This window comes from Haliotis asinina, chromosome 16 (assembly GCF_037392515.1).
Source record: "Haliotis asinina isolate JCU_RB_2024 chromosome 16, JCU_Hal_asi_v2, whole genome shotgun sequence".
In the NCBI taxonomy this organism is placed as follows: Eukaryota; Metazoa; Mollusca; class Gastropoda; order Lepetellida; family Haliotidae; genus Haliotis; species Haliotis asinina.
In genome coordinates, this window is record NC_090295.1 from 6,954,698 (window position 1) to 7,026,786 (window position 72,089).

The 72,089-nt window shown below is 40.6% G+C and overlaps 1 protein-coding gene across 1 annotated transcript; it reads left to right on the forward strand.

Moving 5' to 3' along the window:
- Nucleotides 1-15,423: 15,423 nt before the first annotated feature.
- Nucleotides 15,424-41,629, forward strand: LOC137268245 (transcription factor HES-1-B-like). The gene is made up of 4 exons (XM_067802782.1): nucleotides 15,424-15,777; nucleotides 21,387-21,482; nucleotides 28,879-28,963; nucleotides 39,967-41,629. Exons 1-4 carry the CDS (start codon nucleotides 15,724-15,726, stop codon nucleotides 40,776-40,778), a joined length of 1,047 nt encoding a protein of 348 aa, XP_067658883.1. The 5' UTR covers nucleotides 15,424-15,723; the 3' UTR covers nucleotides 40,779-41,629.
- The last annotated feature ends 30,460 nt before the right edge of the window (nucleotides 41,630-72,089 follow it).

Below are 72,089 nucleotides of genomic sequence, written 5' to 3' on the forward strand. Positions count from 1 at the left end.
TATAGACCCACTCCATTGTATTTTAGTGATTGTAAGACTTGAACTGTGCACGTGTATGGCAATGGCAACGTTGTGTCATCTGACTGCATCGTTTCGTTCTTTACATTACGATATATGGGACACGGATTTCTCATCATTTTAGAAAACAAATCGAAACAATAACGACATCATATATCTCAACAGTTAGAAGAATGCACACACAGGATACGACTAAATCACTTGAAACGACAGTAAAATATACCTACTGTCCTCTCTTCAGCTCTCCAAGCCTTCTGTCCCTTTTTCTATGACTGTCCAACCTCATCACAAGCACATATATGAGATCATCTGTTTAGATTGATATCTCTTACATACACTTCAAGCAACCAGCTGTTATGTAGAACTCTCACATTTATACATGAGGTAATTTGTGAGACTGCATGAGATGTCCTGCACACATCTCAGGTAAATATACGTGAACACTAGTCGAAATTGAATTATTTTCTTACATACATCTAAGGTAAATATAGGAGAACGCTCGTCGAGATTGATTTTCTTCCATAAGTCTCAAGTACATATAGGAGACCACTAGTCAAGATTCATTTTTTTCTTACAGACATCATAGGAAATATAGGAGAACACTAGTCGAGATTGAAGTTTCTTACATACATCTCACGTGAAAACAGGACACTAGCCGAGATTGAATTTTCTTACATACATCTCAAACATATGATGAAGTGATATCTCTTCAAAACCACAAACAAGCGTATGATATCATTTATTGTAGTGGAATCTCTGCAAACATCTCAGTTAACATTTTGAGGTAACTTGTGACGGAAATCTCATTTCTTTATTTTAAATGTGTATCGAATCATTTGTTTTGAATGAAAAGGACATGGGCTATCATAGGCGGGACATGTTTCAGTAGGATTTGGATGGTCAGCTAGTGGCAGTTGACACCTGTACGAGCCAGCCACCTTTGTGCTGTGTATTACATGTATGAAATATGACAATGAAGATATATTTCTCTGTGTCAATATAATGTGTTTAATGGATACACAATCAAACTAAAATTTACCAACATGAACGTCATTTATTCTTCAGTTAGCCCAGGAACTGGCAATGCCCGACAGCATGACAAACAATCTAGTCCGTTGCCTTGGCAACTGAGTGATGTTAATATTTATACTTTGTTCTGTAGTTTTACAAGTCACCGTCTAAACCTGACGTCGTGACGTGTCAGAAAGAGACGAGAAGTCAGTGACGTCACATGACGTAAGGCTAACTTCTTGTGTCATCGTCTCCGTGGCAACGTTAGACTTGTCAACAGGAGGCGTATTTCCTTTTCTCCCGATGGGGAAACGTGAGACTTTTAACACCTCAATGTCAACTTGCCCGTCAAAATTGACAGATGATATTACATGTTTTAAAATGTCCCGCATTACCGGAGAAATCATTTCCTCAAATATTCATTTCTCCGATGTTTGAGTTGGTGTAAATTAACGGTAAGTGTTTGTGGAAGCAAGTATTTATCCCTTACCCTTTATTCTACCCGGATGTAAAAGCCGCGGGGATATCTGAATCCTTACATTTCCAGGATTCGTGATTTTCATAACGGAAAATGTGCTCACAAGCGTGAACAACAAGAAATAGTTACATCATACGACCTATTGCTAGTCAGACAAGATCTAATACTAGTCTAAAAACGTTATTCCATCTACCCGATATCAACTCATCACATAATTTATTGCTTGTCTCCACTCGTCACGTGATCTGTTGCTAGTCAGACACGATCCATGACTAGTCTGCCAGAGAGACAGGAACTATTGCTAGTAAGACACGATCTATTACTAGTCCAACCATATCACATGATCAGTTACTAGTCTTTTTCCAGGCTACATGGCGCCATACGATATATTGCAAATCTGCACCTATTTGCCAATCTAAACGCGTCGCCCGATTTGTAGCTAGAACACACACCGCATGATTTCTTGTCTGTTTATATGCCACATATTACCAGACTCAACTCACACCAACCCTTTTTGAAAACTGACACGCGCCCTTCGATATATATAGATACATATATCCAGTCTACACGAATTGCGCAATCCAACGCGAGTCACATGATCGACCGACTTCTCCATTCACATGCATTCGACGATCGATTGACAGTCTACACCCAGACGCCCAGATATTTATTCCAACTTTTTAGATGTCATAATATGTCTAGTAAGTGTACACATGAAACAATGTGTACTCCAGAGATATTTATACTTCATAATGCGTGTTTCAGTCCTACGTGTGCCGTGGTGTATATTCACAGCTTAATCATCAGGTATATATTTACTGCCTGCCTGTCACAATGTGTAACAAAAATCTACACGTATGTAAATCTTTGTGTCCTGGCGGTTAGGTGCCTGACTAATATAATTTTAATCACTTTCACGAAAACATATTCCACTTTACCAGATGTCATATATGGGATTACACTTCCCTTCTAGAGGACATGTACTTAGTGGAAGTGGTTGAACAGGTTAGTGGCTGACTCTGTGTGCTGGCGATTAGGTCCCTGACTCTGATGGTGAAGGTTCGAATCCACGATCAGACTCATCCCAACAACAGTACAACAATTACTTGTATACTGTACTAAGGAAGTGTAATCCCAATATAACCTAATGTTGCATTCTACCTCTTTCTGAATGGCATTGTGTAATCATACACTCATTTCCATTATCTTTCTTCCCAGCATTTACGTGTCACAAATATAAAACGGTTGATATGTTCTGAGTGAGTGTAATTTTACTCCGCTCATGTCAATATTCCTGTAATATCACTGCGGGGGACACCAGAAATGTACTTCACACATTGTACCTATGTGAGGAATCGAACCCAGGTCTTCAGGGTGATGAGTGAACGTTTAATAATCCCACCGCCCGATACGTTCTTAGACTCCCTTTGTCGGTGGTAGTGGTGATGGTGGCGGTAGTAGTATTTGTGGGTGGTAGTTGTAGTATTTGTCAGGTGATGATGGCGGGAGTAATAGTAGTAGTAGTAGCAACAGCAGCGGCAGTAGTAGTAGTAATAGTAGTAGTAGTAGTAGTGGTTGGTGGTAGTGGTGATGATGGCGGTAGTAGTACTGAATGTCGGTGGTAGTGTTGATGATGGCTGTAGTAGTGATGAATGTCGGTGGTAGTGTTGATGATGGCGGTAGTAGTGATGAATGGCGGTAGTAGTGCTGATGATGGCTGTAGTGTTGATGAATGTCGGTGGTAGTGTTGATGGCTGTAGTAGTGATGAATGTCGGTGGTAGTGTTGATGATGGTGGTGGTAGTGCGTGTGAGTGGTAGTGACAATGATTACGGCAGCGGTAATATTTGTGAGTGGTAGTGTTGATGATAGTGATGGTAGTAGTAGTATTTTTCGGTGGTAGTGGTGATGGTGGTGGTAGTGAGTGTGCGTGGTAGTGGTGGTGAAGATGGCTGTAGTAGTAATGATTGACGGTGATGGTGGCAATGATGATGCCAGCGGTAAAAGTGCACACAGTTAGTAGTGTTGATGATGGTGGTGGTAGTGCGTATCTGTGGTAGGGGGTTTGGTGGTGGTGGTAGTGCTATTGATGATGACACAGGTGATGGTAGTGGCACTCTCAGCTGTTCACTGCCCATTGAGGTGGGAGCTTATTGTTTTCAATGCTTAACGGGCCGATTTATAAGCTAAGCTGACCGACCTGTGTTTACAAATCGTTACTCCAACAAATGTATGCGTTCACATATGATTGTATGATACAGACACAACTAGGGTGTCTTACAATCTTCAGTGACATCCCCTACATTGTTGCAATTTAAGTGCCGCGAGTTCTCGTCACTTTCTCAGCCTGTTATTCTGTTGGAGCGACACAGTCAGGTTTAAGCAGTCCCTGTTGGGAGCTCGCGTCCGGCAAAACTCGTGTGACGGACACGTAAATTAGTCTAGTCGAGCATTTGTAGAATTTCGAATGTGCGTGTGTAGGTCCCGTGAATGTCGAATTCCTTCAGACCGACCTCTTTGAAGTCCTGTGTCAGTTGTCACCTGTGGGTGCCCATTTCCCCATCGGGGTAGGTGTTAGAAACCCACGCGCTGATCCCGTCTCCCCCACACCGAACTAATGGCAGGAACACAAACATACATCAAAAGATCTTTTATGTTGTTATCATACGAGAATCGCCTTGAACTTACAAAGTCAGTAAGCTCTCATCAGGACTGGTGAAAACACTAATCCCACTTTCCCCAGTATCACTTTGTTGAATACATATTATGTTGTGTTAATATGATTCTTTAAACACAAACAAATTGCCTAAGCGCATTTTGACACCTATCACCTGCATGTGAGGCTGTATAGAGGCCTGGGTGTGTGGTGGCGTTGGCATATTTGTGTGTAACTCTTGTTCGCAATCGTATCTATGTATTTCTTGTGAATGTTGAGACGGGTCTGTCCAGGGTCGAAAATTTCTTGCTTTCTGTCTGTATCGTATGCCACAAATAGCATGAATGTGTCAATTGGTTTCATCACATGTACTTCGGTCACGAGTCGGACCTTGAGAGGCGGTTATGTAAGTCTTCCTTCGATCGCTGGAGTACGAAGTACTGGTGACCAGTCAAGGGTGCAGTTGATGGTCACTCCGTGACCAAACCCGCCTTCTTTGCCAGCCAATCTGTCTGTCGTCTGTCTACGCACGTGTTGTCTGCTCGCGGGCTTGTCGCCATCTTGTCATGTGCGACCAGGGGATATCTCCGTCTCTTGTCTCTTCTGTTACATCACATCAGGCTCAAATCGCAGATACGGGCATGGGAATGGAGAGAGGGGTTGAGAGGAAGTAAAGAGTGGCGGTGGGATCGGGGATAGGGATGGGACGTGGATGTAGTGAGGTGATTTCATACTGAGATAGCGCCGAAATAGGTGACAGCGTAAAACAGATGAGGCAGAGAATAAGGGTGAATCAAGAAGCAGGGTGAGACCTGAGGAGAGACTGATAGAGGGAAACATGGTGAGGTAGGAAGCAGGGACAAGAGATGGCAACAGAGGTCACGGGTGAGACATGGTGATTGACTAACTTAGGGGAAAACGGTGAGACACTAAGCGGGCCAAGACATGGTGACAGTGGTCACGGGTGAGATATAGTGATTCATTGATTGATGGGAAAACGGTGAGATGCAGGGGCGGTGACAGTGGTCACGGGTGACACATGGCAGTTGATACAAGGGAACATGGCGAGACAGATCTAGACAGCAAGATGAGACATGGTCATAGACGGATAGAGAAGAACATGATGAGATACGGAACAAGGATACGACATGGCCACATTAAGGTCACGGGTCAGACATGGGGACAGAATAATAAAATGGAACAAGTACACAGATTTAAACAACCATCAAGGTACTTGTGTACTTCAGACTGATCTTACGTTGTGTGCGTAACTATGAAATATTACACGAGTTCTGCTTTTTGGATCACTGGGAATCAAAATCCAACGAACTACTGAATCGAGCTGTCATCAGCATTTTCTCAACTACACGTATAATGGGAAATGTTTGGACTGACTTCTCATTCCATCGAGGTAATGCTCTGTGAGATCACGATTTGTACCGACTGTATCCTCTTATTTCACTATCAGCGAAGATCGAGAAATGTTAAGCCGAATATAACTCTGAATTATCTATGTTATCTTCATCTTCTTTCCAGGCTCCAGTTGGTGACATTTAACGACAACAGTAAAAACTCCACACGTTTCTGCCACAAAAAGCGAAATCATACCAAATTAGAATTCTTCATTTACCGAATTAACAGCAGGATTTAGACACATTTCTTTCTTTTGTGTACAGGCAACCTGAGAAATTGTTTATCAAACAGTTAATTTCTGTGAAATGAAACAATGTCTCTGGCGACAAACGACGCAGGTAACGCACAGGTCGGCGGCAACATCAAAGCAGGGACGTGTCTCATCTCCTTGACAAATATGTACATTGCCACGTGAGAGAAGTGCGCCACCTACCTTACGTATTCCCTATCCAAAGCGGTTATCTCCCTTCGAATTTCAGAAACGTGACTTGAACAACAACATATAATATGCTTCTAAACTTTCTCTGTTACTGCGATACCTCACTAATACTAATATAGTCGGCAAACCAGATCTGCTAAAGGCTGCATTCTGACAAATATAATAAACGTTTCAAAGTGAAATTGACAAAATGGTTTCATAGTTGAGCCAATATGGTTTAGACAAACTGGTTTGAAGGGTGGTTGAATGTGGACAAAATCTTGTTGTGTATTGACAACTTTCTATATAGCTATACTCCACAAACAACCATTTCGGCAATGATGCGATGACAGCAACGCAAAGTTGAGGGCAATACACTGGCCACTAGTACGGGTGTTATTTGGGTTCCTCCACAACCACGGCTTCAAAAGGCCAGTGACCACAGCACAGGCCTACTGAAGTTAATATAAAGATTGACATTTTATTTTCTCTTAATTGGGGGATGATAGAACGGCGCATTGGGGATTCCCTGTTTATACGGAGTTTGACTGGGTTATATGTGTTCTCTCGTAATGAATTTGAACTCCGTGCCCTTGGTGGATAAAAGGTAACAAAATAATGTCGGTAACCGTCCACGGGTCAAAAGGGCCACGGGTCCTACTGGACGGGGGTGTCTTGGTGCGGGAACTCTGGCTGCACTACAGGGGTAGTTACTGAAACAATCGTATGATATAAAGGTAAACGTGCTGTTTTTGTCTCTTAATCTACCCTTAGTTACATCCCCCTGTCAAGCACTAAGCTTCTAACCAGAATTTTAATTTTGAAACAGAGAAAATATGCACCCAAGGTAAAGACAACATTTCAGCCAGTTAATCCCATCGTCTCCAGGTTTAAAAAATACATGTTGATTCGATCATGGTTTTCACGAGCAGATAGCTGAGATAAATGTAGATCAGCGTACACCTTTTACACCAGCGGGGTTTTCTCAATCTCTCATGTCAACCACATGCAGCGTTATGATAACCAGTGTTCTCGTTAACTCAGAAACCTGTGTTTTTCACGTAAAGACAAAAATATAATCACGCACAAATTAATTTGCTTAGATTCTGACTTTCAAAAAGTCTTAAAACAGATACATATAGAAAACTATACATTTTAAAATGATTCAGGATTGTAATGAACGTTTCAGGCTCAAAAGAGCTGGACTATATTTTTGTAGTTATATTCTTGCACTCACACAAAACTCTACCGCCAACACCGATAACTGTAAATGTTTTACTGCGAAGTGTGTGGCACAGCTCTGTTGGGACAAATCATGCTATGACACTGCGGTTACACCATCCGTTCACTAACAAAATGAAAACTTATGGGATGCTCGCATTTATTCAGAAGCTGAAATCAGGTAGAATAATCTAATATACATGGTGAGATGAATACACAATGCCATGTAGAAAGTTGTCACGATGTAACACATTTTGCTCAATATAGAACAGATTCTAGAAGCTGTGTTGGGTTGAGTGCTACACAACATAATTTTAACGCATAATTTGAAACGCTAATAGACGGTGTACAATAAGTCCTTGTACTGCAGAACTTCTGTAATTTGTTGACTGGCAGTTGATGAGGAACAAAATAGGCAACATATTTTATGGACGAAAACCTCTACATTATATTATGATGTGTCACTTCGGCATTTGTTCTTGTACTGTCGTGAAAAAAGAGCAAGGTGCTATAACGCAGAACAGACATATATTCTTCTAAAAAAGTAGGGGATCTTCATTTATTTTATTTACGATTGCAAATATTTAGGAGATTTACCTGAGTCAATCAATGTTGATGTGATATTATTGAATGTTTTGAGAGTGCATCACCATTTGCATTTCCTTACAATAACAGTTATTTGGAATGTAGTCGCTCTTGAAAGATGATTGTGTTTGGCATGTAATTTGCATGTATACGATTTCCATTTTAAAACAAACGACTAGAAACAATAACAAATGTGTGATGCAAGATGAATGTCAAAATTAATGTTCTGTGTAATTTCTCGACCTTCTTGAAAAAACGTCAAAATCAAGAATGGGACCAAATGCATGTGTATGGGGCTACTGCGTTGTGCACGTTCATATCATGTGTTGTGTGTAGGGTTGGTAATAGAGGGAAATGGTGGTGCATTCGCAAGATGTATGTCCTTGAAATGTTTGTTAACGTTTACACTTCCTATCCAAATTGAAAGTTCATTATCCCCTACTTTTGTGAAGAGTATATATGAATTCTGACAGGAATAAACAAAAACAACATGCCTTGGATTTCATCTTCTTGTTTATGTATTCTCCATTATTAATTCCCAGAAAATTCTCAATGTTCATCAAATAGCATCTTGAAACTGCAAATCAACCATCTAACTATACACCTGGAAATTAATCAAGCAACACCCCAATTTTTTCTATTGGAGCAACTTTGAAGTGTTCTGACAATCAAAATATGCCGGGTTGATATAGTTTGACACTTTTTTATTCAACAGACGATCTCTGACAAACAACTTAAAGGGAAAAAGTATCAAGACTTTGCTTTATTGCAACGAAATCCAAATTCTTAAAACTGTCTTAAATTCGTGAAAAAATGGACACAATTTACTATTCATCCACAGACGTTGTTGTCAGGTGTATTAACACAAATGTCACATGGAAAGAAAGAACAGTCATCTGAGAGTCTGCACACCGACTTTCATCAATATCTAGTGTGTCCTCCCTGCGCACGCACCACCGATTCCAGACGCCTCTTCATTCCTTGGATGAGTCTCCGGATCTGATTCTGGGGGATCCTGTTCCACTCCTCATGCAGGGCAGCCGTCAATTCGTTGAGATTATGGACTGGTGGGTCTCTCTGCCTCACACGACGGCCAATAAAGTCCCACAAATGTTCAATGGGGTTGAGGTCAGGGCTCATGGCAGGCCATGGAATTCTGTCAACTGCATTTTGCCGCAAAAAATCATTTACAGCATGCGCCCTGTGAGGTCTAGCATTGTCGTCCATAAATATGGGTCTCGTTGCCAGAGGATGGTTCTCAAAATGAGGTACCACAGCCCTGTCAAGAACCTCCTGTTGGTAACGAACACCGTTAAGGTTGCCACGGATGGTAATGATATCCAACTTGCAGTTCATGGAAATGCACCCCCATACCATAACGGAACCTCCCCCAAAGGCCACAGTCTCCTGGATGTTCCGTGGAGCCATTGCTGTGTTCCTCTGCCTCCAGACCCGAGTACGACCGTCCACCATGTGCAGCAAGAACCGGCTCTCATCTGAGAAATGGACCTTCCTCCAAGAGGCAATGTTCCAGTGCAAACGGTCATTACACCAGGCCAGTCGGGCTGCCTTATGGGCTGGAGACAGTCTGGGTCGCTTGATTGGCCTCCTTGCCCGGTATCCTGCAGCTTTCAGACGATTCCGAACAGTCCTGTTCGAGATGGGTCTCCCTGGAAGCCACTCCTGTCTCAACCGAGAGCTCGAGTCGAAGGACCTGCGCCGTACAAGTCTCAGTAAAGCTCTGTCCTCCCGGACTGTGGTCTTCCTGGGTCTTCCTGGTCTAGGCAGGTCTTTAACTTCATTAGTGGCCCGGTATTTTTTCAAAAGTTTTGAAATTATGGAATGATGTCGTCCGATTTGAGTCCCGATTTGTCTTAGAGACATACCAGCATTCCTCATGCCGATTATTTGCCAACGAGTGGCCTCTGATAATTTCCTACGTGCCATGACATTGAAATGAATGAAAAACCGAATGCAATCGACAACCTGCGCTTGTAAACACCCCAGGGAAAAAGTGCATTTTTCGAAAGTTGAGGTTAAAGCAATGCACGTGCGCTGTGCAAGCTTCACGCGCGTCATATCAACCCATGAAAAGCTCATGCTGTATGTCAATACATCAAAATTGAATAATCAATCATCAAAATTACTTCGTTAAACTTTGTTAAGTTTTTATGTGTCTTTGAATTTGGTGTTGCTTAATTAATTTCCATATGTATATATACATCGAGCATATGATTTATGTCAAGTGCACCTTTAATTGTTTTCTTTCCTGTCAAGTGCAAGCATAAACTGAATGTACCAGTGCGATGAGTTTCTTTTAATGAATTCGTCTTTGTTAGGGGGAAGTCATACATGGTATTCTTTGATTTATTTTTTCCCTGCTAGTTACAAGTAAATCACGAATCCACCATTGCGAGGATTCTCTCAACTTGTTCCGATCCCCTGTGTCAAGCATATTATGAATCAAGAAAGATGAAACGTTTCGTTAAAGGTATACGTGGCTTCGATGCTTCAATTCTGAGATTAGTTATATACTAGTAACTAGGAAAGTACCTTTAAACATCTACCATCTTCACTAGGTGGCTGCAGCCATGTTGAGAGAGGCAAACTCTACAAATCATTGAGACGAGAGACTGTTTAAATATCCACGTCTTAACGAGTTTGACATTTGCCGTGTTTATTCTGATCACGTGACGCCTCCTGATTAGTTTCTGTTTAGACTGTCGGTGAGGGTTAAAGGTCATCCCATGATACCTGCTCGGTGATGGGAAGAACGAGAGCCGTGACAGGTAATCATGCAGACAACCCGTGTTTCCGCCAACGGTTTCCTCTCAATAAGCATGTACATAAAGTAATACAACTTACAATGTGTAATTCATTTCTAACTTGTGTGCAAGAAGCAACATTATGTCATTTTTATCTAATCTAATTGATTGCTCTGTTCATCCTAATCAGTTATATTCCCAAACACAAGACCTGTAATGTTATCTTCTCTGTTTTTCATATAAATGTATTTGTTGTAAATATTGGGAGACGGTGTCATTAAGCTGGATAATTTGTGTCCATTTTTTCCTCAGTGAATAAAATATATTTTAATCAAACTCTAATCGATAATTCCATGTATGGTAACACAGGCAGTGATTTGCGTCGAATGTTGACAACAAAGGAACAGGATATGTTTATGCATCGATATTTGTCAGGTGTAAACGGATGTTTCATGACGCCAATACAGTTATCTCGAAATGTTGATGTTATTCTTTTCAAACAATTACGTAGTTCTTTAGATATACAGCTTTTATATTACATGCGACGTTTCGGGTAGTTGCTAACATCGCTGTGAAGCAACATCTTTGGATTATCAACCGTGGATTTTCTTTCTCTACCAAATCCTTTTTTATAGGATCTTTGACAGCGAAATTGCCTGATGAGAATTAAACAGTCCCAAATGCAGATTTGCCGACCTTTGGGAAATAAGACAGCATTAACACGACAGTTACAGCTTTAGGGAGGTACGATGGCCTGGGAAAACCTTCGTTTCTTCAGCTATAAAGGACAGGATTACCACACTGTATATTTTGCATCGGCGTATGTTACAAGTCTCATATACAGTCGAGACGGTTCAGGCATAATGTTTCTGATTTAGTGTTGTTTTCGGAGTCAAAGATCGTCTATTTCAGTCTTGCCATTGGATATAATCCGCTCGTAAAACAGTCCGACCGAAATTGAGCCATCACACGCCAAGGCAAATCTCTCCACATCAAGGGTCTATTGTTGGGATGGCTAACCCGGCTTGAGCAACCTGCTCCACTAAGTGTGTGGTCACTCTTTTGTTCCACTTGATATTTGTATCAACATTTTTCCAACATTGGTTATCAGCTTTCCCTGATGGTACATGAATACTCAGGCGTAACGAATTGGTCATTCAGTTTACCCCGTCGGCGTTCACTTATGGAAAATAAGCTGAGGTGCTGTTCAGTAATCCCATGACACTCCCATCTCCCGCCCATCATCTCTTCAGTAACCATCCTCTTGAAATTGCCCATCGCCAGCAGTCAAATATATTGTAGTATTTCCATACACAACTTGCTGCATACAAACCTTACTAACACATGCAAAGTAAATTTCCACTTTGAAAACAGTATGTTTCTCTTTCTTTCAGAGAACTTGTACTGAATTATTTCAAATGTCAACATTAGATCAAATGCCAATGTAGCACCATATTTGTAGCCTGTGCATTTTTCATGTTGGGTGGTCAGGAATTCAATTCATAAACGGGTGTCAAATTTGCAGATATTACAGTTCGAAGTCGAAATCCCGACTTTCTTGAAACTTAAGGTGAATGAGGTTGGTTCAATGATGAGTGTGCCAACTCGTGCAGAAGTAGGTACGAAGGGTAATGCAAAGTATTTAGGTGGGGTAGAATGGGATCGGGTAATGTATGTATGTATGTATGTATGTATGTATGTATGTATGTATGTATGTATGTATGTATGTATGTATGTATGTATGTATGTATGTATGTATGTATGTATGTATGTATGTATGTATGTATGTATGTATGTCTCTGTCTGTGTGTGTTTTCGTATGCATGTTAGGTAGGTGGGTGAGTGTGTTGGATCAGGTAGAGTTTGGTTTAGGTAGGTAGGTAGGTAGGTAGGTAGGTACATCTGGGTGGAGATGTACCATGGCGGTGTTACACAGCAATACCAGACAACTGAGTGGCTGGCTGCTAATTACCCTGTATATTGTGTCCATCTTATCAGATATCAACTCATGACTAAGGCCCTGTCTACAAGTTACAGCGGAACAAAAGCCAACTAGTGTAAAGCCTAATCGTAAAGCTGAGCACCCCGACAGAGAGTAAACTAAACCTACAGCAACAGTATAGTGACGGGGCCTGGCGCCTTCCCTTGCCAACAGATCCCGGATTCATAGTTTATTACAATTGAAAGGACTGCCTTAAAGGTGCTGTCGTACGTCTAGTGGACGTCCCTTCTGTGTTTACAGTCTGAGAGATGTCCACTGTTTGTCAATATGTTCATGTATGCAAACACAGTCAGTTACAAACTACTGGGTTTTAGCCTCGGCCTATAATGCTGTCAGACCTGCCTCAAACTTTCAGCATTTTCCTCAGTTTTTCTCTGAAGTTTATCTGGTTTTCAAACAGAAACAAGTAACGCAAGCGTTTTAATATTCTGTATAAAGCTATTCGCTTGTTGTCTTGATATTGGATTTAGACGCTAGTTCACATTAATGCATGTGAACATTACACGTTCGTGTATTACACACTGAGTTATGTCAGATCGCTACTCACCGATTCCATTTACCATTGTAAATCTTGTCAAGTGTCATGTTCAACATAGCAGTATTATGCTGCGGTGCTTTACGTGAACGGAGGAAATAGTATTGTCAAAAGAAAGGTTACTTAATAACAAGTTCATAATTCAGACATTTTTTTCTTTTTAGATGAGACAAACACTTGAGTAAATAATGTAATTTGTCGGATCAAAAAGGGCCATTACTAGCGTTGTAACCATATGCGCCCAATGTGTAGTGTTGTGTTACGGTCGCCTTGTTAGTGACGATCTGAGAGTTAGGTGGTCCGTTCACGCGGCGCGCCCACCTGTGACTGAAGCCTAGAAGAGACAATCTTCTTCCAGTACTGATTCATACCTAATTTCATCTTCATGTATGAGTACAATGCGAGCTTAACCTTTGCGCCTTGTAACAGAGACAGTTTTTTTAACGCGAGCTGTGTGGAAACTGGGAATGGGCAGAGAGATAGCTTAGGTCCTTGCTTTTTCTGTTCAAGTTTCATCTAAAATAGATGCAAGATCACGCGTAGGAAAATAGTACTAACATGTCAAAGGTGCAAAGAAGTTGTCAGGTAATCACTATCTACGACCCCTAAGACGATCAAATATTTCACTTTGCGTTCTATCCACTTGCAGTGGATGTGTATTTTCATACAAATTGTGTTTTCCTAAGCGATTGTACAAAGAAGGGATTTGAAGAGGGCAGCTTCATTTACCCCTATCACATTCCCTATCCCTGCTAGCTGTTTGCCCTACAGATAGTGCGGATTCCTCAACCCGTGGACACTTCACAGAGAAGTGAAGTCGCTCCAAGAATTCCTATCCTTACCGCGACTTCGACAACTTCCTCTTACAGTCCGGAATACCGTTTACTTGTCAGACACAGTATATCTCAATGAACACAAATTTAACAGTTGTTTAAATGTGTTTTGAACACTTTTTAGCAGGGACAAATAGATATTCGTAATTACATTATTACTGGAATGGTCTTACTAATCAAACGTTATGTTCAAGGATATGTATTACTTTGTATTATAAACCTTCCAGTATGCTAACGCTTTTAAAACATTTTCATCACATTGGTTCAATGTGTGAAGTCCATTTCTGGTGTCCCCCGCTGTGATATTGCTGTGATATTGCTGAATTCCTGGAATATTGCTGGGATATTGCTGAAAACGGCGTAAAACCAAACACAGTCAGTCAGTTTTAAAAGGTTTGAACTGATTGCATTTTAGAATTATGTTGAATAATGAAATTGTTAAATTGTGATATGTTGGTATGAATAATTGTGACGACTATTAACTGTGATGACGTAATATCATATTCATATCTTGGAATTGAAGTGAATAATGGGCAAATAAGAGCACAAATGAGCTTGTAAGTATGTCATAAGACTGCAAGGTCTTTTTGGCGTGCGTCAGTCTAACAATAGAGATTGAGCTGGGTTTAATGGTGGTGTGTAGAGTGTTTTTATGTATGTCTGAGCAATTTACATTACATCGCTATGAAGACGAATATGGAAATTAAAAACGCGGAATTATCACATTTAAAACATACTGATATAGCTGTGCTATATATCAGCGGATTGACATGTTCGGAATCATTAACAAGTGTATTTGCAGTTAATAAATTTTTAATGTATAAACTATCTGTGAATACTGTCAATAAGAGTATTATGTAAATATGATAATTTTTGTGAATTTTCTGACTACAAGCAGGATTGAATTCGCAGTCATTCATCCTTTTTCTGATTTGAATTTTGCATTTATCCTTGTTTGAACAATGACTGTTAACAAATACATTCTTATCGAAGACCAGATGATAATGTTCCCCTTTCATGTATTTCAGATTTAATCTTTTGTTATCAATTATTTCTTATGGCGAACCTATACTTGTACTGTTAACAACAAACACAACATGTTACTGCCAGTACGGATATGTTCCATGCACAATTCAAAAGATACCCTACTTTAAACTGATTGTGTTTCTTTATACTATAAATCCCTGTGTGTGCCACGACGTTACCACGTCACGTCATCATACGTTCGACAATAGGGCGAGTGCCACTCACGTTGTGTTTTATAAACCTACTACTGGCCGGGTTCAAGACTTTTTACTACTTGAAAACTCGTATCCATCTACATGTGTTTACAAAGGAAATACTTGAAGATTTGCCCAGTTCACCGCTTTATACGAAACAAGTCTGAACGGAGCTTCCCGCCTTGCCATACACCACTGCTTGATACCAATCTCACTTATGAGGATTAAAGATAACGAATTAAATTTCAAGGCGACTAGATTAGCCAGCCAGATTTCTGCAAGCGTCATTTCAGGCAAGATATGTCTACGTTTCAGTGTTTGAATTATGAGTAAGATTTGGCCTGCGTTTTCGCGTGTCACCCTCAGGTTGGGGCAGAGAGTGTAGGGAGATTGTGCACACGCCCTCGCGAGCTCTGGTGGCTAAGCTGATTGGCTGAAAGTTTGGCATTGGGCCAGGCTCGTGCCCTCGTCCATGCAAGTTGAGTACAAACAGTAGAGTGTAGGATTCGCGTGCCGCTGGAAGTTTCACATTTTATAATCGTGCTGGATTCGCGTGGAATAGTTTAGACATGGCGACTGAAGATTCGCCGAGGAAGCGTCCTGCTAACGGCACCCAGAGAAGGGTATGTGAAAATTTATTCCGTATGTTATTATGTGTGTTAGCAAGTGCGTCTCCAGTCAACCCGCAACAGGTCTTGACAGATACTCCCAGACAAACTCTGCTTAACTATAACTCCTGTACAGCTCAACAGGATATGCAACGTGGTTGTTCGTTAAATATTCAGCAATGTACAGACAACTACCACTGCTGTATGTATGTATGTATGTATGTATGTATGTATGTATGTATGTATGTATGTATGTATGTATGTATGTGTGTATGTATGTCTCTCTGTGTGTTAAATTTTATAAACATGTTATATTTGTATATTTATACATTTATTAAGAAAATGCCATACGGGTAGAACAGAACATACCTGTTTCACAAATACCAGGCGCCGTCTTATCAGCGATTCATTTGAATATATCAATGCCATGTCATAAACATTTACTGATTAACGATCCAAATGTAAATATGACCTATGTAAACAAAAATATTATCATATCATTAAAGCCTATCAAACTGTCACGTGGTCCCGACGTCGCATTCTGCCACGTCAGATACTCCGGCAGCTTACACAACCTCACAATGGTGTAACGGTGCCGACTAATTAAAAGTCAATAACTATTTATGATGTCGCGCTTGACTTGTGCCTTTGTTGGACTATCACATGGGTCGAATACATCTATTCTTGTGAGCCACACGTTGACATACTGAGTGCACCTAGATGCAAGAGGTTAATATGTATACATGCACAGCCGCCAGCCCTGTGACAGCAGAGCTACTGACAAGGACAAACCTGAAAATGGCCTATGTCCAACAGACAATAGTGGGGTCGTCAAACGTGAACCTTGCAGAACTCTCGGGGACTTTAGTGTGGCTAGGTAAACGGAATTGTATTGTGAGTTACCAGGGGTGATTGCGATCTAAGAAAGGGCGCTCATGCGTACGTGTGTGCGTGTGTGTGCGTGCGTGTGCGCATGACTGTTGTATTCAGCTGTGTATATTGCGTCGCACACATCTTTGGAAGATATTTTATACATATTCGGTACAAACACTGTAACTGTATTCAAAGGTGGGGTCTGGCCCGAAACCTTTATTTGCGTTGTAATGCACTAAGGATGTGTTATAAAAAGATAGGTAGTAATGCGCATGTCTAAATAACAATTACACTACAAAACAGAGTGGATCGATATCTATTTATTCACTGTTTGCGTCCTATTAAACAGCAAACAGATAAAAACTTTTTATACAATGAGTAAAAATGTAACCTCGATTTTTTACTCAAACTCACTCACTCACTCACTCACACAACACATCCCTGTCGAGACTTTAGCCGTAGAATAGCCTTCCACCCAACCCCCACCACCATCCCCGCCCCGTCCCCGGGTTCCATACCCCCACCCGGGCCGTATTATCTCCTCCACCTTTCAACCTTCAACACGTCTCGGTTGACAAATTCTGTTCCCTGTCTAGTGATAAACAATCTTGAATGACACTAATTTTATCTTACGTTTTTCTTCACAAATGTTAAGCTATATCATACATAAACCCGCCGCTCTGACATAATGTGCCAGTCTTTTGATAAACTAACACCCAGTAATTGTTTGGGGAGTCCACGGTGCTCGGGTATCTGCCCAGCAAGGGCGTATCAGGTCGCGCTATCATGCCATATAAATTCATCCGGCAAGCGATCAAACGACAAAGATTAACAACTACCCGTAACACAGATTTAGTATGGCACCAAAACTTGTAATTATTTTTAGATGAGAGCTATTGATGTGTAAACAGAGATATGTCTTGATGCAATCTCCTGCGGAACAGCGGTAGTAAGGATACTTGAGACGAATTTCTTTTGATTTTAGTACAATTCGTTTCCGTGGCGTTTTACTTAATTTTATGTGCGCAAATAATTATGCGCATCGCTTACGTGATTAGATGGTCCAAGAAAGTATCCAGTTTCTGATGCTAGATAAGGTACTGTTACTTCCAATTAGCCAAAGTCCCCCCGACAAACGCACACCGCCTCCCATACCTGCGTCCATCGTAGTCAACGTCAGTGTAATTCTGAAGGATTCGTTGGTCTCCATATCTGGATCGGTATATAGTGAGAAGGCAATAAATTGTTGGAAATCAGGAACACAGCACGCGCCTGCCAGTGTTCCAGCAGGGTGCTCGTGACCAATACGGACTTTCTGGTATTGCATGCCCGTATATACCTGTGTCGGTATGGCGTTTATCTTGACACAACACGGTCACTGTGGACAGATTCGTTCACTACAGCGATAACTGTCTTTCTTCTCTCACATATAAAAAGAGAGGAGAGAGAGGTTACAGTGGTTGGGGAGACTATATGGTAGGGATAATGATCTGTTTTAGGCGAAAGGGTGTCTTCAAGGTCCTAGATACTGTTATTTTCTTGTACATTAAGAAGGATAATTATGTACTTTTGAAATATTCACAAACTACTCGCGCATTAGCCGTCCCATCCACAACGATGGGTCAGTGTGCCACTCAACAAAATCTCACATACTTCTCTCAAGCAAAAATTAATTCAATTTGTGTCTAATTACGAAAGCCCTGTTTTAAAACATAATGCACTCACACTTACAAACATCATATTTTGCTCGTTTGCTGCTATATGCAGTCTAGCTCCCGTGTTGTTTAAAGTGTCGAACACTGGGTGTGGAGTTGAGATGGCGCGATGCAATGAGAAACGCATTGCATTGTTGTTCTAAATACTTTTCTTTTAACTCCAAGAAGTACCTGTGAGGTATATCAGGCTTGAGAATTAACGAGCAACTCATGTCATACGATACACACAAAGGTAACATGCCAAGTTCACTTTCAGTGTAAATTTCCCATATCTATGCTAAGTCGTGCTATATAATCGGAAGTCTGGAACAGACACGTGAAGTGCACACCTAAGTACATGTAGACATGCCAAATGAAAGCAATTCTTCACGTCACAATAACCTACAATAGAAGCACTAATGTGATACTGTATCAAGTTAATACCTGTTTTGTTCAACCGACACACCACCGTAGTTATTGAGGGGGGTGTCACATTGCTCTGGCATGTCGGGATTAACAGAAATCGCTATAAGAGAACACTCCTGTAAAGCATGTATAAACTTGTATTCCTCGTGTAGCATCATACATGTATACTCTTGAAAGTTATTCGTGATATGCTCAACTGGTCACTGTTTAGTGTGTATGTCATTAGGGGTATCTATTTACTTAGACTAGGTAAAGGAACTTGGTTAGATAATGGTAATTAAATCTATGTTTGAAGACGTTAACCAAATTACATATTTAAAACCAATTAAAGACAAGCATTGTTTCAAATGAGAAGTTTTACGTAGCGTTTATTTCAGTTATCTCAAACACATACACATGAAATGATATCATTGAGACAAATGTCATCGTTGCGGATGAGCGCGTTTGAGTCCACTCAGTCTACAAATCATGTCATGTGATTGACAAATGTCTTTTTCCAGATATTCGTCTTTATATATGAATAGCCATGATCTACCTGTACCTGACATTTCGCACCTGGTTTGACAAATCAGTCAGGGTCAACATCGGTTGTCACCTCCGGTGTTGTGTACAAGCGCGATTCGGTGGCTGGATAAACTCATAGGCCATGTCAGATCCTGCTGCATTTGTAAACTACAATCTATTCTTAATTGTGCAGTAACCATTAAACACTGACAATATTAACAAGCCGACGTTAGAACGTCAGATAATGTGTTGATGACGCCAATTGTCAGAACATTTGTTAAAAGGTATAATATTTGTGTTATCGTTAGATAAATGTGCACATTAAGGCAGAGACAATTGTACAACAAGCATATTTTGAGTGTGGTGGGTATATGGGAAGGTGACGTGTATGTGTGGTTGTCTCGTATAATCGACATTACTTGCATGCACGATTTGTCTAGTTTCAAAGTAACCATCTGTACGCATGTTTTGTCTGGTATAAAAACTACCACTAGTACAGGTGGTAGGTTTACAGTGGTAGGTTTACAGTGATTAGATGTATGTATGACTGTTGTTTCACTGCTCACTTGATCGTATGCTGTCTAGTCTCGAGCTGACACTGTGTGCATATGTGTCGTTTCATAGTAATCAGTTGGTCATAATATTGATCACGTGGACATATGATTTCGTCAGTATGATGGTGAACGCCTTTGCGTATATTTGCCCAGTTTCAGAGTAATTCCTTGCATATGTTACAGTCAGATTGTGAAATTAGTCATTTCGTGAAATGATTACGAGGGTCGGCCATTTCGCGCCATGGTGTGACAACAATGAATATACTTCAATTATTTCATGGAATTTCACTTCACCTATATTTGGTGGACAGGGGTTTGTGAGGTGTGGTTGCTATGGAAGCACAAAGTGTCAAACAAACAGATATAAATGTTTGAAAGTCAAGAGGTGCAACAGTCGCTGCTACAATAGTTTTAACTGCTAGTGGCAATAAGTGATGTTGAAATTGTGATCCACTTTTGTAGAATAACTTATGAAATGACATTTCATAAAGATACTAAGTATATTGATTGTTGTTCCACAAAATGATGCGAAATATCTGACACATCAAGACTAAATCTTTTTGTCATTTCACAAAATGACCGATTTCACAATCTGACCGTAACATATGCTTGTGAATGTGTGATATGTTTAGTGTGATGTGGTCATTTGTACGTGTGGACTGGATATTGCCCATTCTGTCTGTACTAGTAACTGAAACCAGCTTTGATGTGCATTGGTGTATTCGCATTCTAATCGCCATATTTAGATTAACAATTTAGTTCCCATTCCGAAGCATACACATATATCTGTCTGTATGTTTCCTGTAATCTGAGATCGTAGTAACAAACTGCCACGCCTCAGTATTCGAGCTGAGTTGACAACCGAACACTTCCCCATGGTGACATTCAATGTGTCCCTGCTGGAAATGACGAATGTTTTGAACATAAGATATAAAGTTCCCAGCCACGGGCAAAGAGCTGACTGTAGTTATAGTGTCGTCACTTAGCAGGGATAGCTACTGTCTAGGGTAATCTACAGGCGTCTGATGAACATGTCAATTTGTCACCTGTCATAATGCCATGCCTATGATGCTGCATGTCACCCATGATAGGCGCGGTGATTCATGTGTCACCCCTTCAATGACTTCGCTATGATTACCTAGGGAAGTACGTCGTTGGCGTCAATCCCAACGAGATGAAGGATGGCTGAACTATGGATCTCATTTGTCAGCTATTTCTTCCAAATTAACCAACAGAGCAATATAGAGGGAGAGGGGGCGTAAATGTTGAGCGTGTAGATGTGTCGTTTTCTGACACACAGGGTTGAGATTGGGGTGACGAGACAGACCGACTCTCCATACACGACACCGGGTGTTCTATGACAAGTTGCATTTCCATGCATTTTACTTCTCTCTAACATACTACAGGTGGCTTTTACAAAGTTAATATTGGCTCTTCTGTCGTTTGTACTGTAGGGACCTGTGTCTGTCGTTTGTATTGATGGGATCTGTGTCTGTCGTTTGTACTGATGTGATCTGTGTCTTGACTACGTGTTCATGATGTGATTGTGTCAAATGCATGATCTTGTTTTCAGCACAACAAGCCTCTAATAGAGAAGAGACGAAGAGCTCGGATCAACGAATGCCTGTCCCAACTTCAGTCTCTGGTGTTAAAGGCTACCACAACCGAGGTACGTCAGGCCGACACAATGCTCATCAGACAGAGGTCATCAATTCAACACGGCTAGCTTTTTACACAAATGAAACTATATGTCACGAGAATGTTGAATGACAAATAGTCTTTACTGTTGTTTTATATACTGGTATAAATAATAGGTTTAATAATAATTTCAAACTCTATGTGGCATACTTTAACATCTCAGAATCAGGGCTCTCACACTAAGATTGCACCTGTCATTTAACGGTCATGTGTTAAATATCGGATTATATATTCCATTGTACATTTTACTAAAGATGCGGAGATTTAACACATGTAATGCCCTTGGTGGCAATTTGCCACACAGCTCCTCTTTTGACTTGCAGATTTGACACACAGATCATAAACTTTATCACGTTGTAATAAACACCAGACTTAAGTGCAATGTCATACACCAGTACATTTGTAATGAGAAGGGTACATATATTATTTACGTTCTTCTTCAAACGTTGTAGGGACCAGCCTTGTTGATAATCATAATTACAAAATTCTCTAGATCTCATAAATATTTCCTTTTCATACCAGCATCTAATTTCATCATTTTATGTTCGCGGCGGCGAATAAATGGTGACAATCTCAAAGATAACAGTACAAGGTACCCACACCTCTTTATCAGAGACCGCGGCTAGTTTTAAGGAAGAAATAATAAAATTTCACTGCATGTGTTAAGTCGGTAATCTCTGTATGTAATCCGTCCCTATGTGTATAGGCCTATCTCGCGGTCTATGGTACAGGCAGTTCACTCTATTACGCCCTTGCGTTTGTTGGCGTCTAGAGGATCGGTCACGTCTCTACGTAACGTAGTAACGTCGATCTGCCATTACTCTGATACGTATATACGAAGGAACGCAGCCTGTTTGTCTCCGTGATCAGTCATCACCAAGCTGGTCCTAATGTTCAGTCGGACGAACTGTCTCCCAGGGAGCAAAATCTACAAACAGACAAAAACCATCACCAATCTCACGTGTCTAGCAATTCTTATATTTTAAAACCTCGGGGTTCCTAATCTAACCTGTGTCTTTATGGAAGTATTGCTCACAGTTTCGGAGTCACATCTTGATAGCGATGGAAACAAATCAATGCGGCTTCATGTTTACACGAACGTCATGTTGTAGACACAGCACTGTCGCATGAGATATGTATATGTAAATGTATATGTAACATACATACGTGCGTGCGTGCGTGCGTGAGTGCACGCGTGCGCGCGTGTGTAACTTGTTCAAAATACACATTTCCACAGAGTAAGGGAATTTAAAGTTAACAATCAATTAATGTAACTGAAAGAATCAGGCAATATGTGGCCTCGCCAACATTTAAGATTTTAATCAGTGTGAGAGCAGCTTCAAAACAACTCGAGGCTATGTCACAGTCTGATTGGGGTCCTTGGCAAACTGTCTGAGAACCATTAGATAACATGTGATATAGGTAAAGCCCCGCAATGCTTTCTTAGAGCGGAGGTGTATTCATATCCCTATCGTCTGCATCTCCTGTCACTGTCAAGAGAGGACGGCAGATACACGGGTCCCCAAAACATTTGCAAATATTTGTTCAACAATACCAAGCACAATGAAGCCCCGCCTATCTAATCGTACTAAATTGTCATCGCCATAGGCGGATGGATTTCACTTGTCACATGTCGATATCAATCTTTTGTATCACTCCGCCAAAGTCGTCTGCTTCCTTGGGGGTAAATTGTGTAGCGATGGCGGAGTGATATACCGGTTTTGTAGGTTTCGACGTAGCATGTAACTGTCATGAAGAAAAAATCCCCTGGAGATGCGATTAATTGACGTATTGTTCCGCACTATTTGTTGTTAGTTCCGCTAGTCCTGTAAACAACTGTCGTCTGCTCCCCTGTCTGTGTTCATTGAGAAGAAGACATACAAAGAGCAGATTGATAGTTAATGGCTGAAGGTATTTCAAACCGTCACAAAAGATTACATCTACTGTCACTTGTCCCCAGCTGTATTTATATTGTGGAGAAAAATTAATTTCATTGGGAATAAAACGGTGGTTTCTTCAAAGAATCCTCGAAGAACAGGACCTCCAAAATCATGTTAAACTGATGGAATATGTGATAAAATCAGAACTGCAATGACACGAGAAGGATTCGTCACTATTGCCTATTCGTGTCAGCCAAACAACGAACCATGCAGACATGAGATATACAGTCTATCCTGTTGATTGCGTTGAACGGAATTGTCTTTGCAAATCATGATTTTCGATATTTTAACTCGAGGTAGACATGTCTGGTTGTCTCGAAAGAGTGTTAAAATATGGTAAGGTATGGTTGGTTGCGAAACGGCAATTAATATAATGGTTTCATGAGGTGATGCTCATCTCGCAACTCCACATCGCCCAGGTACACATGTTGATCACCGATTCTCGACGTTAATTAGAGGGTGCGTCGACAGCGTAAAGAGTGAAGGTCGTCGTGTGCCATAGGAAAACAAGCACGTGCAGGCTGCAGAAAAATGTCTGTTTTTAATTAACTCGAAGGGTCCGTCGAAGCAACCATCCCTAAAGGAAACCCCTGTCTGGTCACATATGCCCAGGTGGCCTTAAAGAAAAGTCCAATCCCTGAACAAATTTATCACCCGTCTCTTCTAAATCTTAGGTATTTTCCAGGCTTTCGTGCAACTTCTTGCACCTTTGAGACACGTTACGGGTCGTGAGCGACTAGTTAAAGGAGCTAGGAATTTTTTAAGCCCATCATAGCGTGCGGCCACATCTGTTACTCAATTTGAAAGCCTGGTTCCCATTTTGACATACCCAGTGGGCCAATATAAAACATATTAATTGCCCCGTATGTCAATTGGTGACTGTTTGAATCGAAGGTCACATGGGTCAACGATAAAGGGCACCTATTTCTATCGAGAGGTCTCGAGAATTATACGCAAGTTTGCCTATCGCGTGCAGTTTCCAGCCATCGTGATAAGAGCACGGGTTTTATTATACTTTTTGGACACTTTTTTCCAGCAATTTAAATGATAGAGATAACGGATAGGGCTAATATAAAATACAAGGGATCTAATACTAATCCGAAATGGTGTTTTATTGGAATTTCGGAGGCTAGAAAATTACCTAGATTATTGAGCTGATCTTTCCATTTTCAAGGGCCATGGTTATATATGTGCTTGTTCCAATCTACAGGAGAGTAGGGGATTAAACTAGTAATACAATCTGGAGGTACATAGTTTATTTGAAGTTCTAGACGTTGTGTGGATGCATAGTTTCAAGCGCTGTATGGATACAGGGCTAATATCTTGAGTACAGGTGAAACGCACAAGTTTGCCTAACATTTAAACACAGGATGTGAGTAGCTGTGAGGGCAGAACAAGGATTGGATGTCGCCATGTTTATATTCAGGCCATACTATGGATGGCTGCAATTAACGGGTGCAATTAATGGGCACATACACCTAGAACTGGATGTTAACAAATGTGTAAACGGGCCAATCTATGGATGTCAATCATGGGCACACACACCTAGAACTGGATGTTAACAAATGTGTAAACGGGCCAATCTATGGGTGTCAATCATGGGCACATACACCTAGAACTGGATGTTAACAAATGTGTAAACGGGCCAATCTATGGATGTCAATCATGGGCACATACACCTAGAACTGGATGTTAACAAATGTGTAAACGGGCCAATCTATGGATGTCAATCATGGGCACATACACCTAGAACTGGATGTTAACAAATGTGTAAACGGGCCAATCTATGGGTGTCAATCATGGGCACATACACCTAGAACTGGATGTTAACAAATGACTGTGTAAACGGGCCAATCTATGGATGTCAATCATGGGCACATACACCTAGAACTGGATGTTAACAAATGTGTAAACGGGCCAATCTATGGATGTCAATCATGGGCACATACACCTAGAACTGTGTTAATTTATTTGTATTCAGACCGATATGTGGATGTGAGTTAATGGGTACCTAGAACTGTATTAATTAATTTATATTCAGACCACTCTATGGATGTCCATTCATGGGTACATGCACCTAGAACTGAATGTTAACACATGTGTACACGGGCCAATCTATGGATGTCAGTTTACGGGCACACAGACCTAGAACTAGATAATAGCGGGTTTATATACAAGTCAATCTATAGATGTCAATTTGTTTGGGCACAGACCTAGAACTGTATGATAACAGATTTGCATACAGGTCAGTCTATGGATGCTAATTTATGGGTGCACAGACCAAGAACTGGAGTATATCAGGTTTATTGTACCAGCTATTAATGTTAACATAAGTATGTGTATTTCGGTCCTACACCAAGGGCTGCATGGTTATTAACATATGCCTACATGGTCTAACATTAGGTGCTATCATCCGGCTACATGGACAGAGGGACTAACATAGTTCAGTGGGAAGGAGCGCTGTGTATAAAGCACATGACTAAAAAAGCTATCGCAAGCAATTTTATATCAAGCAGATGTTCACTACATTTACCGTTAACGTAAGTGATAAGTAACGTGCTGTGTTGTCCGTGACAACTAGCGTAATTTAGAGGAATATTATATTAATCATCATTTGGTGCAAATATCGAAATGGCGACGTCTCAATCTGAACATCAGGCGACACTGGTCGATCGCTTCCTGAATATGCGGTTGCACGGTTCAATGTAAAACTTGTACCAACAGTTTGTGTTCGTTGCAGAAAATCTGCAGTATTTCTGACAATGAGGTGTTTGTTATCTCAGTAGCTGTGAGTTTGTCTTAACTGAGCTGATGTGTAATCCGCTGATCAAGTCCTTGTTTTAATCTTCAGAATTCAGCAACAACGTGGACTACATAAAGGATATCCGTAATTTCAAACAGCGTCAGTGTTTGTGACAAATTTGCTTTAGGCCAAACAGTAACCTCCTTGGTATTGTGTGTGGTAGGTGACAGCGATAGGGTTAGTCATGATGTCAGCCAACACTGGAGGCAACATGTCCAGTTCTTGACATCCATGACCCTCGACACACATGGACACTGCCGTCGATATTCATTATTTCTGGAGATCTCTGTATTACTTTGCATACCACCGTCATGATTATTGGACGTCTTCTTGTTTGTAACTGTATACTTGCCTCAGTGGATCGAACGTCATTTCTTTCCCAGGTTCCCTACAATCTTTAAAATAGTGATCACTACCCGCATATGGACATATTGAGGGTTGTACCAAATTGAAATGTTTATAATTGATGTAAAACCCATAAACATAAACTAACATGTTAATATTTATGCAATCTACCCATCCTATTTGCAATATTCCTTTCATAGTATTTCTGATATGAAAATGTCTTTATCACTCTTTATTGCTTTATGTGTCAGAGAGTGTCTCATAGGTCGGACGAGGTCGGACTTTCGTACGTTACAGATGTGTGGCACCAGAATATAAAATATTTCTTTTTCTTCTCTGTAAATGGATTTATATAATGTCTAACTTAGTCCATTCCCATAGGTCTGAATCCAAATTCTGAAGTCGTGAATCTACCGTCTTTCATAATGTTGCAGAAAGATGAAAGTAGCGAATCTGTAGCCTGGTGTGATAGGGTCTGGCTTTGTCATGAGCATGACAATAAATTTGACTTCTTGAGCACAACACCTTTTGATGTCAGTTGCCAATCAGTCCGTAATAGTTTAAATCTGTGTATATGTTTTCATTATATCAGGAAGTGTCCGGGGCCACTTTAAACTGTAACTCTTTCGCAGTGGCGTGGCTGTTCAAATTGTATGCCAGTAGTATGAAAGTTTTCGGGCAAACTCACCCCATGTGTGAACGTTTTTATCATTATTGAACTACATAGTGTAATAATCTTTCTGTTTCCACGCTTTGAAGACGAGGTCGCCTTGGGTAGAATTTATCTTAAGAGCCTGTTGTAATATCAATGTGTAGCCCTCCAATCATTTGATTATTTCCTGTTGGTGTACTGGTAGGTAAATGTCTTCTGTCATACGTCAAAACATACATCGCCAAACACAGAAGAGTCACAATAAAGCCAAGTCAGAAATCAACAATACATGTGGCTAAATTAATGGCTTATTTCACAACGAGACGCGCTAAGACGTGTCACTACAGACGTTTATAGGGGACAACAAAGAAAGATAACTCGTCGGATGAAAATTAATCCGCCATCTTTGATTTCACTACAGAATATTTCCAAAGTTACTGTTTCACTAAATCAATTCCGGGAGCTTACACACGTCTCCCGAGACCGTTTATTGCTGTAAGTGTAGCGATCGAGTTCCGGGGGTTCTAGATAAGTGTTGTGGATTTCTGCAGGAAACAATGCCATAAGCTGTTTAATACCGCATCCTGCAAACTATTCCCCTTAAAGTCTTCTCATAGAAAATGAAGTCACCAAGAGGATGCCAGCCATTCCGTTCAATGCTTCTTCCAAGATTCCACGTTTTCCAGTAAACCGTCACGTACAAACCTTAGAGAAAATGTAGGTTCTGCTTGCCACTTTGAGATTGAGTGAAGGTTAGCATTATACATACAGCGGCCCAAATGGTTGACACTGTGGATGAGCTTTACATAGACAAGACAAAACAAGATCTCTATTAGGTCAAAGACCAATACAGTTTAGATCAACTGGAATATTTTCCTGTGCACATGGAGAGGTAGGATTATAGCCAACAATCACAGTATTATTATCATTGCACAAGAGTGGGGATATGTGTAAACGATTGACAAAAATCAGATTTGTTTTTTATTATTTAAGATATAATAAATACACTCGCCAGCTTTAAATACTTCAAAAATATTTTCACAGTTTAACAATTTGATACATTTGAACATTTGAACGTTTTCAATAGAATATTGCTTAAAAATCGCTTACGTTTTTCTCGGTATTTTGGACAGTCAGGAGTACTTGGTACTCATCTTCAGTTTCGTTAGTACAAAAGAGTACTCAGAGTTGATTACTGATGTTTCAATGTTTGAGGATGCAACACACTACCACAGTGAAAGGACAGTACATTGATAACTGTACTGGTAATATTGTCTAAAATGCCGTGTTTGCTTGAATATCTACATGACAAGTACTTCTATATGAAATTTATTTATTTATTTATTTATTTATTTATTTGTTTGTTTGTTTGTTTGTTTGTTTGTTTATGTATTTATGTATTTATGTATTTATTTATTTATTTATTTACCCTCACCTGTTATGAGCTTTCATATTCATATCCATTCCACCACATAATCACATGTGTAATATGTATGACACGTCCAACACTGGTAGGAGTTGGGCACAAACTTATTATTTAGTTGAAGAAATATTTACCAAACGAATCACTCAGAAATCAGACTGATATGACACTATGATAATAGTCATGTTTATGTGCTATTTGCAGGGCCCTAGACCCAGCAAGCTTGAAAAGGCTGACATTTTGGAAATGACGGTGGACTACATCAAGAAGACTCGTGCCGTTCCCGACGGTGAGTAGCACGATGAAAGCGGCGACTACAAAAGCAGGAAAAAACAAATGTGCATGCCGTACCTTACTCCATTGTCTTCAAAAACATCCACGACCGTACCCAAAACCAACCGCCACCATTCCCCACCCTGCCACGCACCTACCCCGTCCGTTCCCGTCTCCCAGACCCTGCTAGCGCCCCCTTGTTCGGGACAATACGTACCAACCATACATAATTTACATTTAGATGTGATCTGTCTCGAAGCCTCATCCTTCATGGACCTCACAGATGCGGCATCGGGACGGCCATTAGTGAAGGACGTGACCTCCTACTAATACTTATAAATCTCAAGAACTATCATGCTATCTGTAAGGAGGAGGCCAAATACTTATAAACATTTGGACGTAATTGTCAGGGCGTCCATAAATGTACGCTCAGACAATATGTCTGCTGTTAATGGCGTGGGAATGCAATGGTAGTTATGCATTATTATAGCAAACATTTTCCCGGGCTGTGTCGTGGTAACGGTGTGTGTTTATCTTCCTCCATGATGTACATTTAGTGGGTGTTTATGCAGCGGAATATATCATTTCTTCGCATGACCACACGGATGAGCATAGAGGTGTTCTATGTGTTGGTGAATTCACCAATCACCAGAGCTGTATATTCAGGGCGAGGTCGCCATGTCGGATGTGTTGATGCTTCTAAAGAAGGGGCCGCTATATTGGGCGTATTTCGTCCATAGTTCTGTGCAGTAAGTTCTGTATTGTCCAGTGTGTTGTCCAGTAAATCACCGGTACGGGTGCATGAGACATTCCAGCCATTGTTTAAAACTGCCCACCCCTGGGCTAATCTGTGACCCCCGGGCGGGGGAACAGAGCCTGCCACACATAACCCACCCCGACACAACTCGAGATCCACTCCACAACGTAATGGGTTTATTTTGACACCTTTGTCTTGTTTTTAAATGACAGCAGTGGCTGTATTACCCACAGACTTAATGTAATATGTTGGATTTAAGACATTATTGACGGTCTGAGGGCCGTTTAATTGGGGTTAACAGGGTCATGAAGCTGGCGTGAGGACAACTGTGGTTCTGGTGATGCACTGTATTGTCCAGAGATCCGTGCCATGAAGATAGATATAGGTCATAACATCTGCCAACGGCTGTGTACGGGCGTTTCTACAAATGGTTACGTAGGTTTGTAGTTTTGAAACATGCCAAAATGTTCACGAAAGCGTATGTATCTGACAGTGGATAACCCATTACTTTGCTGACGGAACAGAACGTTTATGAAATGTTTTACCCAAAGAACACACGCACACACATACGTACGCACACACACATATACGTCTGAATGGATAGGTGATATTAAGATGATATGCTGGTAATATGTTGCTACAATTAATTGTAATTGCAGCTAAGGTTGGAGTAAACTCGCTACACAGAAAACGGACGCGATGTTTCCCTTTTTGTCTTAGAAACCCAAACAATTCTCCCAAAACTAGTGTATTTGATGGATTTCTAAACAGGACGCTTCAAGTGAAAACAAATGATGTTCTTTTCAGTAGATGCGTTGGTGTGTGGGTATGTAGGTATGTGGGTATGTGGGTATGTGGTATGAGTTACTAGTATATGAGTGAGTGAGTAAACTGTGCTAATTTTGCGTCATGTCTACAGACACACACTGGAACTGCCTATATGATCCAGTTGCTGAAGAACGCGTGTCCAGGCTTTTGACATGCTCTTCTGTTTCCATGTTCCTGGGGTGTCAGGGATCAGTTAGGAGGCGGTGTGTTTTAGATCAACTGTCGTTTGGTATCTGGTGGAAGAAAATAGTTCTTCAATCAAATGAAATATTCCTGCACTGCGTGAACAAGACGCACTTGCGCTGTGGTGCTAGTTTGATTTAAGAGAATGGATTACTCGCCCATTCTGGGCGATTTATCCAAGATGCCAGTCATTTAACCCCTGCCCTGGCTAGGGCCTGACTATTGTCCGTCTACAACTGACCAACCCTCAATGGTCACATGTACAGGTGCTCAGGTCGGGACTGACCACATTAATTCGAATATTCGCGTGTGCCCGGTGGCTTAACCCTTCACCTGATACCAATAAACAATGTCCATGGTCAAGAAGACACCATCTCAGAATTCCTCTTTGTACATATCCCAAGAGGGCGTTCCCTGTTTGCGGACTGGCTGTGTCACCGATGTCATGGGAAAATACCGGCGAGGGGTGAGAGTGTCCAGTAATGATGTCCACTCGATCACCAATGTTGAAACAGTAAATTATGTTTGATGAAAGCTGATACCAAGTATATATATAACACGAGACTGGACCATCGTTATACGATCTCCAGTTTGCTCGTGGTGTTGGTATAACGCGGAAACAGACACACCACAATACGACGTCGGTATATCAAATATTATGGCTCAGGTGAGCTTTGTTAAGTCTGGCATCGGAGATATTTCACTTTTATCCTCACCTGTTTTTCGGTTGCAATGTAAATATCGAAACATGCTTTCGTGATCAGACAGTTTTCAAGGTTGTTAGTCGTAAACCGTAATTCAGTGTTCATGCTATCAATCCCTGGCATGCCTGCCATTGGCTCGAATATTTACACACAGTCATGATGAAGGTGGACTGAAGTGTAAAACCAGTCTCTCCGGCTCTCACATTATTAAACGCAAAGATAAAATGAATCTGAGCAAATGATAAACAATCAGTGCTTCAGATAACCATATGAAACATGTACATCTGACAAACGTATATGCACATTATCGGAAGTTTATTTGGCGGTATTGACTCTGCTAAAAGCAGTTAATCACTGTGACAGCCGTGACCTTTAATGAACCTACATCGGGAGAATCTATAACGTATGGTGTGTTGCAGGCTGGTGAGTTTCTAGTCATACGTAGCGTATTGTTATCAACTACATTCTCCAGCTATGTTCCCCTCTGCACATCCAGCCAGCTGAGCTTGACTGCGGTTTGACGTAGTACGGTTTAGAGGCCCTGCATTTATCTCCCTAATTATGTACATCCTTGTCACAACCAACACACAGAAACATCGGAATAATAACATACTGGTTTGTTAATTTCATGGGTCGCCAATCAATCTTGCTTAGTATGTTGACCCGCGCGTCGCTGTAAACAACACTTTTGTAATATACGTACACATGAGTAGGTTCTCCATCCAGGCTGTTTACGGTATGTGCATCTTCGACTTGACGCGTACAGTCGTGACAGATGGTGGAAATAATGATGCTCCTATATTCACATCAATGATCCTCCTGTATGTCACCTCGCTGCATGCCTGTAACACTCGGCTGTAACGGTATATTTCAGATGGCGCTCAGCCACCATATGAAGATGTCGGGTGACAGAGTATGTGGAAACTAGAAACACCAATGCATCATTGAGTTGATATATGTGGACAGATAAATGATTGGGCGATGTTGAGATAAAACATTTCACCATGTAACATCTACGCGTAAGTTACATACCAATATGCGTTAGAAGGTTACATTACACGGACACTATATCAACATGTAATATGTATTTCTATGCTAGGTACCAACATGTAACATACATAAGTAGATTGCGCATCAAACTTTTACATATATGCAAGTTCAATATATAGCATATTCACGCAGGGTACATGTTATTTTGTGATTTATATATACTTGTATATCAGTATTTAATTAAATAACATACCTGTTATATATGACACAGTTTACATATCAGTAACGTATACGTAGGTTAGATATTGGTATGGAAAATATACTCATAGGTATTATGAGGTATTATGATAATTTGTTCGCTATCTGGTTAACAAGCAGACGCGTATACGCAGCACAGCATTTTTTCGTGTAAGCCCGATAGGTTTCAAAGCTTTATATCTAGATAGTATCAAGGACTTGTGCAACCTTTTAGCAACAATGACGTGTTAGCCGGCGCTTTTTTGTTTGGCTGGTTGTTTATTTTTATTTTATATATTTTATTTATTTTTTGTTTTGTTTTGTTTAAAATGAACCTGTAGATGTATGTAAATGTATGTTTAACGGGAATTCCTCTGATCCCTCCAGGAGGGGCGGTTTCGTTGACGAGGTGATGATGATAATGATGATGATGATGATGATGATGATGATGATGACTCACGTGCACAGATCTCATGTCTTCATAGAGGCAACTGTCAGTTCCCGTGACGTTCTCAAGTCTTGATTCATGATTTACCTTATCAATTTTCTCACACGCTTCTTTGCCAGAGTTAGCAGTAAAATTAAGATTTCGATAGCGAAGTTCATCAGTATCGGAGGGAATGATGGTTTTACGGATTGATTACTACCCCGTATCGACTACTCATACACACACTGTGATCGTCAATAAACTACTAGCGACCATCACTCCTACATCGTTGCTGTCACCGCTAATAGCTGTGCACTTGCTTAGGGGGTGCCAAGCAGTACTCACTCTCTCACCTATTGATATGTATATTTCTGTATTAATAAGTAACTGTTACCAACTTATATGCATTGGTCAGTGTAGCCAGGTACAGACCGCGGTCCAGTAGACTCTGACCGACACGCAAACACACCTCCAAGTCTCCCACTGGGATTACCGCTTTCTCTGTTTGACATCGATCGGTTTTGAGTTGCTAATCCAAGACTTAGTATAATCCTTCTTTTCATCGCTGTTTGTTGTTTCAGGACGTGTATGTACCCTTAGTAAACTAATAATTTAAGTTCGGTGCTTGTAGTGTTACGCCATTATCTACTGTTTTCATGTGGTTTGAGATCTGTTCACACAAGTTAACTACCTGTGTTCTGTGAAGGCAGTTGGATTGTACTGGTTGTTGCAGGGGTGATCTTTTATCGGGTTATCTGTGTATCTCATTTTTAAGAAGAAAATAATGCATTTCCTTACAAAGTATCAAACAGATTTTTAGAAAACGAATAAACACTGACTCACTGACTGACTCACTCACCCACTCACTCAAGCTCAGGCTGAAGACCTCACTCACTCCTATCTGGACTAGTGGCACGAGCTGGGATCATATGCCAACCGAAAAAATTACCAGTATCAGATCACGTGACACAAGAGACCTCTGGGTCGTTACTGTACGGTCTAAGCTTTGTTGTGAGGGAGAACCCCCCACGGAGATGAAGACGCTACCTACTTTAAGTACATCATCTTACGCATATATCGCAGCACCCCCAGATTAACTCATGTGACCCGTAACATAGGTCATTTGATGCTGAAATGGCGACATATAGAGATTCTAAAGTACCACCCGTTGGGGACCATATTTTCTTTAGTCGCCACGGTAACCGTCACTTTGTACGATATAAATATATTATCATGAATCCTGACTTTCATAAATTAACCCAGTGCTTAACGAAAATAACCGAGGGATAATATTTCAAGCTGATTTATCAATTGTCAGAGGAATCTGTGAATGTGGAATATCAACCCGGACAGGGCTGACTACCAGATGAAGTAATTGACGCCTCTCCTGACGTTTACCCCGCGCCCGACGTCGTGGAATGTCCGACTGAAACGTGTTTCCGACATGTTTGTTCAGGGTAAAGTTCCTAAGCGCACAGAGAGACTGAATCCAATGATCTACACCTCATATTGGAGTTACCTACTGTGATTGTCATATGTAAGACAAAATTCCCTTTCAAACTAAACCATTGTAATTGAAACCTTTACTCTCAGTGATACCGTTTACAGCAGCACTGTGGACGGGTAGTTTGATTTCACATGGGTTAATTCTTGAAGATATTACACAGGGTCATGTGTCAGTTTCGTGTCCATGTACCTAGGATCCGGATGTGTCTCACCGCTTCTCTGTCGTACCTAACAACGAGTCCATACAATCACAAATACAGTCGACACAAGACACAGTCTGTGCCGAGATCAGGTCATGCAGGACACCATTCACATATTGCGTACAGAGATATGCCGAAAGAGATACAGTCGTACATGACACCATACAAAGACATGGTCATACATGGCACCATACAGAGATACAGTCGTAGAGATACAGTCATACATGACACCATGTAGAGAGTGATATGGTCATACATGACACCATTCAGACAGAGACATGGTCATGCATGACACCATAACCCGTTGTGGGGTCACATTAGTGTTTATTTTTTTGCCGGAATGTTTAAGCAACAGAAATTCGAAAGAGTAGGAGGAATAGTTTTTGATCAAATAAAATTAACACATGACTATGTCATAGCCTTGCGAATTGAAGACATGAATAACATTCATACCAACTGACCCAACGGTGAGGCAGTAAGTACACTGACATCAAGTACATGTATTACGTTGACCACTGACTACTGTTATCGGAGAGAATGTAACACCATGGGTTTGAGTAAGTCTAACCTACCGTTGCACTTTAGGCCTGATTTGTCATGTCTAGGGCAGACCAGATGAGTCCTTTGATCTATGCCAACGTGCCGACATAGAGACGACAGTAACTGGTGGGACGAGACGAGACATCCCAAGGACATATAGATGACCCTCCCTCTCCCTAGCCCATACCTGCTTATACCAACTACACACCTTCACACTCTGACAGAGCCGTATCAGGACTTTTCTCCTATATTAGACAATACACGGCCTCTTAACGCAGAAATTAGGCGCAAAAGAACGCATTCCAACTTTGTTTTTGTATGTTATGGGAAGCACAAATAACTCTCCTAAAGTTTATTTTGTCTGTTTAACCAACACTCATTTCTAAAAATGCAAGCAGTAATTTTGTTTAAAATGCATTGGTTCAATGACGGTTTGGGGCCGGGAAATGACTTTGCATCCATTTAAACGAAGCTAGGTTTTAAATGGAGTAAACTTGTAGATACGATGTCCAAGGTGTCCTGGGCACACTTGAACAAAACGATCTTAGCCCTACAATGTTTCTCCAACATAGGTTTAAGATAGTCGAAGCGAGCACTAAGGCCGCTTTGTGCAAGTGGGTTCGTTATGCTATTTGTGAATAAAATGCACATCAAATGGCTTTAATGTTAATTTTTTTTGATAGATACGACACTGTAGACGTGTTGCTAGAATGATTATTTCCCCATGTAATTATTGTATTTTATAATTAAAATACAGTGTAATTGAAAATGATCAGAGGGACAGGGTATCATCAATGCTTAATGGCTGCCTCTGTTGATATATTTTGATATATTTATCCACCCAAGATATTTCAACGTGAGAACATCGAATATACCTGGATGATTATCTGCAGGATAGAAATGTCATTCTTTACAATCAGGATCAGAAAAACTCGTAACTGGATTTATATGTTCTTTCAACAAAATACAATGGAAGTTCCTTCAATGCGCATGGAAACAGATTCAGTTTTAGTCCTTACGAAAAACCAAAAGAATTCAATGATCTTTCGGAATTCTATTAATGGGATATATAGCCTCGGTGGGGAAGCTTCCTGCATGTGGAACTGTGTTTAATGAGATCCGGGAAGCGGATTACAACTAGGAGAGCGTAATTCCCCCATCAAATTACAACTATTCTATTAGAGAACCCAGTGTCCATGCTGGTTTGTCCTCGTGTAAATTAAACCAATCTAACTCTCCGACGGGGATGTCGAGAAACAGGATTAATTGTAGAGAGGGGGTGTTTAACATGTTGCTGCGGACGCAGGAATGTTCTATGATCTATATAGTGCGTGTGTAGGCACGGGGACAACACGGGACGCTCGCCCACACGTCGCCACACGCTCAAGCCAGCGACAACTATGCGTAATTTACAAGACCGTACATTGCTTTAATATGTAATAGGATATTTGTTATGAAACGAAAAAAACCCGCAATATTATATTTATTTTAGAGATACAGTAGATAAATTATTATTAGATCATTTGCATTGTTCAAAGTTGAACTGACTTGGGATTTACGTCACATCGGCATTTTTCCAGCCAAATAATGACGAGATCATTTCCAGAAACGTTTTCAGTGATTATGCTGCATTATACTAAATCCTTCAAGGTCAGGTATTAGAGAGGATCATCCCTTTCCCACGAGTCTGTTCATCTCAGTAATTCGGTTAATAAGAAATTTGAACATGCATAGGTCCGATGCATGCATCGTCGAGTAATACTTCCTTATCGGACGTCGTATCTCGACGGGAAACAAGACACCTATTGCTTAGTGAAATACAAATCGATCAAATTATGTGTAACGTTATCTGTCAAACATGCCTCAGAAAACAGGTCAACAGAAATTGATCACTGACAAAAGCATGTAAGTTTCCATTTTGGCCGCCCCCTGCTGCGACAATCCATGTTGGCCTCGGTGCTATTTCACGCCTGGTTTCATACATTGGCAACAAGTTTTTCACACGGTTTTGAAATACGCACTCGTCAGGGTATTTGTTGTTTGACAGATAACACTTTGTCAGTATCAATCAACTGACTGTCAACAAAATGGTCCTTCATCACTTTTCAAACCATCACCCTTATCCCTTACTTATGGATGTGATATTAGCACTTGCTGTGATAGAAAAGCTATTTTGCAGTGAACACACCAGTAGATAGCATCATGCGTCCTTCAGCTGGCGAGGGGCGGGTCGAGGGGCCATTTCAATATATTGTCATTAACAATGTTCAAACATACCACTGAATGCTTGGGGAATATGATTTATGATATTTCTAGCTCAACGTGAGATTGGACAATAAACATATTTGTTGGATCGTGTTTCATATGTTCATCATAATATAAGGGTCACATTCTTTGTGTGGCTGTTTGAGGTATAATATGAAAGTTTATGAAGACAAAATCTGAACTTGTGTCCGCGTGATTTATTGTGAAGTCTGTTTATAGAATACTGTTATATTTGTTAGGCTGAGTATCAGGTTAGTGTGACACTGCCTTATCACTGAATGTTAAATACATTCAACGTAACGTGTTCCCATATTCTGGTCGTTGTTTTAATCTCAGCAAGTGGCCATATCTACTTGCGTTTTCATTGTATTCGTTGATGATAAGAACACCGGATAGGAGTAGATCCTAAAGACCCTGCCTAAAGACCCTGCTTTTGTCCGTCTAACCTGGTCTCCTTCTTGTAAGGATATCGGTAGAGCCTTAGCCGGAGTGACATGATCCTTCTGACCAAAGAGAGAACACTTATGCCAGTGAAAAACGACGCCAAGCCTTCAACAAATTATCTCCGATAAAGTAAAATTAAATCATTAGCCTCCTCCTCCGAACGCCGGTTTAGGGGAAGGCGGATTAGCGGGTAATACTAGTAAATCCTCACTCGATAGCATCATAGCAACTCGCAATGGCAACCAGAAGAGGGCACAGGGGGTTTAGGGTATATTTGAAAACGTAGATACCACGCCAACTAGAAGCTAACCTGAGGTGAGATATTTACAACTAAGAATTAATCTTAGAGGATCTGGAAGCGATTGGCGCCCGTCAGTGTTGGCTTAGAGAAAAGGGATGAATAGCGAACAATTCTGACCCCAGAAGCCACAGCAAGAACATATGAGGCTTGTAAACCGAGCCGAAGGTTTAGAGGAGAGAGTAAAGGAATTTGAATTTTAAATGTTGGTTTTAAGTGATTAACAGACGGAAATGAACAATCGATTGGTAAGATATATTTGGTAAAATTGAAAGAAGGGAGATTTGAATTGCTCTAACATTACAAGACCTCATGGGGTAGGATGTTGATCTTGTGTCGTTGGGTAGTTGAAGGAATGTAGAGATCAAGACACGGGTAAGTTATCGCGTACACTAAATTCTCCATGTTCGACAATGTTCAGGACGAAGGTATAGTATGGTGCCCGTGTTGTAGGCACTGAAGAACAAGGCGTTATGGGTATTCAAAGGGACTGCAATGTTGTAACTGAACTCAACAATACCTCATCTCACCAACTAAACTAAAATGAAATATAAAAATAGAAAGTTAAATAAATAATTACATATATTTATTTAAAAAAATAATAAATGTATGAAGATATGAAGAAATAAGATATGAAACAATGAAACAAAACCAAGCGCAAGTGAAACAAACCCACAATATTCCTCCAGAAAAGAATATAATCACAATTACTTTATACCCATATTGCACTTTACGCAGTAGTACAAAGGCATTTTCAAACATCCAATAATAGGGACTCGCACTTGACAGACCCAGTGGTATTATTAATCTCTGGACATCGTGAACGCACCTGCCAACAGGTAATCCCTGGCTTAACTGGAGCATTGACCAAGATGGTGGACACGGGATAAACCACATAATGGTCACCTTAAAAATGTCTAATGGCCTTAGTCTGACACGGCCAAGATATGTTCAAGGGCTCGCGTGTTACCTTGCACACAACGTGTATTGTGCCTATCTTTCTGGCCACAAAGGATTTCATGTGGAGTTTGACAGGGATTAGTGCGACAAGATAAAAGCTTCACAACTTTGTTGAACTTGCTAACAAACAGTGATGTCATACAAGGTACTCGAAAACACTGCATTTGATAATGCCCTAGCCATCTTGGGTGTTTAGTTTGTTTGGGGTACCGGTAGTACTATGGCGGTTCATCAGTTTGTGAAATGAGATGGCAGGACATCACGGACAAAACTGTTATGCCTGTATATTATTTTAGTAGTTAGATGATAGAAACATGAGCTGCTGAAACTATTCCTATCACTGTTTATTGTGCTTGTGAGAAAGAGAATGTTTGGGAGGGTGTATATGTAAGTGAGTGGGAGAGTGAGTATAGTTTTGCAACTGTTTCAGCATTTTCGCGGAGAGGGACACCAGCAATAGGGTTCAAACATTACACACACGTGGGGAATCGAACCCGGTTCTACCACGTGATGAAGGCTATTACACACCCCGTTTACGTGGAAGAGAATGTGATTGTGTGTTGAAATGTATGATTGAGTCAGTGTGAATTTAAGTTGAAGAAGGACAAGTTGGGTGTACATGTTTCATGTCTTGATGTTTTGGTCTTGGCTGGAGCTTTACTCTACCATTCTTTGTGCAGATGGTCCTTCCCGTGTGCCGAGCCCAGGCATCCAGCAGCAGTATGTAGCCGGATACGAGAAGTGTGTGACGGAAGTCATGCAGTTCCTGGAAACACACAACAATATCGCCCATGACATCCGGGAAAAGATCACCTCTCACTGCCAGGACAAGCTGCAGGAGAAGGCCCAGTGTGTTGAGCCCATGGAGGGCATCAAGTGGGAGAAGTCAGACGACGAGAGTGATCCCCCATCAGCCAGTGAACCATCTTCGCCTGATATTGCCAAATCAACGACCCCAGTAGATGTAATAAAACAGGAGGAGCGACTTCCGGTCCAGAACACAGCCTATGTGACGCCTCTACTACAACAATCCAGCCCGGAGACGTCTCCGGTGAAGCAGGCAACACTGCAACAGGTGTCTGGCCCTATCAAACTTGTGTGTGGGGGAGACATTTTAATACTCCTGGACTCGGCGTCAGCACCAAATATTGTGAATCCGGCTGCCATTCCAAAAATACACTTCGGTCAGCCATCATCTATCCATCCACTTCCGGAAATATACCCATCATGCAATGCAAACATGACAGGCGGAAGTGTAGCTCAAGGAGCCGTTCCGTATCCCGTATATAGACTCTCCAATATTCCAGTTGCAGGAATCACTTCTACGAGTGCCGTTCCAACCAGCATGCAGTCGATCCATGTGCCCAGTCAAGCTCAAAACAAACTGCAACTTCCCCTTGCGAACGTCATCACGACCAACGGTCAGCCACTGCCCGAGAATTGTCACATCGCTGGTCAGCAATCGACATCATCAATGTGGAGGCCATGGTGACATACTAGGTTGTTTCTTCCGATAAGACGAACACGTCATAGCTTTAACGTGTATGTTATATTTATATATATATGAACGCGGTGTCTGTTACAGAGGGCTTTACAGAGGTGTCTGTTGATGCGTACTCACATGTGTTCAAGATGGCGATTGCTATAAGGAATGTGTGATACAACTGCCCTTAAAGCTGCAACCCGCTGTATAGGCCTGTCCTGCCTTATTCCATCTCACACTGACATATAGGACAGGGTATACTTACATTGGGGCATTGGGTTTGCAATACCATGACCTTCGGTGTCCTCCCATGTCAATGCATAGCAAGGAAACAAACAATAATAAGTCATGCCACATTCTTAAAGTTGTTGTATCCTTGTTCTATAACACGTATGTTTAAGCTGTCATGATGTATTCGTTACGACACAATGCCTATTATTTAAGACATATTCTAACCTGAAAGGTAACATGTTCTGTCTTTGAATGTATTGCCTCATAATCCTTAACATACCATGTTCTGTTCTCACAGTTCTCTCCATCCTGCAATATCAGCTTTTATTAATTATGATGTGATAGATCTTATATCGTCATGGTCTGTGGTTTGATATACTGTTCTATCCTTTAGAATCCCATCCTTTATCCACATAGATAGCATGGAGTATTAATGTGCCATTCTGTATCCTGGAGTGCTCTATGTTTTGTCGTAGTGGAACCATCGTCCGTACCCTACAATTGCCCCCTCCCCGTGGGACGTGATTGCATACACCTCTGATATCCATTATTCAGCTAAACATGTGCAGTTTGTTTCTGCAAAGATTATATTTTGTAAATATTGTAATAAATATTATTACATAAAGGAATCAGTTTTCTATTTTGCGTCAGTGTGAGTCGGCTCTAGATGACAGGGTATCGACTCCTGTCACATACGCCTAGCTACATGTGACTTCTGAGAAGAGCTACAGTAGTGTGCCGTCCTGTCTGAGAATGTAGGAAATTTCCCCATCAGGACAATTGCCCACTGGAACAATTCCCCAAGGGACATTTCCCAACCTTGACATTTCCCAACCTTGACATTTCCCAACCTTGACCTTTCCCAACCTTGACATTTCCCAACCTTGACCTTTCCCAACCTTGACATTTCCCAACACCTGTTATGAACCACTAGGACAATCCCCCACCCATCTTAATATTGTAGTATAAAGTGTGTGATGGGATCAACTAATCTCTGCATTAGGGGTATGCTAGGGACTTACCATGAAGAAAAACTGTTTATAGCAATTAATGATTTCGTGTGTCCATCAGTAAATCTAGCAAAGGACACATTACTGTGAAAACTTTCACAGAGTTATCTTTCTCCAAGACTACATGATTTACAATCATGTATAAAAATTACGGTAAATGCTGTCACATCCCAAATTTTGAATTTATTCCAAATAAACACTGAGGCCTGAAGCTCTGTTTTGATAGTAATATGTACACTAGGTCTTGTTTGCCACACAGTCTGTGAAATGAACTGAGTTATCTGTGATGGTTGTGGGGAATAGTCTCGCTGGTTACAAAACCGATGTGGGGAAATGGCTTGGGGGACGTGTCCGTATACCCATATTTGACACTTCAGAAAAATAAAGAACTGGCAATGAATGTAGTTGTCAAACCAAGTTACTCAGTAGTAAACTGTGTACGATGTAAAACACCCGACACTTCAGTACACTCGTGTATAATCACAGAAATATACCCATAATAATACACTACACTGCATGCTCTGCTGTCTTCTTATACTCTGTTGTACACTAGGATACACTGCAGTACCCTTCGATACGCTCGGATGCCCTGGATCTGGTTTACACCCGTAATCTCACATTATACGTCACCATGGTGTATTATCCTACACAGCCGTATGTTCCCGTACTCGCTTATTCAGTCTAGTACACATTTACACCCTGTGAGTGAGTGAGTGAGTGAGTGAGTGGGTTAGTTAAGTGTTACGCCGCTTTTAGCAATACTCCAGCGATATCACGGCGGGGAACACCTGAAAATGGGCTTCACACATTGTACCCATGTGGGGAATCGAACCCGGGTCTTCGGCGTGACGAACGAACGCCTTAACCACTACGCTACCCCACCGCCCCTTATACCCTATGATACACGCCAGGGCGCTGTTCTACTCTTTGATAAAAAACACCAAACGGGTGTTCAATGTAATACACCGTGGATCTGTATTGCGCTATCAAACACCCTATAGACTTGTGGAGGTAATAATTAAAACTTTACATGAAACATTCTATAAAATATAAATAACAGTCTGCTTATCTTGACTTGCCCCTTTGAAGGAGAGAGATGCTATACGTCCATAGGCTTAGCATTCAGCATAGTCTTGGAGCAAGGCGGACACCCTACTGCAATGATATACACTCTTATACACTCTTGTGTGCGTTGAATCAGGGACGATTATATGAAAGGATTTTTTTTCGTTTTGCCACAATATTGGTTGCGTGATTTGATTCAATATCGGTAGGAATTACTACCTCGAATATGATGGTTATCACGGGTACACAATACCCAGGACCATGTAGCTACAGGCAGTTAAGCAGGGACATTCCTCAATGATTGGCGTCAGGAAATTGACACCGACGTGTCAATATCTCGCGCGGAGCAGACGATGTAGTCAAATTGCTTATTTCACCATACGAGACTTGACTGGACATGAGACCAGGGTTTATTCCTCTCAGGCCACGAGTATATTCATCGCACATCGCCAAAGCTGTGTCATGTTAAAACATAAAATAACACATTTCCGCCACAAACCCGGATATTCAATTAGCATGTATATGGTAGCACGCGGAACATAATGTTATCCGTTTAGATTTACATTCTTCCTCTCAGGTGTACATTTCACGCGTTTCATTGTGTCGGGAGTTCTGGGTAGGGCATGACTGGTTATAAAGGAACTGACATGGCTAGTTTTCAATTTAACGTTAGTCAATGGTCGTTATTTGAATGGTCATGACTGAATATAAGCTCTTTAGGGAGCGACGGGGAATGCGAAAAGTAAATAATAGCATCAATGTGATCTTTAGAGAGGTTACGTGAATCGTTTCCCGTGAGGAGGTAATTTTGTTATCACCACATCAACTATGTGCTGGATGAGACGCTTTGAAACATTTCAGCACGTGGGTGGAGATGGACAGAGACTCAGCCAAGTTGTTCACTGTCCCCAGGGGGACCATAGGTGCCTCAACCCATGATCCCCGAGGGACCAGTGGACAACGGGCTTATCTTACCGAACTCCTCAATGATATTTTTGAACTGTTTGAAGCATGGGTATCGGATCGTACACTTCAGCAAACCATGGTGAATCAAACAATTCGAATGTTGCATCTTGCTGTTTTTGTATTTTTCCCCCGCAGGTATTGTCTTTGTAACGTTGCTGCGATGTAATTCCCCCTCTGAATATTCATAGGGACTACATTTGACCGTTTTGTCAAAATTATTTATTGGAAAGAGAGTCAAATGTTTTCGTAGCCATCGCTAGATTTTGCAGACGGCACAAAAAATCAAATTGAGAGTTATCTCCCTTCAAGCGATTTCCATTCGCAAAATATCGATAATTTCCGTGCACCATGCGTATTTTAATATTATTCGAGTTCAAAAAAATAACTACAACGAAGTACCGAGTGAGTTGCTATTGACAGCAGGGCATATTGCAGTGTACCTCACGTGTAAGCCGGGTACATTGGTAATACCAGAAAGGCGCTCAGCCAGTCAGAAGACGACATTTGTGTGTGAGGTAAGATAACTGTCATTGTGATGGCTATGTGTGTATTGTTGTGTGATGAACAGGGAATGACTTAACATTACCGGAGACGTAGCTTACATCAACTGTTGTTGAGTTTGGCAAGATGCTTCTCGTTCCGTTAAACCCAGCAACAATTAATACATGATTAAAATGCATGTCCAGCTTGGCAACGAAAGTAGAATCTATGTCGAAAAATCGCCTATATAGAATAAAAAGTTGTAGAATTATAAAAATTGTCCTTATTCTCCTGTTACGCCAGGGTTAATTCAAGTACTAGAAAGTGACAATCTAATTTTTGGATTTTTGTATAAGCAAGAGGACCTGATTATACAATTAAATAAAATAATATTATAATGTAAAAGCAATAATCGCTCCTAGGGCTCATCTGACCAGTTGCTCAATAGACTTTCTAATCAGAATCTGAGTATTCTGTGTATCCCGAAGAATTCCAAAGAATCCCGAAGAATCCCAAAGAATCGCGAAGAAACGCTACTGGGCTAAATGAGTGAGTGAGTGAGTTTTGGCTTTTAGCAATATTCCAGCGATATCACTGCGGCTGACACCAGAAAATGGGCCTCACACATTGCACCCGGGTCTTCGGTGTGACGAGCGAACGCTTTAACCACTAGGCTACCCCACCGCCCTACTGGGCTGAAAATAGACGCTTGCACACTGTACACTTGAGCAGGGAAAATGTATACAGGCTCCCTGACTTAAGATTAGGCTCGATAAATCCAGATAACATTGCAATGACCTTTTGACTATCAAATATATCATCTTTGACAAAATCTGTTTTGAATGTATTTTTTTAAATTATTATTCACAATACTTCATTTTGTCAGACAGAAATCAGCAGTGCGTATTTTCATTGTATAATTTGAAATCCTGCTCGACTTGACCTACAGATACGCAAACTATTTGGTGCATAAATGTAGTTTCACAAAACGAAATAAGCAAAGCTTATCGAATCAAGAAGAAAGTATCTAATGGCGAACCTTAAACCTCACGGCTAAATGAGTCACGGCAGCGTTAACCAGCGCCGAGTTGTCTCCTGGAATTGAACACTATATTTGTAACGATTTTAATGGTGATTTGATCGAGCGTTCACGTGACAAACAAAAGTTGCCTACAGCGTGGGTGGGAGATTGCTGGTGGGGGAGACCCAGAGCGGACAATCCCTGGCGTTCCGTATTTCCTAGCCAATGCCCGTTTATCGCCCTTTGTGACTTCATCTTACAAATATGTACATTATCTGTAAGATATGCAACCGAAACGTAGATAGGATTTCACATTTACCTTGAGGTAATGTTGATTAGCTCTGAGATAGGCTTCGGTATAGAGGAGTGGAATGCAATATGAAGACTAATCTCACCTACAATTTGCCATAACAAACTTCAAAACTCTCGTCATCTAGGTAATTACCGCTACATTACTACTGGCTGTCATTCAACACGAAGGAATCCGCCAACATTCTGCGGTGTGGTCAACGTGACAGTGAAAGACTATAATGAGGCTACGTCTAGCATATAAACCATTATTCAGGGTTCAATGCATATGGTCGATCACCCCCGTACAGTATTAGTCAATTTCTCACATATGCACAGCATTATTCATAATTGATCATTCATCCGGGTTGGCCTATCGCATCTGTATGGTATATATTCACCTTTCATCCATTTTGGCCTATTGCATCTGTACTCATATATATTCACCGTTTATCCAGGTTGGTCTATCGCATCTGTACTGTGCCCATTCATCACCCTTCCATGTTGGCCTGTTGCATCTGTTCTGCATAAGTCATCTTGCTTCTATGTTGGGCTATAACATCATAAACGTAGAGGCCTATAAGAACACCGTGACTCTATGGCAATGGCGGTATGAACCCTCCTCATACGAGGCGAATAAGAACATGTTTCGTTTTATAGTTATCACTTGATCGTTGGGCAAATATATTAATGTAATTTATAGTATGATTGTTTACTACAGGTCTCAGGGCACCAGGAAAGGGCTGCACTCATATAATCCATTTGTGTGTTAACGTTAGTTTCTGAAAGATGATAAACACACAGTGCACCATTAATTCATGTACACAGTTGGTTATGCCACGAGCTGATATGCTGTGCAAATATGGTCTATTTACCAGTGATGACTGGCAGGTTTACAACGTAAACTCGTACATATTTCACTAATATGTCCAGTCACATTGCACCATATCACGGAACATTTCACATTAGCCATCCATATGGAACAAGAAGAGATTCTTAACAATATGTTTCACATATCATTAAACCAGCTGACTGAATATATGTTCGTCTCTCCGTCAGTTTGTGTGCACGCTTCCTGCGTTGTCTCGCCATCCTTGTGTATCCTATAATTTACATAACCTAATTTGTCAACACCAATGACCTAATCTACTCTAATAAGCCCTCTTGTGCGCTGGCCTGGGGGAACGAATGTGACACTCTCGTATTTACCTTACCGCTAATGAGTTTGACATGGCGTGCATAAAACCCTCATGATCACCAAATTCCCTGGAGTATTTACGAAGAAGTCTAAAGGTGCTACTGGAATCTGTTTCAGTAAATAAGACTTTGTTCAAGAGAATATCGCCCTTACCCGTGCCCCCGATTTCATCATTGTCTTCACGAGCACAGCATCTTAGCTTAAGCATGCGTTAGAACCGATTAGGTAAGCGAATAAAAGGCGGTGCACTTGTAGTAGAAATCAATACAGATTTGTATACGATAGAGAAACGCGGCGTTTAATCAACAACCAATTAAATAAGGCTTAGTGGGTATTCTAAAAGTAGCTTTTAATCTTGCATAAGTTTACTTTGAACGGGAGGTCTTCATACAATAGATAGATTCCATTGTACACTTCACGTCCAGGCAACTTAAGAAGACGCGCGGGTAAGTCAGTGGATCTCAGGTTACCTTTAGTGTTTCGTAATCTCGTGTTCAATCTCGCGAGACATAATGGTGGCCACGGACAGCGGTCACCCTTGACGTAACCCTCAATCCGAACTGTAGTCTACTTTGTAAAACAGTACACGCTGTTAATCATTGAATCTGAGAACTGCCGACCTGAACTCCAACAAGGATCTTTCATCGAGGAAGGCGCACCTAAGCTCAAGTAATCACGGCCGAAATGGGTGGTCCGTTCAAAAGAAACCATTTCGGCGCACGCGCCGGGCTACGATATCACGTGATGTCGTAAGAGCCCTGGAACGTGGACTTGAACACGCAAGTTCTGGTGCTGGAGGCGATGTGAATTGTGATATCGTCGGTCGCGGGTCAGAAGTGTATAGGTCTGGGGTTAAGAATAATGGAGTAGACATGAACCACGACTTTGACAACCACTCTTCGCGATGTACCCGATACTCCTTGACAATAATGTACACAGACAGAATCTTGAAGACATACCTTGGTAGCATGCCCCCTCCCACACTCACACACACATACTCCCACCCTTGTTTCCGGTTATAACGTAATTAGGATTATAAGACCAAATATAAAGACGTATATTGACAAGTGTCTACATACTGGTGAGTGAAAGTTACAAACGAAGTAAATTGAGCAAGTGAAGAAATTTATCGCGAAATTTATCATTTCGACCCCCACCTTGCTTATGTTATGTTACATGTTGTGTCATGCAAATTCCTTTTAATGATTCAAATACATATCTATGTAGTTTTGATTTTCTAACTTGATGAAAACAAACCCTAATCTCATTAATCCCAACGGTCTTTAGTCCGTGACTTCGCCATTTTCAAAAATGGCGGCGCCCTGTCTGAGGATGAATTCTATGTAAGATTGTTTTCACCGACTTACAAAATCAAAATTACTTTTTTCTGGCTCTAAAATATGCGTTTTATTGATGGACAATAGGACTTTGCATGACATTGCTCACAACATAAAAATTTCACTCTTGAAAGCGAGGTGGAGGTCAATATTATATTACTTGCAATATTAATGTCACTTCGACCCCCACCTTGCTTTCGTCGTTATGTTACAAGTTGTGTCATGCAAACTCCTTTTGGCCATAATTCAAATACATATTTAACTACTAGTAAAAAGTAGTTTTGATTTTCTAACTTGATGAAAACAAACCATAATCTCAATAATTCTAACGGACCTTAACCCGTGACTTCACGATTTTCAAAAATTGCGGCGCCCTGCCTGGGGATAAATGCTATTTAAGTTTTTTTTCACCGACTTACAAAATCAACATTACTTTCTACTGGTAGTAAAATATGTATTTTATTGATGGAGAATAGGATTTGACATGACATTGCTTATAACATAACAATTTCACTCTTGGAAGCGAGTACGCTTACTTACGATAATATTGTCACTTCGATCACCGCCTTGCTTCCGAGGAAGAAAACGTTATATTCGTGCAAATTCCTTTTGATCAGCAACGTATAGTAAGCAGTCTTGATTGTATAAACTCGGTGAAACTTGAATTCCCTTTTCTATCCTGGAAGTGTGGTAGGGGGCGAACCATCCGATTTAGTATACACCACAGGCTTCCACAACTCTCGCTTCGCACACACAAATAACCAATTTAAGTACAAACTACGGGTTCCGGTGGAAATCTGTGCATAGTGATCAACCGACCCCAAAAAGCCATTGACAGCAACACAACAATTCGGCATGTCTTTGGTGACGTCGAGAAATCAGCAAAATGATGAACTTTCTACACATTTTCTATACAACCAGGGATACTCTATAACACTCTCTATATAGGCTCCCTGATACAACTAAGTGAAAATCGTTCCGTCTATGACGTCACCGCAGGGCTCTGGCGGCAGAGTTACGTAACCTGTTTGTGGTTTCATTTGCGGGCGAGAGAGAAGCAGACGGCTTTTTAGCAATTTTTAAGCTCTTGGTATTAATTAACCACAAGTTTGTTTGTTTTGTTTTTGTTTTTTTTTAAATGAATGGTGTTCCGTTTATGACTAACGGGAGGTCTTTCATATGCAGTGATAGAAGAGCACCAAAATTGAGTTCAGTCGTTCTTTAAAGGATGTTGATAAGAAACATAAATCTTAATTAAATACATTACATGTGCTATGCTTATCGATGGGTCGATGTATATGTATTTTTGGACAGAGGTCTTTTACTGAAACAAACTTCTACCTGTCCGTCTATCCGTCTATCTGTCTGTCTGAATACTGTTAGAGTATTAGTCACATGGGCACACCTGTTTCTACACACATTGTGGCACTGGAACGATTCATGGCTCTGTCTTCAACTATTCCATGGAGTGAGTGAGGGAGTGAGTGAGTGAGTTTAGTTTTACGCCGCACTTAGCAATATTCCAGCTATATGGCAGCAGTCTGTAAATAATGGAGTCTGGACTATACAGTCCAGTGATCAACAGCATGAACACCGATGTGCGCAACTGGGAACCGACGACATGTGTCAACCAAGTCAGCGAGCCTGACCACCCGATCTTGTTAGTCGCCTCTTACGACAAGCATAGTGGCCTTTGATAGCAAGCATGGGGTACTGAAGGCCCATTCTACCCCTGACCTTCAAGGGTCTGTTCCACGGAGAAGGTATCTGTTATGACCTCTCTGATTCCATGAAAGGTCCTTGATAATATGGGGCGGTGGGGTAGCGTAGTGGTTAAGGCGTTCGCTCGTAATGCTCAGGATCCGGGTTCGGTACAAAGTGTGATGCCCATTTCTGGTGTCCCCCGCCGTGATACTGCTGGAATATTGCTAAAATCATACTCATCCATTACATGATAACATAGACAAGCACACACACATACATTGTTGTTTTTATATTTTATTTATTTATTTATTTTGTTTCTTGTTTGTTTGGTTGTTTGGGGGAGCGGGTGTTTGTGTCTGTGTTTACAAATGATACGCCAGAAATGCTGTACTGCAAATTAACTGTCTTCTATTTTCATCGTTAACGTATATTTTGCTTATGTTTTGTGAAAACTCACTAATCTTTTTCGCGCATACTCCTTCAGCTCGCACTAAATGACAGAGGATATTACTTATATAAATAACATGAATTACAAATTACACCAGAGATGTAAACCTGTAGACATCAGAAATGTCGTATTAAATCCACTTCTCTTTTCGTAAACAGTATATAACCTAAAAGTCTGAAAAAAAATGCAATATCTGATGCCAATTAAGATCTAATGTCATATAACTGGATCTTTATCCAGGTAAGATGTCTTCGTAATACCCTCTGAATTATATAGACTGTTTTAATAACAAAATTTCACAGACATATTGCGACAAATGTCATAACCATGATATCAATATCGTGGTGATACTTGTACATACACGTGTATATATACTTGTAGATTAACCCGAACCAAAAACAATGCAACGTATATCACCAACATGGCAAACTATAATACATTTCACGTAAGGTTTTAATATGTTTTCCTAAATGCATATTGTGTCACATTTCTTCCAAATCTGTTTTGTTCAGTTGCACCAAACAGTCCGTCTTGACTTGACTTGTCTGTTCTGACTATTCAGAAGGTATGACAATTAGAGCCTGATACTGAATGATTCAGGCTGAAGATATTTAGCATAGTTTTGCTAAATTACTTATTCATTACTCGGAGTGTAAATGTATACATGTCCTCGCCAGGTGATGTTTTAGATCTATTGAATATAAATGCATAACAAATGTCGTCTTGAATTACGTTAAACTAAACGTGCGTGTGTTTGCGTTAAGTCAATGATGTTTTGGGAGGCAATTTATGTGTAATTTGGAAATTCAGAAAGTCTAGATGATGGCTGTATCATGTAGAATGTTTCTGCTGTGACAAGAGAATTACTTTAAAGCCGAAAGGTGTGTCTTCATGGGGTTGTTATCATGCAGTGTATGTGTGAGATGTGAAGAAGGAGCGTCTCCATGACAGTGTTATCCAGCCATATCTGTCAAAGGGGAAGAATGTGGGTCTTCATGATGACGTTAACATGACGGTGTTATCATGCAGTATGTGTGAGGTCGGAAAAACGTGAGTCCTCAAAGCAGTGTTATCATGTAGTATGTGCGAAATGAGAAGGCGACAACAAAGCTAACTCAGATAATGACTTATCGCATAATACTTCTCACAAAGGTATTTAAAGGCGCTTTAATATTTCCAGGGTGACGCATATCCTTAACTTCATCCTATTATTGGCATGCGAACTGTGGCAGTCTGTTTCTCCATGCTGTGAAGACAGTTCATATCCACGGGTCGTCTTGCTGGACAAGGTCGCACGAGTTACCTCCCTTTTTACAGTCAACCGTTCGAGGCTCGTGTCTGCATGTGTTATCTGCTCGTACTTTTTCTATATCACATATGACCGACTTATGTACAAATTCGGCTGTAAATCTCTCAAATCTCAAATGTTACTGTTTCCGCGTAATGATTTGAATAATAGGAGACTCCACCATTTACTATTCAGGTAGAGTGAAAACCCCCAAACACAGTATCAGTAATTTGTTTAATGAGGACTTTTTGGTTTCTTTTCACGTTTGAGACTTCAGGAATGAGACATGCCACGTAGATTCTCAAAACTCCCAGAATTACCTTAAACTTTTGCAAGTCTAAGTATGGCAGAAGATTTAGTTGATTGTTTGGACGTTTTACACGAGTATAAACTAAAGGCATGCTAAGCGTGACGGTAACAGATCTGAGTTGTGGTTGCAGTGCTCTCTTCACATGTCCTTGATACAATGTAATCTAACGTTTCAATGTAATCTAAAGTTTACTGAAATAGCAAGACGAAAACCTTTTGTGAATATGGTGCATGATGTATATTGGCTAGAACTAGACATCCCAACTGGTTTCAGTCGAGGCGCTTTCCCTTCTTCGACACCCACGGAAGTAGCTTCAGATGATCCGATAATGATTACTAATAGATAAAGATAAATATCTTTCACTATGATACTCGTCTAGCCCAGAATAAACCTGTAACACAAACGTATCAACTGCACTGGGTTTGACTTAGCTTTCCAAATCTCTACTTTCCTATTTAGTCAAACATGGAAAGGAACTGATCGTGGTGTACAGACTAACATACATTTTCAGCCATTTGTCTTCTAACAATTTCGATTTATCATTCAAAACTGTGTTCCAAATGAGATGCAGGTTGCATTGTTTGTGTGAGAGTAGATTTTGTGCCATGCTCTGACAATGCTATGACATCACTGCACTGCAAATCTCATGGCAGAACCGTGTTCAGAGATGTCTTTTATTGAAACATAATGAAGAGTGATTTTTGATAATGAATAGAATCTCATCATTTTGTCTTCTGATTGATATCACTCATTGATATCACCATCTACTCCTTCTTTGTAATGTAAGACGAAAAGATGATAATTATACATCAACAAAATGTAAATTGTGTAACAATAATATCCCAGAGATTGAATTACATTTTCTTTTTGTCTGTGGTGTTACGTGGTATAAATTTACCAATTTTGATCAATGTCTAGCTATCATTAAGTTTGAAAATTAATGAAATGTAATGATACCAGTATTTTTCTAAAAACTGTGCAGCATGCCGATCTGTGAAGATCCGGGGTAGAATAGGCCTTCAGCAACCCATGCTTGCCATAAAGGCGACTCTGCTTGTCTTAAAAGGCGGCTAACGGGATCGGGTGGTCACGGTCGCTGGCGTGGTTAACACATGTCCCATTTGCGCACATCGGTGTTCATGTCGTTGATCACTGGATTGTGTGGGGAAATATTTACAGAAAGCCGCCATATAGCTGGAATATTGCGGAGTGCCGCGTAAAACTAAACTCATACACTCACTCATTAAGCATGCCCTCGTGATCAGATCACATTTAAGATAAGATAAGATATTTTAGTACATACCATTCCTTTTAGAAAACGTGACAGCAAATTATGTAAATAATGTGTAACCTTGTATATTGTCTTGGGTACAGTGAAATCTTGTCCTCTATGATTGTACATGGGTCGATGGCCTTCTTACAGAAATAAATTCAATTCAATTCAGTTCAGATCGGCAAGTCTGAGATATTTCTAACTTTACTGACAAATGTTGATAAAATTGATATAAGAATACACTTGTGTGGGACATGAACGCTCGTGCAGGAGTTGTATAATTGTATGAAGCATTCATAAAATATACCCCGTAAAGTCACTGTTCGACGGAAGCAGGGAGAACCTCTCAACGTAAAATCCCTTGACCCGAGTTTTTTTAAATGCAGGAACAATGTTGGCCCATCTGGTGACATGCTCCAGGTGGAGATGTAGGTGGAGATGCTGCTTAACATGTCACTAAGTTTGTCCTCTCACAATGTCCTGATAACAAATTATTACTTTCACCTATCAGTGACTTGAAATATTTGATACGTTCAAGGTTAATTTTAAACATGACTAACCTGACCAAAAATGCTGAAAATATTAATCTAATAGTTTATATACGTTGTTATTATTATTATTATTATTATGACTTTGAACGGGTGAATTATATGTGATTGAAGGTGTTCTAAACTATTTGACGGCATTTAATGCACCAAACCAAATGTCTTCAGAACAAATGGTGTGTGAAGAAAAAAACGAAAGTTCTTTTCCCCGTTTGCTAATTCATAACTGTTGCTCTCTGGCTACACAGCTACTAACTACTCACTGAACACTGTCGACCAAGCACGACCAACTTCAGTTCGAACTTTAGTGCAGGTTCCTTTCGTTGGTAAATACTGTATGGATTTTTATCTAACATATGCACAATGTTTATCCAGTCGACGAACACCCTTAACTTCCACTAGTCCCAAGTCTACACTCATCATTAACATTTTCGCTTAGAATTTGTCCTGGGTTTCGAGTAATATGTATTGGTATACGCATTCTTGCTTTCTGCTTAACTGCGTTGAAACAAAGATAACTGTAACATTCCAACCACGTTGCGGCGGTTTGTAAAACATCCAACCTGGACCTCCTAGTGATTGATGCCATGAGCATCGATCTACACAAGTGGAGTAAGATGACATGTATTTGTTTACTTTGTTTGTTTCTTTGCTCTTGTTTTGTTTTGTTGGGTTTTTGTTTTTGCTTTTTTGTTGTTTTATTCTATTTATTTATTTATTTTTTTTGGTTTTGTTGTTGTTTTTTTGTTGTTGTTTTGTCTGTTTTGTTGTTTTGTTTTGTTTGGTTTTTTTGTCTGGATGTTAAAAATGCAGTATCTGATCTGATGACGTCTTATCAAGCTAAGACAAAGGGCTAGCCGGTTGTATTAGCACTGTATTTCAACTCTCAAGGTCTGGTTGAAGCACATGAAGTGAAGGGCATCATAACCCTTGTTCGAGACAACTATTGCTAGACATTACCCGAAACCAGTTTTAACTATAGTCTTTAGACATAGAAATCTATTTCCCGAAACTATTAAATTTTATATTTTCTAAAATATGTCATGATATTTACAATTTTAAATGAACGCTGTCTATTGCCTCATATTGATTCCATGTGATTATATTGTATATGATAAACCATTGTAATGTACATCATTTATGTATCTATATTTCTATATGTTTGTAACTACTGTGTTCATATTTGTAGTTATTGCTTCTTTAGATAATTGCTACTGTTTCATGATGAAATGCACTAAATATCTGAACTTATTTTATTTCATCTTACATAAAAATGGTCCTGAGACTTTCTTAATTTACAGAGACTGAACAAATCTGCAGAGGGATATTTTTCTAGGAATTTCTCATTATTTACAAAGGTTCTTATCATCCATTACTTCAGTATTCCTGTATGTGACGGGAATATTTAATACCCCCAACACCTCCGTCCTGCTGTAAACGGTGAGGGTAGTTTGGGGTTAATTAATATCAAATGTCGCCAAATTTATTTTCAGAGCAGGCAGCGATACCAGCTGAGGACAGCATCTCTTGTTATACCTATGGCTGGAAAACTGGATCTCACAAAAAAATTTCCATAGTTACTATTCTTCCAAATGTTCTGTCTGCACTACACCCGAAAACGTTGAAATCTAGACTTGCCACATTTTCTGGACTTGCGTGGTCTTTCTTGGATATATTTACTTCAAGGTCTGTCTGTATGACAGACTAGACTACACTCTGCAATTCGATATTAGATTTTAAGAACGGGATCCTTATAGGACATTACCGGGATACGGTACGTTATGAATTCGCTATTGCAATACTGTTATTCTCTGAAGCAGACATATGTTTCACATCCTTCACGGACGTTGAGTTTCTCAGCCTGTAATACACCGACTGGCAGTCTCCTGTCTTGGGTCACATTTGAGAACTATTGATACTGGCCCGTGTATACTGAGTACGCGAACACAGAGAAGCACAAGGTCATGTGTTAAGAGTAGATGGGTCCGGGTATGATCGGTGAGCGCGAGGGTGTCACTGCATATGTTTGACGGGAGACATCCATATAGTCCTCATGTCGTTCACAAATGAACGAATAATCGTAGGTCTGAAGACACTTCCTTGATTTACCCTAATAAGTGCTGGTGAAGCTTTCTATACTCATACAGCAATTTTGACCACTTGCGATAATCTGGAGCACGTTTCCTTAATTGCTATAAACGTTTCGATAATAATTTCTCTACAGCTATTCAACACCACCAGCATTCCTTTCTGTTCAGTGGAACAATAAATGATATTTTCCACCGGAAATGGAATGTTTCACTTTTAGAGCAGGAATTTTTACGGTAGTGTGTGACAGATCATCTCATTTAAAATTGCTTATTGTCTCGTTTTGAATTCTTCACAATTTCTTGAAAATATGTAGCTGTTATTGCAGGTTATGATGTTTCGGTAGGAGTCTGTTGGTGTGTTATATGTTATTATGGTTAAAGCTGGAGATCTTACCGATTTGAATGTATTCCAGGAATGACAGAGGAAGTCCCCTCCACCTTACCTTCCTTAACACAACTCCATCAGGGGGTTTCGACCACTGATAAATCTAACTCCCTTGAACATTAATTAATAATGAAAGAATGGGACTGTATATGTTTACTTTCACAGCGCATATGTTTACTTTCATAGCGTTTATGTTTACTTTCATAGCGTATATGTTTACTTTCATAGCGTATATGTTTACTTTCATAGCGTATATCTTTACTTTCCTAGCGTCATCATTATATTTACTAGTTCTATATCTGCACACTTGGGTGTATCATACATGCAAGTACACATATACTCGATCGTGACTTTAGAAAAGGCCCTGTGAGAGGCAACTAAGGGGATCTGGTGGTCAGGATATACACAGGTCATGTGTGTAGATCGATGCTCATGTTATCAATCACTGTTATTGTCTGGGTGTCTTACAATGTGGCCGGCGTGCAACGATAAACAACAACAAACAACTAGTACCTTTAAACTGTCCTGCAGTTTTGTTCTAAGTAGCCATTCTACTCCGCACTGCGTGTGTTCTGTGATGAATAATTTCCTGATTAATGATGACGACCGTCATTTCCAATAGAAGATAAAAATCAGTGTGTAACTGCTAGCCCGCTTATTATGACGGATGACAACAGGAAGTTGCAGGTTTCTCCAGACGCCAGGTCTCGCGCGGTCGTGACACGCTGGTAATCCGTGGCGCTCATAAAAACATATTCAGTTTAAATACCACCGATGTGTCATACATTTCCCTAATACCCAGTCATCGTTCAGGGACTTCTACCTAACCATGGTCAATGGAACCTGTCCCCATGTTCTAAGTGCAAGAAACCAATAAAAAGTGTACGCGCGTGTGCCAGGATGTGTAGCCATGTTGCACGAAATGCCTGAAAAAACAGTGTGACGTAAAGACGTAACTCATAATTCACTTTAAAGCCAATGTGAACAATATCCTAGTTCTTTAAATATAAGACGTCCGGCCTTTGAGGAAATTATATAACTGGCCTTTCTTGCCTTAATATTTTCCGTTAGCAGTATCCGAGACCCTACTAGCCGGAGACGGTTCCCAGGTTCCATGGTTTATCTTTGAAGACCAAGCTCCCACAGAAACCAGCATCGTGTTCATCCTGGACATCATAACAACCTGAGTGATTAGACTAACAGCTAGTCTCTGAAATGAACATATTTTACTGAAAACGTTCATGGTGAAAAAAATAATATAATGAAATGGAGCCCTGAGACTTTCTTCATTTTCAGAAGCTATGGAAATCTAGACTTGCCACATTTTCTAGACTTGTGTGGGCTTTCTTGGATATATATACTTCAGGGTATGTACGACAGACTACCTGAGTGATATAATCTGACTGGTTGAAAATACGGAGGACAGAGTTTAGGCCTTTCCATTTTTCTGATTTTTAACTGCTCACGAATACTTTCTTCATACGGACCCCTTTCATTCTTGAAACAAAGTTTGGAAATTAATAGTTTGACGAAATAGATTTACACAAATTGGTGTCTGAGAACGATCAGCAAAATAGATTATGTTTATTTGTTTTTGTCATCATTTTTCCTGAGCAGGATCCGAATCCATTGTGTCATCCCACAGTGACGTCATGTCTGTGCGTCTTCTCCCACTCAGATTGCGAAGTAAAATCATTGAACTTCTTGTTTGTTTACAATTTCGATGCACGCTATGTGTTTTACCTCACATTTGAGGGAGTTCAATAATCTGAAATGACCACTGGACAGGACTATGTTAGCAAAGCCCAAACCATAACTCTGCAATATCTGCAAGCAGATTAAGCATACTATACACTCTCGTTGACGTTATATGAACGGTTGGCCATCAAATCTATAACGAATCCCTGGTTTTCTAAACATGCAACTATAGAGGCCTCTGTAAAAGTGATGGACACGTGGCTGAGGCGTCAAACAACAAACAATTCATTAATATAGTAGTCGCCAATATCAACAAAGGTAAGAATGGCGATCGATAAAGTGATAAACACTATTGTCTTCCTACGGTTGTTTACAAAGTGTAACTTCTCTGTGGGGCGATGTTTGTGCTGGGTGTAGGTTGGTAACGTATGATGAATTTACCCGGAAATATTCTAAATATAGACGCCCATAATTGATTGTGTTACTGCGGTAGACGTGATGGTGATGGATGGGCATTGCGATGTTCGCATCGCCTCACGAACAGCTATGCCATCAGCTGATTCTATGCCAATGTTAATTTAACAGCCAATATTTACGTACTTATAGATGATGACTTATGATTGTCTGTCATGCTGACCCTGAAGCGAAATGTATCCAAAAATGCCCACGCAAGTCTGAAAAATGTGGCAAGTCTAGATTTCCGTAGAAAGAATGTTTCAGGTCTCCTTTTCATTACATGTGTTTTTTCTGTAAATATGTTCATTTCAGACCAGTTGTTATATTTAGTCTGTTGGAATGATGGTATCAGAAAAAATAGGCATTCACCCATAGGCAAATACCGTATTCCAAGTGCGAGTATTGGTTTGAAATGGTTTTTCTATGTGTGTGTGCGTGCGTGCGTACGCGCCTGTGTGTATGTGTGATGTGTGTGGAGAGGGAGAGAGAGAGAGAGAGAGAGACCACCTTTTTGTCGGTAACTCGGTTAACGTGCCCTCAGATCATGAGCATCTACGCTGCTTCAATTAGCCATGTTGACGACGATGTGTTTGCTCCAAGATTAAGTGGCAAAATAATGTCTTAATATTTCATTTCAGATGTAAAAAAGTTATATGTCTAACAGACACCAGATGTCACCAGCTCTATGGCTACAACATATGTTATGTGGTTGAACATTACTAAATATCCACCATCACTCAAACATGATCCAGTGGAATTGCAGAATAGGTTAATCTCGAAGAGACGTATCATGCATTTACTTACACATTTGGCACTAAACAATAACATACACTCTAATCATTCAGATGAAACACGACATCATTTATAGCACTGTTGGGTTAGTCAAAAATATACTAACTTGCAAACCAACTGTCATGCATTCAAACTTCTATCTGGTATTCTTCATAGTCCGCTGATCAACAATCCCATCGTCACGATCTGTATATACACCATCAATTGTCAAAGCCCACCTTTATCATCGGCGATGTAGGATGGTGTTTCTAAATTTATATATTTACTTTTGTCAGTAATTTGAAGAAAAGTAATGACAATCCAAAGTAACATTGAGTAATGTTCTTGAGGGGCATGTAGCAGTTGTTATCAGGAATAAGACAAACTGTTATGAAGTCAACTTCGTCTTTATTGTTTACACAACCTTTCTGGGTTGTTCCTTGCTTCTGGGATGAAGCGGCAAGGAATAGCCCCAAAACGTTGTGTAAACAATAAAGACTAAGTTGACATCCATAACATTTTGTCTTAAAAATGACCTTTAGTCACTTTCAGATTAGATACTTTACATATATGCCTCGATCAATGTGAAATCTAGTCAACAAGGTTTTAACCTAAATCAGCGGTAAACCGACTACAACATGCTGGAGTCATACACTGGTAACTGTATGAATTATTGCTTAATGAGAAATGGGTGAAACTAAACATAACGTAAAGGAATAAACCGCAATTCTATTTCAGATTTGAATTTAAAATTACAAGCTTTGCTCTAAAACATAATAAATGGGTCTTTTTCAATATCGTTCCAGGTACTGAATGTGACACATCATACGGATGCGGACAGGAGGACTGTTTCAGGGGTTTCAGGGGATTAAGGAGGTTGGAACCCTCACTTTTGAAAATTACTTATGATCTTGTGATCGCATTGAAGACTTTTTTGTTTGTTGGCGGAGCCAAGGAGGGTCTAGAGATTTCGAACCCCTGAACTCCCCCTTTTCAAACTTTCTGGATCCTCTCATGTAACATTAATAGGGGTAAAGGTTCACAGTTGTCCGTTAACCATTAAAACAAATGAGGATAATGCCCCGTAACTTACAGTATTGAGACATAATAGCAGAAGAAACATATTTTCATTTTAACTACACAAAAATCTACAATGAAATATTCCATCACACAAACTTCATGATGTCCTCGTGACAGCACAGATACGCCAGCAGATGTTTGGAATATTCATGAGGAGCATTTGCCTCAAGGCAAAGTAGCATAAATATATACCTCATTACGTAATATTATAGGATATTTATAAAGCGCACGTATAAATGTCAGAAATAAAATGTCATAAAGTATGCATGAAGTATATTTCTCTCAGGTGTTGCATATTTCCATATCTGCCCTGTAACTTCACCCTGGTCTCTCTGTAAAACAGTAGTGGGAATGGTAAAAAATTTGGCATTTCAAAACTTATATTGCATGTGGCTTTCGATTTCATATCGATCTTATGGGACGACTGTGGGCCTTTATTACAAACTCTCACTATTCCACAGGTAGCATTGATCGATCTGTTAACTGGTTGTGATACCACCTGGAAGTGTATGTTACATGTACTTGGTCTGATATGCCTTCTTCCTTACAATGTATGACTTAATGTAATGGGAAAGTAGTCATTACGAACAGGATCAGGGTATTCTATAGATGTAATTTGTATAAAAATATTCAGCGTCAAAGTTAACGGTCTCATAACGGTGGTAAATGATCTAGTTGATGACTACATGTATTTGTATGTGACTTCTACAGATCGTGTCTTGGTACTGATATGCTATGCTGTTTCTATTGAAGAACGGTTACAGCAGTGTATGAAGAAATGTGAAGAGTGGTCATTTCATTTTTTTTTTTTTTTTGCCGCAAAATGTATTTGTGCTGAGAGACTTTACGTATGCTGACAGTAAAAGAATGAACTTTCATGAGCCCAATCTTCTATTGTAGAAGGGACATGGTTGTTCCAAGTGTGCTGGAACTCCTTCTTGTGATGATTGGGAATATATAACATGTACATGTGAGAACAATAACCGTCATAAGAAACCAAAGGCGGCCACTTTATGAGGGAAGTAAGTAAATAGTTGGCCCTGACCCGGTAATAGTACTGGACAAAATGTATTGGAAGGCAGGTGTAAATATTTATGTAAGCTGGCGGCATGTTTGTGCCGACAGAGCAGTGTTACTAACAGTCACTGAGTCAGGTATAGGTGAACATCCTTCCAGATACGCCACGATAGTTTGCCGTTACAACACTGATGGAACAAGTCCTGACAAAATGTATAACATTGTGTGTTTACCCCATGTGTCCTGACAGAATGTATATGTGCTTACGTAGAGCATGAGCCCTGACACACAGTACGTTTCTTATAGTATGTGTTCTGGCAGAATGGATGTGTGCTTACGGCATGTGTCCTGTCACAATGTATGTGTGCTTACCTCATGAATCTTGACAGAAGGTATATGTGCCTAACTCATGTGTCCTGACTGAATGTGTGTGTGCTTAGGGTATGTGTCCTGACAGAATGCATGTGTGATTACGTCATGTGTCCTGCTGAGACAGTGCATGTGTGCTTTCATATTTAGAGCGTCTACAGAGACACACTCAGTTTTTCTGCTTATGGGTGTGGACGAGCGTCCTCTTCCATGATGACATATTTATTTGTCCATGTTGTTCGTTCAGACAGTCTTGAGCATTCCCAGCAAACACACTATCTCGTGTTTTTCGATCTGGCAAGATTTGGAACGTTACATCAGATACGAGCGAACTATTACTTCCACCACCCACCTGTAAAGTCTTGGAATTAGCTCTATTTTCAAACCCAATGTCTCCTTAAAGATTATCTGATTGAGGTTTTGATTGAAGGAGATTGATAATGTGATGCGGGTGACTTGCACGCGGCCTTCTCTGACTCAACAGACAATATCGGCAGGCCAGTTCCGTGCTCTGTGAACAAGAGAATGTTGCTCTTCAAAAGTACCACAGTCGGGTACCGCTCGTGAAAAGGCCTCAGCCAATCGGCTTATGCAACAGTTGCTCTGGGTGATTATTACCGATATTCTAGCCGATCCATTGAGAGCCGTTGCCTTCTGTTAATACTTAATTAAGCGACTGGTCAGTTTAAAAAAGGTCTCGTTGCAGGTGATTTGTGTGTTCAAGGGTCAGTGTTTGATCTGACCGCTGTAACAATATGCAGTGAAAGGTGTGAGTCCACTGCCCAGTGCCCCCGTGGTCCACCTCCCCCCAGTCATTGTGAGGACATTCTGTCTCATGTCGGAAATAGCACATTGATGTGAGATATTACTGTAGTCAGCACACGGGACAGTCACCAACAGGTTGTTGATACAGAAAGGTCAGGAAACAGGGTCAACGATAATGACAGTTACACCAACAAATAATCACTGGATTTGTGATTATCTTGCTGGACATGTAGCCAGCCTTGAGACAAAAACACGCCTGGTTTACAGGTGGGGTCAGATTATGATTGAGCTTACATTTTTTACTTATTTGTGACAAATTTAAAACAAATTAAAACGAACGCAAAACACGCACTGTTGTTTAATTGTTCGCAAACCAAATAAGCTGATGTATAGCCGTGCCAAGACTTGAAGCTTCATATTTTGACTGCAGTAGACATGCAACGAATGCGTGAAGCGTAAAGCGTGTGAACTGTTGAAAATAGTTATAGTGTGGGGTAGGATATTACTCGTCCGGGTGAATAAAAATTGCTTACTGTACCCTGGCCTGAACTTGGGAACATTTGCCATGGACTTCGTTTAGGGCTTTAACACTGAAGTCGGGGTAGGAGAAATGATATGGTTCAGGGACTGTGAGCCAGACTAACTGTATTCCAGTGTGTATCTGATGATGACCATATCTACGTTAACAGTGTCACCGACTCAGACGTCTAACACCTTACGATCACTGAACTGCTTAAGGAGTCCAGCACTTATCATCTGGTCGTCCAAAGATACTTCTTATTCGATTCCCTAGGCTGAGTTGATATTTAATGTTAGTGAATTAAACCGAGCGTCCACCATAGCATTGAGTGACGCTGAATGACCACCACGATGGGAAATGACGCTGAGTGACCGCCATGGTAGTGAATTACGCTGAACAATTCCCATGGTACTGGATACAGCTGAATGGCAGCCATGGCAGTAGTGAATGACGTAGAACCGTCATGGTGGTAAATAATCATTGTCTGACACCAAGGCTTAGTCGTTGAATCATGCAACACTTTCTAGATCCCAATCTGACAATGTGTGTAAAACCGGTAGTATTGTGAGCCAGTCAACTCGTAGGAAGGAAGGGAGTTGGTGAACAGTAATATAGTGAACCAGTCAACTCATGTGAAGGAAGGGTAGTTGGGAATAGTAGTATAGTGAACCAGTCAACTCAAGTGAAGGAAAGTGAGTTGGGAACAGTAGTATAGTGAACCAGTCAACTCATGTGAAGGAAAGTTTGTTGGGGAATAGAGGTTTAGTAAACCGGTAAACTCCTATGAAGGAAAGGGCGTTTTGGAACAGTAGTATAGTGAGCCAGTCGACTCGTGTGAAGGAAAAAGAGTTGGGAATAAGTAGTATAGTGAACCAGTCTACTCATGTGCAGTAAAGGGAGTTGGAGAACAGTAGTATAGTGAACCAGTCAACTCATGTGAAGGAAAGTTTGTTGGGGAATAGAGGTTTAGTAAACCGGTAAACTCCTATGAAGGAAAGGGCGTTTTGGAACAGTAGTATAGTGAGCCAGTCGACTCGTGTGAAGGAAAAAGAGTTGGGAATAGTAGTATAGTGAACCAGTCTACTCATGTGCAGTAAAGGGAGTTGGAGAACAGTAGTATAGTGAACCAGTCAACTCATGTGAAGGAAGGTTTGTTGGGGAATAGAGGTTTAGTAAACCGGTAAACTCCTATGAAGGAAAGGGCGTTTTGGAACAGTAGTATAGTGAGCCAGTCAACTCATGTGAAGAAAAATTGTTTTGAGGAACAACAGTAGCATTGTGAACGAGTCAACGCATGTGAGAGTACCAGTGCCACTGTCGTGACATTAACATTGAAAGTCGCGGTCAGCGTGACACTGACCAGTGTCACGTTCACCTTGGGAGGACATGTGACCCAGGTGTCACATTCTTTGTGCGGGGACATGGGGTGGGAAAGTGTTTTAAGGAGAAACCAGCAGTCAGGTGGCTATCATCGTGCTGGGGTATTTATTGCTTGACTGTGACCCTGTGTCATATTTACATACAGAGACAAAGCATAGAATTGAGCGGTTACGACGTTCAAAACTGCTAGAATTGTAAATGTAACCAGGCCTGGAGTACATGTAGTTCCTGTGTCCATGTCATTTGGAGTTGCCTGATCTCCCAGAACTGACGGGTAGGTCATTGTCAGTCGAGATTTCACATCTTTGCTAAACTCAACTAACAATCACCAAATGTTTATTCTGTCATTCTCTTTGCATCTGATGAAATAATCAGTGAACAAAGGCGTCCTGAAGAAAGGTTATGACATAATTATTCTTACAGATTCCCGGAAACACGCTCGACAGACAAACTCTCTTTCCCTGTTTTCTAGTGGAATCGTGGAACCAACAGTTTCACCCAGAATAAAGAATCAACTTAAAATAAACGTCGGGTATCTGTGTGATAGGTTGTAGGGTAGCCTAGAGGGCATTCGGGTCTGATTCCCTACATATGACAGCAGTGTTAAGTCCATTTCTTAAGACCAGTATGTTGTGAATATTGCCAAAAGCGGCTGAAATTAAGCCCACTAACTATGCATAACCCAGGGGGAATATGTACAGTACCTAAAATGTGAAAGATGCATTTACATGTACTCCGATATTATGGACATGTTTTCCTGAAATGACAATTAGCACTTACAAAATGAAGAGGAGATGGAACCAAATATTTTCCCGTGACTAGTATGAGACTGAGTCAGTAGATCAAAACAGTAGCTGGTGTCAACTTGGCCTACTGACACACCTACCTGAAATAACGGTCTCATCTCTGGGAATGGATTAAAAGTCAACCAGGCGGAAGCACCTAAGTTGAAGTGTGGTCATCTAGAGGCCAAGCGTGGAAGATATCGATCCCGAGGGGCTTTGAGAAAGGGAGATTAGCTTAAACGGGATTAATCCTGCTTCGTCGCATGTGCCACGGTGCGTCTAAATAAAACATTTCACTCTAAATTTAGGAGGCTGGTAGCGACCATAAATTTTGCTTTGCTCACCTGTGCTACTGCGACCTTTGATCTTGCCGCTTTCTACCTGTTGTCTATTTCAAGACGCCCGAGAAAATTAGCAAGTTGGCGGTAGACAGAGAGATATTAAGTAGATCGTTTAAGAAGGAATTTGGATGTAAATAACTACAAAAAGACCCATTTCTTCATCAGAATCAGATATTGTCAAGTTGAAAATAGCATCATAAAACTCCCCTAGGTGTAAAGCAATGACCGATGGCACTTCAGTCCGTGATAAATCCATGATTGGCCAGTGTCTGGAGATGGACTTTGATTGTCTCGAACATTTTGAGAGGAGGGACGGGTAAAGTGGTAGAAAAATGCCTATTGTGTACCTGTATACCACCACGTCGCTGTGATTGAAGAGGCCGTGCCGGTAGCATTAAGCACAGGTAGAAATAAGTGACTCGCTATAGTGCACATTTCAAAGTCCATCATCTGATCATGAAAGTACTCAAAACGGAAAAACATCCTTAATGGGGAATGTCAGTAAGAAATACGGGTGTAATATCAGACAGTCTACACAAAGAGAGGGTATGATGTAAATGTCTCCTTATCATAATGTACACACCTACGTTCATCTGCGTGTTGTGTGCTGCACATGTACCTTAACTGTATCTGAAGGAAATCCCCAGTGTGTCTTGTGTGATACACAAGTACAGTAAAACTGTACCTTAAGGAAATCCTCAGTGCGTCCTGTGTGATACACAAGTACAGTAAAACTGTACCTGAAGGAAATCCTCAGTGGGTGCTGTGTGCTACACATGTACAGTAAAACTGTACCTGAAGGAAATCCTCAGTGCGTGCTGTGTGCTACACATGTACAGCAAAACTGTACCTGAAGAGTACAGTAAAACTGTACCTGAAGGAAATCCTCAGTGCGTGCTGTGTGCTACACATGTACAGCAAAACTGTACCTGGAGAGTACAGTAAAACTGTACCTGAAGGAAATCCTCGGTGTGTGTTGTGTGCTACACAAGTACAGTAAAACTGTACCTGAAGGAAATCCTCAGTGTGTGCTGTGTGATACACAAGTACAGTAACTGTTCTTAAAGGAAATCCTCAGTGTGTGTTGTGTGCTACACATGTACAGTAACTACACCTGAAGGAAATTCTCAGTGCGTGTTGTGTGCTACACATGCACAGTAATTGCACCTGAAGGAAATCCTCAGTGCGTGCTGTGTGCTACACATGTACAGTAACTGCACCTGAAGGAAATCCTCAGTGCGTGCTGTGTGCTACACATGTACAGTAAAACTGTACCTGAAGGAATTTCTCAGTGTGTGCTGTGTGATACACAAGTACAGTAACTGTTCTTAAAGGAAATCCTCAGTGTGTGCTGTGTGCTACACATGCACAGTAACTGCACCTGAAGGAAATCCTCAGTGCGTGCTGTGTGATAAACAAGTACAGTAACTGTTCTTAAAGGAAATCCTCAGTGTGTGTTGTTTGCTACACATGTACAGTAAAGCTACCTGAAAGAAATCCTCAGTGTGTGCTGTTTGCTACACAAGTACAGTAACTGTACCTGAAGAAATCCTCAGTGTGTGCTGTGTGCTACACATGCACAGTGACTGCACCTGAAGGAAATCCTCAGTGCGTGCTGTGTGATACACGTGTACAGTAACTGCACCTGAAGGAAGTCCTCAGTGCGTGCTGTGTGATGCACATGTACAGTAAAACTGTACCTGAAGGAAGTTCTCAGTGCGTGCTATGTGCTACACATGTACAGTAACTGCACCTGAAGGAAATCCTCAGTGTGTGTTGTTTGCTACACATGCACAGTAAAACTACCTGAAAGAAATCCTCAGTGTGTGCTGTGTGGTACACATGCACAGTAATTACACCTGAAGGAAATCCTCAGTGCGTGCTGTGTGATACACGTGTACAGTAACTGCACCTGAAGGAAATCTTCAGTGCGTGCTGTGTGCTACACATGTACAGTAAAACTGTACCTGAAGGAAATTCTCAGTGCGTGCTGTGTGCTACACATGTACAGTAACTGCACCTGAAGGAAATTCTCAGTGTGTACGGTGTGCTACACATGCACAGTAACTGAACCTGAAGGAAATCCTCAGTGCGTGCTGTGTGATACACAAGTACAGTAACTGTTCTTAAAGGAAATCCTCAGTGTGTGTTGTTTGCTACACATGTACAGTAAAACTACCTGAAAGAAATCCTCAGTGTGTGCTGTGTGCTACACATGCACAGTAACTGCACCTGAAGGAAATCCTCAGTGCGTCCTGTGTAATATACAACCCCGTATCAAGTCAAGCAAGCGTCTCATAGGCACGCCTTGGACAATGGCAAAGTCCTGGACAATGTCCATACCTACAGCGTACGTAGTAAATAGCGTACATTTAACAAATAGAAAAAACAAAGTTCATAAAAATAACATATATAGAAAATACACATGGTTTGTCTGTGCAGCACATATTAAATACGTGGTTCATAATGCTACAAATGTATAACGTGCTCTTCGTATACATAGAGTATAAACAGACTATCGTTTACGGCACTAAGATATACAGAACCAAATACACACTGAAACCAGAAGAACATCTACGTTCTTTGCCATCCTCCCTAGGGTTTGTTCTTTACACCCACTTATACACATATTTCAAACACGACTCTACCTGTCAGTGACTGGGACATTTCACTCATCAAACATGCACGGTCATGCTACATATATGACAATTATAACATCCACACAAACGGGCACTTCATGTCAGTATGTCCATATCGGAGTTAATTAGAATGGTCATAAATATTTCTAGAAACATCAAAGCCGTGCCGTTCAATGCCTACACGTGCACGAGCAGATTACAAGCCCTGCAGCCCTGCGTATGACCTACGATCTCGTACCCCCGCCGGCAGCGGCATTGAGACATTATACCACAGCCTCGGTCGGTGCATTAATAACGTATTAATCAAATGTCGGCACCGTCTGTATGAGCGAACTAAGCTGAAGGCAATAAACGGGGAAATTGGCCACAATGGCGGAAATTATAAATCTCTCAACGGGATGGACACAGCTACAAGAGCTTCTAGTAGAGGAGATTTTAAACATATTAGAATCTACTTGAAGTGCATTTAAATATCGTCGGCTTGTTTGATTTACGATTTACGGTTTGATTGTTTGAATATATCACTCTCGGCTGATCCCAGTTTGATGAGAACCTTAACTGAAGATGCATCCGATTGCTCACCTCCACTGATGGTGACTTGTGTTGTTTTGAAGTGCCTTTGTACAAGTCAGAATCATTGGGAAACCTCAGAAACAGGCTTGGAAACTCAATATGTAGATTTAAAACATAAACTATAACCGTTAATTTGGAATCCTTCACGTTGCTAACATCATAAAGCACTCCACACAATGTTCTATTCCCGAGTCACAGTGAATATACAACAGTAAGATAAAGTTATCTATGGCGCAAGCGTTCCATTCAGAGGCAATGACAACATATTGTAAACTTTACATATCATGATATGCATAATAACCCAAAGGCCAGTTTCACAAAGCAACCTTTGCTAAGGTTATCTTAAACTCCCATTCAATAGCATTACCATAAGGTTATCTTAGTGACTTGCGATCACCTCAGTGTTTTGTGAAGGTAGGCCCCTTCACAGCAATGAAGTATATCAGTCAAAACAAATGTATTATAAGCCATATCTACGAACATCATATTACGTCGTACATTATTTTCATGTTTCGGTAGAGAAAAGAAAGCTATCTTGTCTGTTATATATATAATAAAACTTAGACTAACCGCAGTCTCTGAAACGAACATGTTTTACTGAAAAAACGTTCATAGTGAAAAAAGTAATATAATGAAATGGAGCCCTGAGACTTTCTTCATTTTCAGAAGCTATGGAAATCTTGCCTCATTTTGAAGACTTGCGTGGGCTTTCTTGGATATATATACTTCAGGGTCTGTACGACAGACTTAGTAAAACTTTTAAAACTATGTAATCCTAGAGGAAGGAGGAGTAAACTATGAGCTCGCCCTCGTTTTTTTTTTTGTTTTTTTTTTGAGGTATCGTAATAGTATCTGAAGGGCGTTTTGTGTAGTATCTGAAGAGCGATGACGACTTGAAGGAACACAGAGGAGCACTAGTGCTGAAAGATATGCGACAGTCTATAGGGATATTACCTTACAACTTTCGCACTGATGTGAAAATTTGAAAAATGAAGTTCGCACCTTGTTGACACCATATACCTCTGCTCATTTTTATGGCAACTTTCATCGGGGTACAAATTGATAAACATGTTTCACATATAAACGCCTCATTTTTATAACCTTAACCGTCTTTGATGGAGCCAAAGGGACCACGTCTTTGAGTTCAGTCATTGACCGCCGGTAGTGTGGTGAAGGGAGGCCACCCGTGACACTAGAGTCACTGTCACTGGGGCGCGGCAATGTAAACGGGACTTTATTATACGGAAATTGCCTCAAACATTTGTAAACTCTCCACTCTTTCACGGACTCTATTAGCCTGGTCAAGCGCCCAATTAAAATTTGACCAGAGGGGGAACTATCTTTAATCTCCTTTGATCATTTGGGTGGTCATAAAACTGGGACTGCTTTTAAAATATGGTCAAGCAATCTGATTTTTTCGCCGTGTGGTCATCATGGATGTCCGAATACATTTAACCATTTCCTGTTTCTTGGTTCTTCGATGTCTGTTAACCCGTACGTCCTGGGTATTTGAAGAGTCTTTACTAAACCAGGTCTCCTTACAGTTAGATGTAATGGATTTTACTTTTTTGCGTTCAGGATAAATGTTTCGCGGTGAGCAATGTGAAATAGAAGTGTGTTCTATATGGTTACATGCATTCCACATTCTGGTCAATATCTATGGGCTATTGTTGATGACGTCCATCCATCTCTGTAAGTCATGTCAAGTATGTGTCACACTGAGATAAGAGTGTAATGTGTGCTATTCATGTGTTCATTTGCAACTATAACCTAATACATGAACACATCAGCATGTCGTGTTTCACACAACAATCAACTATTTACCAAAATGTAACTTTTTTTTGGATGATATGACATTGAAATATTATTTTACACGCAGTTAATGAAGAAGTTGTTTCCATATCACAGACTTTTTGGTTTCTTAACTGAATTTTGTAGCCTTTTACAGTATATAATGAACGGGTTGGTTCCACATCACACATTTGCTTGGTGATATCTGTTAAATATCTCACAGAGATATATCGCTACATTGCTGTCAGTGGTCTGGACACTCAAAGATAATTGAACGATTTGTAAAATAAGCCATTTTGAAATTAATCGATCGCACCATTCACCGTGTCTGGCGTTAGATAGCCAGTGGTCACGGTGATTGATCTTGTTCACTGTAACATTTCCTGTGATGTCTTCCTGCCATGTTCGCTTCAATAAAACTGTCTGGTGGTGATTTGATGTCTGTGTGTGACGTCATCGGCGACCATCGGAGAGGAAGCGTGGACGTCAGTGTCTGTCGGTTACATCGCAGCCGATGACTCCAGACAGATTTTCCCGTCGATCTAGACTCGACTTATATGCCTTGTCCACCCCCATTAGCCGTGTAGCTGATACAATCTCCGTTATTATTGTTTCATCCCCTGTGGTATCTTTAACCACTGATGTTGTTAAGCAGTATGGAGTTTGATGTGGCAGGTGGGATCGGTATCTAGTTTGCCGTGTTCTGACGCGCGGTCATATCGGTCTTAATTAACACATCAACACATTGTGCAAACAAAAGGGCGAATATACTCCAGGGAGAAGGAAATGTACACAATAGATAGACGTTTGTCACAGAAACACAGGTTACAATACTTCTTGTCAACAAAAGTGTTGGTCGCTTCTTACCTAAGAAGCACAGGTTACATCGTTTCCTGCCAACGACAGTGTTGGTGGTTTCTTATTACAGACGGACAGGATACAAAGTTTGTTGTTAACGACGGTGCTGGTCGTTTCTTATTACAGAGACACAAGTTACATCGTTTTCTACGAACGACAGTGTTTGTCGCTTCTTATTACCGACGCACATGTTATAACGTTTCTTGTTAACGACAGTGTTGGTCGTTTCTAATTACAGAGACACAGGTTACATCGTCTCTTGCCTGCGACAGTGTTGATCGCTTATTTTTACAGAGACACAAGTTACATCGCTTCTTATCCCAACGACACTGCTTTGCTTCTTGCGAACGAAACGCAAGTTATATTAATTGTTTCTTGCCACAGAGGCATATACACAATGACAACCGGACATCCTCTATTTTAGATCTTAACCTGTTTGATTCAGGAAAGAAACAGTGCACTGTGGAATAGACTTACGCTAAGTCTCCGAATATAAATTTTGATTGTAACAAATAAACCCATTTAAATTGATAAGGAGTCCCAATGAGATGGCAGACCCTGAACCTCGGAAAATCATGTTGCAAGTATGTGGTTTGTTATAAGATGAATATTCAAGAACAATTGTATCGCAACACTCC

Excerpts from the sequence above, each read along its gene's own strand:
- LOC137268245 (XM_067802782.1), top strand. The coding sequence starts at position 15,724 with ATGGCGACTGAAGATTCGCCGAGGAAGCGTCCTGCTAACGGCACCCAG. Across the intron at positions 21,483-28,878 it reads TAAAGGCTACCACAACCGAG|GGCCCTAGACCCAGCAAGCT; the intron begins GTACGTCAGGCC and ends TGCTATTTGCAG. Across the intron at positions 28,964-39,966 it reads GACTCGTGCCGTTCCCGACG|ATGGTCCTTCCCGTGTGCCG; the intron begins GTGAGTAGCACG and ends TTCTTTGTGCAG.